This window comes from Cnephaeus nilssonii, assembly GCF_951640355.1.
Source record: "Cnephaeus nilssonii genome assembly, chromosome: 8".
NCBI classification, from domain to species: domain Eukaryota; kingdom Metazoa; phylum Chordata; class Mammalia; order Chiroptera; family Vespertilionidae; genus Cnephaeus; species Cnephaeus nilssonii.
Genome location: NC_137079.1, coordinates 76,180,605 through 76,252,693, shown reverse-complemented (window position 1 = coordinate 76,252,693; position 72,089 = coordinate 76,180,605).

Below are 72,089 nucleotides of genomic sequence, written 5' to 3'. Positions count from 1 at the left end.
TTTTATTTAATTTTTGAACTCAAAGTTGGTAGACTTTTTGAGTAGATGAAGAAAAATACTCATTTTTGTTTTTGAATGATCAAATATTCCAGTCCCTAGTAGCTTTTCAGAACATTGTAGTGAGAAAAAGACAAATTGCTTAGATGGGAAATGTTCCAGAAAATGAGCTACAATAGTTGACCCAGTGTCAAGATGGAGTCTGGCTGCTTTTCCCCCCATACTTTAATGAGGCTAACCTTCAGTTATGATTGGGAAATAAAATATATTTCTTTATGAAGAATTGTTCTTCAGAATCACAAAAACCTAGATCTTATGAAAGAGGATTAATGACTTAGCAGGAAAAAGATTTTAACCCTGCTGGCATAGACAGAGTGATCTATTACATTCACATCAGCAATTTGTAAGGTTTTTGATTTCTAAAATGAGAATACAAGACTTGGCAAGACTTGGCAGAAATACAACACACACACACACACACACACACACACTCCTTTTAAAAAGTCGTAAGTAAGTATGAGAGGGAATATTAACTTACCTTTTTAACTTGTGAAATAAAATGTTTCCTTTAGAAGCTAGATGATCAAAATATCAAAAGTATAGTAAAGTATTAATGATTTCATGTTAGTTAAAATTAGTATTGAAGTAATCTTGCCAAACATGGTAGGAACAAGAGCAGATGGAATTAAGATGATGCAGAAACTTCTGCCTATGCTCTTGGATACATTATCAAATACTCAAAGATTTTAGAAAAATGGAAATATGTTCTGTAAGAGATATGAAAGAATGCCAGGTTCAACAACAAAAAAATTAAGTTCTTTTCAGAGAAATAGAAACATATATGGAATAATTATTATGATATTTTCCCTGGCACATTTTGTTTTAAAATTATTTTAATCTACTATGATAAAACAATATCATAAAATAGAACATAAAAATAGTGTAATAATAAAATTGAAATCTAATATAACACTTTAGTCAATAGCCCTTTCATAAAAAGTGTTCCCAATATCCTGAAATTCAAAATATAATTTTAACATTCAAATTTCACAGTGCACTAAATATATTTTTAAAATCTATGTATATAAGATAGTTTATATTTTTGCTATCACCAACTCTCATTTTTTATTATGTATACCAGTTTTCTGCTGATTAATGAATGTAGCATAATTACAAGTAATGGTTTCTATGTATATTTTTATTGTTTTCTGGCTCTTAGTTTGATGTTTTCTTTTGATGATAGGTTTTTAAATTGGTAACATGTCATCAATTTTTTCTTGTTTTTCATTCCAGACAAATAAAGCAGGTATATTCCAGTACACATAAATTATTCTCATAATACACAACAACTTATCTTTATTCCAGGAGTTTTTATGACAGAATAACATGATAAATGAGCATTCATGTAAATGCTAATAACAGATGAACTTTTCTCACAATTCAATAAGACAATATGTAATATATGTAGCAATACAATATGTAAAATGTAAAAAAATTACTTTAAAAAACACTGAAGTGTTTTAAAAGCATACTGATTTTTTCAACAGACCAGACTAATAGTGGTAAGAATGAAATTCTTCCCTGATTAACACACTAACATTTCATATCATAAATTGTCTTCATCAACCTAAGAATCTTCTGCACCAATGCAAAAAAAAAAAGGCAATCTTACTTGCTAAACACATTACTTGAGGAACCAATACTTTTTTGGTTGTTAAATGATTGAAAAACAGCCCTAGGAACAGATTTAAAAACAGGAAGCCAAAGTAAGGGGTACTTGTTTTTTCCAAATTCTTAAATGCTTGCAAAATGACAGTAACAACTTCCAACTGAAATTTTGGGATATTATTTTTCATTGGAAAAAGGCTTGCACTTTGAAGAAAACCAAAGTCATCTCATGGAATCAGTAATTTTCATTATTGCTAAATTTAAAGTGTTGAGACTTTGAAACACTTCTAAATCACTTAGTCTTTCATCAATTTGGATATGGATTTGCATAGAACATTTTAATTCTATATGACTCACTTTAATCCTCCTAATATACGTTGTTTCTGAGTTACTTCCCCTGGACACACTGTCACTGTTAATTAATTAATTAATCATTATTTTTGGCAATACCTATATTTCAGACAGTTTCTTTTATAATCAGTTAGTGTAATTAAAAATAACATTTTTTCTTATTTGTTATATTGCTTTTATTTAATACATTAATCTTGAAAATAACAACATTTCTTTAATTGTAACTGACCCTATCTCTATCTCCATCTTCACCCAACAAATAAAAGATAACGGTCAACATTTTCATTTAGACATCTAGTTATTTTACTGTCCAAAGAAATGGTCAAAGTAAAAAAGCCACTGAAAATATCAGGAAGTTAATATTCTTTTCATGACCAAAAGAAAAAGAGGAAATAGTACATAAGATTTTGAAACAAATTCTATATAATAAAAGGCTAATATGCAAACAGACCAAGCAATGGAACAATCAGAACAACTGAACAACTGCAAAACTGGTCACTATGACGTGTGCGGACCACCAGGGGGCTTGTGTGGAACATGGTGGGCATTGGCTACAGCAGGATGGTGGAGCAGGTGAGCGGGGTCACCAGACCAAAACGGGGCGCTGGTCACTGCCATTGGGGTAAGCCTCTGGTGATTACTGAAAATTCTTTGCTCCTGCACACCACAGTCCTGCTCAACACTCGCACCTGCTGCCGGTGCCAGCCCTGCTCACACCCACTGCCAGCGCCGGTCCCACTCGCACCCGCAGCCAGCACCAGAGCCACCGCTCACCCCCACTGCCAGTGCCCGGCACCGGTCATGATCACGCAATGCCATTAGTGGGTGCAAGTGCCAGCTGCTGGCCCTGATTGCCCCTGAGGGCTTCTCCACCTCAACCCTGCTTCTGAGGAGTGATTGGGGCAGCAGCCACCACTTGCACCCTCTGACGGCGCTGGCCCCACTCACACCTGCAGCTGGTGCCAGCCCCAATAGCTCAGCGCCATCAGCCAGTTTGAGCGGGGCCAGCACCATCAGTGCATGGGAGCAGCCGCAGCAGAAGCAGGGCTGCCAGCACACAGGGGACCTTGGGCCACGGCAGGAGAGGCCAGATGGGAGCCCAGAGGATGGGCTGAGAACCGCCCCCTGTGCCTACCACAGCCTCATGACCTATAGTTCCTTTCAGGGTGCACGAATTCGTGCACTGGGCCCCTCGTAGAGAATATTTGATGTGATTAGTTTTCTAATAAGTCAAATACAGGAACTGAGATTCTCTTCTTTTTAACATAAAATAGATTTTCAAAGTTTCTTGAACATTTTCCACAAACTGTTTTTAGCTGATAAGCAGTAGGTAAGCTACTAGTATTCATCTTTTAGGTGAGAACATGTTTAGTTTATTCTTACTAATTAATTATTGTAGGGGGAAAAACATACAGAAAGAATAAATAAACTTCAAACTCTTCATTACAGCTGGAATACTCACATAGAATTCTTAGTAATGACTTTCAAGTTACAACTTCTCTGAAATAGAAAAATTTCCCCCACAGGCAGGCTGGAGAAAATAGTGACTTTCTAAAGTCATTAGCCTTAGGCTTCCTAGCAGGGATCTTTCTTCCTTGCAGTAAACCGTTTCCTTAAAGGAAATTGCCTCTCTTCCACTGAGGGTAGTCTTGATAGAAGGGTATGTTTCATCTTCCTGCAATCACTGCCCACCTTTACCTTAGAAGCCTGGTGAGTCAGGTCCTTTTTCCACCCAAGACTCCAGAGAGCCCATAGCTTAGTTGTGATCAGTTGATCACAGTCAGTCCTTATCTGTTGGTACCAACTGCAGGGGAAGAGGTGATGACAGAAGCAGAGCCTAACTGGTCAAGGTAGACTGACTGCCATTCCTGCTGGTGGTGGTTGCATTCTCCCTGCTTTCGGCTTCTTAGCTCTAAGGCACTTTCTTAATTTCAACAGTCCCCACGATTGGACTCCCAGGTTCTTTGACTCTGCCAACTTCCCAAAACTTTCTCCCAGGTCTTATCAAAATCCCCTTTGGCTTAAGTGATCCAGAGTTAATTTATGTCACCAATATCTCTATCTTCCTATTAATGATATGTATACTGGAAAGTTCATTGATCTTTAGGCATTTCTTATTTTATTAAGATTTTTTTTAACATGATCAGATTATTTTCTTTTCTGATACCTTTATTATTTGGCCTATAGTTGTACTTCTTTGTTATATTTCAAGTGGTTATTCCAAGAACTAGTGATTAAATACAATATTAACATTTCATTACATGTTGGGCAAAGTTTTTAAATTTTAAATGTACTTATAGGTAAATTGTTCCATCTCATCTGATCATCATCAAAGTTTTCAACTGGACGAATGATACACTTCTATTTTATAGATGGAGTACTTTTCAGTGAAAATACGCAGATTTTAAATAACAAGTGCTATAACTTCAAACCAAGTTTTACATTATATTTGATATTATTTACCATACAACACACTGCCTTCATTACTGTAGGTGGGACAATTAAAGAGCAAGAGGGTGGAATATGTTGTTGTGTATTAGTGGTTCTAGTCACCAGTTCCAAAGTGTGAATAACCATCCCCTATACATATATACACCACCAAACAATGCTCAGAACGCCAGTTGGGTGTCCTATAATTCAACTCAATTCCGACTCTATTTACCTGGAAATACAATCAAATTCCACAATAGAAGGCTCTGTCCCATAAGATTGTCTCCACTTCAGACACCAATAACAAGTCCAGTTTGTTACCTGTACTTCTGATCAATTGTTTATAGTTCAGAAGTTCCCACTACCCCCTCCTTGGGTTGGATTAACTTGCTAGAGAAGCTCACAGAACTCAAGAACCCCATTTAACACTAGATTACAGGTTTATTTCAAAGGATGTTAAAGAATAGGAATCAATAGCTGGATGAAGATATAGGAAGAGCAAGGTCCAGAACAAAGAAGTTTCTGTCCTTGTGGAGTTTGGGGTCTGGCATGGTGGCACAGGGAAGATTTTGCCTCTCCAACCTGGAAGCAGCCCAAACATTCTCCTTTTGAGTTTTTATGGAGGCTTCACTGCATAGGCATGTGTGATTAAATCATTGGCCAATGGAGCTTGATTCAATCTCCAGGCCCTGTCCTTTTTGCAGTAATTAGAGTGGGTCTGAAAGATCCAAACCCTGTTTTTATCTTTGTTCCCCATCCGTAAGTGCTTTCCAAAAATTAACTCATTAACATAAGTTCAGTGTGTCAGAAAGCACTTGTTATAAATAGCAAAACATTTATTTCACCTTTTATGGCTCTGAAGTGATTTCAGACACTAAGGACAAGAGACTAAATATTATGATATAAGATGCTCCCAGGAAATTCCAAGGGTTTTTCTCTTTGGAAATTCCAATGGTTTTGGGGACTGTGAACTAGAAATGATGGATGAAGAACAATTGTATATGAGAAATGTATTTTGGTCATCTAAATTTCAAATACTAGTATGTTTCTTATAAATCACAATATTGCATTATAAAATAAACAAATAGGGAAAATATAGGAAAGTTTATAGGCATTAACCTTATGCCAGTGGTTTAAGACTGTGTAGCATGAAGTCAGGATTAGTATAATGTCATAGATTTCATTCACACAGTCAGGATAAAGCTACAACAGTATCTTCCTCAACATTTTAAAGGTACTAATAGAAATTTCACTGGAGTCTATGAATCATCTGCAGTTAGTGGATAAAGAAGTTTTAAGCTTCTTTCTTTCCTCAGTTAACATCCAGGCTAATGTAAACCAAAATTAATTTTAGAGTGTAATAAGGAATCATAGGCATTTATTTGAGCAAAGGGAGCTGCAGTCTGGGAGACACAGATTCAGGTAGCAACCAAAATTGTGTTCCACCAACAAAGGAGAGCCAACTTTTTAAAAAATATATTTTTATTGATTTCAGAGAGGAAGGGAGAAGGAGAGAGAGATAGAAACATCAATGATGAAAGAGAATCATTGATTGGCTGCCTTCTGCACGTTCCACACTGAGGATTGAGCCCGCAACCCAGGCATGTGCCCTTGACCGGAATTGAATGTGGGACCCTTCAGTATGCAGGCTGATGCTCTTCCCACTGAGCCAAACTGGCTAGGGCAGGAAGCCCGCTTTTTATAGCAAAAGCTCCTGCCCAGGATTCCAATTAGGTTCATTTCATGTAAAGGAGATCTACAAATTGTGTAGTGTTGATTGGATGGGATAGGTCTCAGTCTGTTGGGAGAAAGAGAAAACCCTGCAGTGGTTGACTTGGACAGCATAAAAAAATGGAGCATAGTGTGGGAAGCTGAGAGTTCAGTCTGAGGTTCTCCCAGGTATATAGAGTATGTGTGGAGTCCTTATCATCAAATGGCTGGTAGGCTCTTATCCTATACTAGAGGCCCAGTGCACAAAATTCGTGCATGGGGCGGGGGTGTCCCTCAGCCCAGCCTGCACTCTCTCCAATCTGGGACCCCTCAAGGGATATTCGACTGCCCGTTTAAGCCCGATCCAAGTAGGATCCCTCTCACAATCCAGGACTGCTGGCTCCCAACTGCTCACCTGGCTGCCTTCCTGATTGCCCCTAACTGCTTCTGCCTGCCAGCCTGATCACCCCCTAACCATTCCCCTGCCAGCCTGATTGATGACTAACTGCTCCCCTGCCAGCCTATTTGCCTCTCATTGCCCTCCCCTGCAGGCCTGGTCACCCCTAACGGCCCTTCCCTGCAGGTCTGGTCACCCCTAACTGCCCTCTCCTGCAGGCCATCTTGTGGCGGCCATCTTGTGTCCACATGGGGGCAGCCATCTTGTGTTTGGAGTGATGGTCAATTTGCATATTATTATTTTATTAGATATGATTAGATAGGATAGAGGCCTGGTGCACTGGTGGGGGCTGGCTGGTTTGCCCTGAAGGGTGTCCCAGATCAGTGTGGGGGTTCCCTTGGGGTGTGGGGCAGCCTGGGTGAGGGGCCTATGGTGGTTCACAGGCCAGCCACAGCCCCCAGTGACCCAAGTGGAGGCCTTGGTATCTGGGATTTATTTACCGTATTTTCCAGCGTATAAGACGACTTTTTAACCCAGGAAAATCTTCTCAAAAGTTGGGGGTCTTACACACCAGAAAATACGGTACCTGTATCCCCTGCCAGCCACTGTCCCAGTGCTGCAGCTGAGAGTGAGTACCATATTTTCCAGCGTGTAAGATGCCCGACTTTTGAGAAGATTTCCTAGGTTAAAAAGTCGTCTTATATGCCGGAAAATACAGTATCTTCTGTAATTGAAACTTTGTAGCCTTGAATGGAGGCCTGGGCTCACCAGGGTGTGCGGAAAGCTTGGCTTCCTCCATCGCCGGGGGCAACTCAAGCCTCCTGCTCTATCCAGCTCTGTGGCTGCCGCTATTTTTGTTGGGATTTATTTATCTTCTATAATTGAAACTTTGTAGCCTTAAGCGGAGGCCAAGGCAGGCCAGGGCAGGTGGAAAGGTTGGCTTGCTCCATTGCTGGGGAAACCCAAGCTTCCTGCTCTCTCCATGGCTGCAGCCATCTTGGTTGGGTTAATTTGCATATTTTCTCCTGATTGGGTGGTGGGTGTGGCTTGTGGGTATAGCAGAGGTATGGTCAATTTGCATATTACTCTTTTATTAGATAGGATAATAAAAGGCTAATATTCAAATAGACTGAATGGTGAAACAACCGGTCACAATGATTCGCACTGACCACCAAGGGGCAGATGCTCAATGCAGGAGCTGCCCCCTGATGGTCAGTGCACTCCCACAAGGGGAGCACTACTCTGCCAAAAGCTGGGCTCATGGCTGGCACGTGCAGCGAGCCTCTTCCTCCTCTGCAGCAGTGCTAAGGACCCCTTGGGGGATGTCTGCCTATAGGGAAGTGGGCCTAAGCTGGCAGTCAGACATCCTCTGAGGGGTCCCGGACTGTGAGAGGGTGCAGGTAGGGCTGAGGGACACCCCCCCCCCCAGTGCACGAATGTTGTACACTGGGCCTCTAGTTATTTATAAAATTTGTGCCCTCTGTTGACCCTGGGAGTCCATCTCAAAGTTCACTTTAAATTAATCTCTCTTCTTGGGTTGCACCTCTAAGGACCCTGTTCACTGTGTGGAATATCTGAGTATTAATGGAGAGTGGGTAACACAAGGAAGTACGTACCTGAATTTGTTAATTTTCATAATTGACTTGTATTTGTCAGCTCTCAAATAACATTCAAATAATAATAATAATAATAATAATAATAATAATAAAACCTGTATCTTCAAGGAACCTCCTTTCAAAAGAATTGCTAACAGACATAAGAAGAAATACAGGGTGTGACAATATGCATGTGAATATAAATTATATGTGGATTTAAGAATTCAAGTATTCAGCTGCCATTTCTATCTGAATAAGCTTACACAGGAAAATGTAACCGTAAGTTGAACTTTTGGTGATGAGCAGAGGAACAGGTTGGGTTTGGAGGAGGACGGTGCTCCACAGTGGTGAAGAGCTGTGATTCCAAAGGCTAACGGAGCTAAAGCAGGTGGTTACACCAGGCACCAGCACCATGTTCCCACGACGGAGCACGTGCATCAAAGGTGATTGCATCACTCCGTAAAATTCCGAGTGGAACAGCCTGCACACTGACTCTCTAAGGGAACATTTGACCTTTTAGTCAAAGGACAGGCCAGTGAACCCTGGAGGAAAAGAGCATTAAAACATCAGAGTATTTTTATTCTGCAGAGTGTACAGTCTTATGATATCGTATTGTGCCTAGTCATATTGCAATTCTCATAATATTTAGTCTGGTGTGATTTTCTATTTGAGTGCTGCTTTTCTCTCTGAAATATGGAAAACTTGGATCCTACTTGACCAAACTGCTGTAAACAATGACAGCCTTATTGGACCTTACACAATGACATTCAAACATAACACAAATCAGCCCTAAGTGAGGATTTGAGCACTTGCAACAGACAAAACTTACACACATTTTCTTCCTGCCTGAGTCACACATGCCCACTGTCCTCACACCACTAATATTATCTTTCCAGGGCTAAACTTAGCCTTCCCAGGCTATGCTTGCTTGCTGCTATTACATGTTCAAACAGCAGGCCACCGGGGGGAGGCAGGAAAATGGCCAAACAGTAACCACATCACGTGGACTAATAGTAGTGCTGGAGTAACATAAAGCAGTTCCACAGAGCTCTGTAATTTTTTGACCTGGATATGTTCTTAAACACGACATAATGCTGATATTTTTGCTTTTACCCTGTGGTGAGCTCTAGTACTAGGAAAGACATTTTTCTTCTGTTTCTTTCCTGTTCTGAACTTATATTTTTCTAAATAGCACTGACATAAAACTGAAAATCAATGTATTATTTGAGATAAAATTTGAAGCATTTCTTATTTATAATTTCATAGCCATGTTCACAGTGAATTAAGGAACCTATTTATTAAGTGTCTAATTGTATTTATAATTATAATACCCAGCTTATAGGTCCAACCTTGATTAATAAAAAGAGTAGTAGAACATTATTTGTCACAAGAAAACCTACTAGAAAGGATAGTAATACTGGTTTAGGATACTTTTTCTGTTATCTTGTAAGTATTACCATAGGCATCATGTGTTTTACTTTTATCCAAGAAACAAAGTATCAGATTTCACCATTACAGTATGGATATTGGTTTATGACACTATTAGATACTATTTTCAACAGTGGACCGAGACATGGTCCAGCCATTCCTTGATTTAGTAAAATTATTAGGGAAATATGGACTCAATGGACCATGGCTATAAAAAGATCTAAATCCTACTTGATTATTAGCAAAGCTGTGTTCCAAATTCTAGCAGACACGTTTCTGTTAATAAATGCAGTATATATTCTAACCTCCAAATTCTGCATGATGGACTTTTTCTTTACCCTGAACACAAACCAGATATCAAGATCTTGCAACTTTGCAACCAGCTCCAAGATAAAGAACAATAAGTTAGTGCTGAGAAAACAAGTTCACATAAAAGATATTGAAAAAAATGAGTGAAATTATGTTGGAGTATTATTATATTTAAAGAGTATACCATGAATAACTTATAGAACTTTATGTGTTAATGGTGAAAGAATTAAGGGCAGAGAAAAAACACCTTAAACACACAATGACCATCCTTATAAAAGCACAGTTCCATCAAGGTCAAAGAATGTGGTCAATCTGATTACTGATTCCTCCTCCAAGGCTTTAGTCAATTAAGCAGATACTGCATTAGAGTTTTATTTATTGAGCTAGAATTGATTTTTAAATCTAATAATTCTACCTTAAATTTTATTTTATGTTAGTTTCTTTTTAAAGTTGTTTTTATTGAAGGTTGACATTAATAAAGAAAAGTATACAAATTATAAATGTACAATCTGATATTTTTTTACCAAGTTACTACATTCATATAACCACCAATAAGAGTAAGAAAATGGGATATTATATGGACTTAGGAAACTTCCCTTTTGCCTCTGTACTTTCAAAACTTTCTATCATAGGTAACCACTATTATGACTTCTCATACCATAAATTAAGTTTGGCTCTTATCCATCCTCATAAATTGAATTACACATATGCTCTTTTTTGCCTGATGTCTTTCCCTAGTCCTCCATAATTGATATACTTGCATATTATTCCATAACAATTGTTCATTCATTTACATTGCAATATAGTATTCTACTTTGTAAACACCACAATTGCTTTGTTTATTTTACAGCTGATGATGAACACTTGGGTAGAATAGTGTTTGGAGCAATTACAAATACACTACTTCTTTTTTTTTTTTACACTACTTCTTATTGTCCTTTTTATAAAGGTAGTCTTTCTGGTGAGTGTATACTGGTAACCTGTCATTTTAGTATTATAAAATCTTTATCAAAGCTTAAATCATAAAAACAATATTATTATATTGTTATCATCTTGAAGAATTTTTTTTTTACATTTCAACTTTAGTTGCTTCACCCATGTGTGATAATTATTTGTATGGTTGGAGAAATAGGGGTCAAGATGATTTTTCTCCACATTGATACCAATTCGATTCAGCACCATTAATCAGAATGACAATCCTTTTGTCACAGTATTGTAGTATTTTATATATATCATAAATATAGTAACAGATACATATATAATTTGTTTCTGGGCTCTATTTTGTTATATTACTTCATTTATTTTTTCCTTATAACCCTATTGTCTTACTTACATTGGTATTGTATATTTAGTGTTGTTCTGCCACTTTTGGAGACCATTGCTCAGATTTTGATTGATTTTGCATTGAAAATATATATTAATTTAAGAAAACTTAACATCTTTATACTATTGTGGATATTGATAAATAAAAATTTTGCAATCTTTTGTTACATTAAGTCTTAGGCTACTGATATCTGTTAGCTTAATTTCTAGGTATTTGATACATACTACTTATTATATTTTCTGTTTGTTGTTAGTACATAGAAATAAAATTGGTATTTATAGATTGGTTTTGCATGCAATAAAATTCTCAGGTTCAACTACTTTAATAGCTTACTATAAATTATTTTAAAATTTCTGCTTAAACACATATGTAGTCTTCTGTTCATGAAGAATCTATATATATAAAAGCCTAAGCGACCGAACGACTGTTCGACTGTTCGACTGGTCGACTCGTTGCTATGACATGAACTGACCATCAGGGGGCAGATGTTCAATGCAGGAGCTGCCCCTGGTGGTCAGTGCACTCCCACAGCAGCAGTGCCGCTCAGCTGACCGACCCATCCCAGTAGCCCACCAGCCCAGCGGCAGCCACTCACTCCCTCAGTAGTCCTGCAGGTCCAATCTCCAGAGAATGGGCCAGGCACTGATGGCCCAGTGCCGCTGGCCTCCTGGAAGTCAGCCTCAGGCACCACGGCCACTTCCCCTCCCTAGATATTCCACAAGGAAGAAAGGATATAAAATCGACTGCCATGTGGCTCCCAATAACTGGTGTGAACGTCAGCGGGTCGGATCCGGATCCTGGGACAGCAAGGGCATCCCACTGCCTGCCCGGAGGGTTTATTGTGTTCCTGCCCCATTCCCAGCCCCCTTGGGATGGGCACCAGATGCAGGGCTCGTGGCTGTGTGTGTCAGTACGCTCCCACAGCCAACCTCCTGTAGCCTGCCAACCTCCGGCACTCCCTCCCCCCCGCCGGCCCTGATCAGCCCAATTTCCAGCCAGGCCGAGGGACCCCACCCATGCATGAATTCATGCAGTGGGCCTCTAGTCTTTTATAATAGCCAAAATATGGAACCAACCTAACTGTTCATCAATAGATGGAAGGATAAAGAAGAGATGGTGCATATATATAATAGAATATTAGTCAGCCATAAAAAAGAATGAAATCTTGCCATCTGCACTGACATGGATGAACATGGAGAGTATTATGCTAAGCAGAATAAACCAGACAGAGAGACAAATACCATATAGTTTCACTTATACGTGGAACCCAACAAACAACATGAACAAACAAAACAGAAACAAACTCCAGATATGAGAAACTTTTTGATGGTTTCCAGATGGGAAGGGAGTTAGAAGGATAAGTAAAAAGGGTAAGGGATTAAGGTGTGTAAATTTTCAGTTATAAAAACATTTAAGGGGATATAAAGTATAGCATAGCAAATATAATCAATAATATTGTAATAAACTATATGTTGTGTCAGGTGAGTACTAGATTTATTGAGGTGATAACTTCTTAAGTTAAATAAATATGTAATCACTAGAGGCCCAGTGCATGATTTAATCATGCACCTGGTGTACCAGCTGGCTGTCTGTCCGCTGGTGCCCCAGGCCTTCCGAAAGCCTCCCGCGCGGCGGAGGCTTTCGAAAGGCCTTGCGCCGGCGCAGACAGACAGACAGCTCCCCCGCTTTGGCTTTTGATCGCGGGGGAGCCGGCTGTGTGTCTGTCCGCCGGTGCCCCAGGCCTTCCGAAAGCCTCCAGCGCGGCGGAGGCTTTCGGAAGGCCTTGCGCCGGCGCAGACAGACAGACAGCTCCCCCGCTTTGGCTTTTGATCGCGGGGGAGCCGGCTGTGTGTCTGTCCGCCGGTGCCCCAGGCCTTCCGAAAGCCTCCAGCTCCGCGGAGGCTTTCGGAAGGCCTTGCGCCGGCGCAGACAGACAGACAGCTCCCCCGCTTTGGCTTTTGATCGCGGGGGAGCCGGCTGTGTGTCTGTCCGCCGGTGCCCCAGGCCTTCCGAAAGCCTCCAGCTCCGCGGAGGCTTTCGGAAGGCCTTGCGCCGGCGCAGACAGACAGACAGCTCCCCCGCTTTGGCTTTTGATCGCGGGGGAGCCGGCTGTGTGTCTGTCCGCCGGTGCCCCAGGCCTTCCGAAAGCCTCCAGCTCCGCGGAGGCTTTCGGAAGGCCTTGCGCCGGCGCAGACAGACAGACAGCTCCCCCGCTTTGGCTTTTGATCGCGGGGGAGCCGGCTGTGTGTCTGTCCGCCGGTGCCCCAGGCCTTCCGAAAGCCTCCAGCTCCGCGGAGGCTTTCGGAAGGCCTTGCGCCGGCGCAGACAGACAGACAGCTCCCCCGCTTTGGCTTTTGATCGCGGGGGAGCCGGCTGGCTGTCTGTCCGCCGGTGCCCCAGGCCTTCCGAAAGCCTCCGGGGCAGCCATGACACAGACGCTGAGCTCGCGGCGCCATTGGCGCCGCGAGCTCAGCGTCCTGCTGGCCCAATCAGCTACCCTGGCCACCCTGAGTCCCGCCCCCTGCGCCTCCTGCTGGCCCAATCGTGGGCGTAGCGGAGTGATGGTAATTTACATATTACCATTTTATTATGTAGGATTATGTTGTATATCTGAAACTAATATAACATTTTATGTCAACTGTAGTTGAAAAATAAAAATATATATATTTTTTAAAAGTGTAGCCCCATTATTCACTTAGGATCCACTGGTTAAGTCATGCATTACATCATTTGATTATCATGCTGGGTTGATAAAATTTTGTAATAGCTTGTTGAAAGCACAACTGAAGTACTAAATTGGAGGCAATACTCTCTGAGAATGTGGTAACTTCCTACAAGGTATAGCATATGTATTGAGTCAGAGGTCTTTTATGACTCCGTCCCCAATAAGAAAAATACATATGTCTGAGACAAAAGAGTGCAAAGAAGAATGATCACTCTGGAAGACATACTTTGGCCTCTGTTAGAGATCCTGGTCCAGGATATACCACAAAAAAATATTAAATTCTAAACTAAACTGTCTTCCTTGGTGCTTTGGGCCCCGTGCTGGTCATGGACCAGCAGTCAGAAAGTGGAGTCACTTTCTTAACAGTGATATTAAGCTTAATCATGAGCAAGAGTGAGGGAACAAGTTGGAATATGTATGCAACACAGATGATTCCTGGGGTGCCTCTTGGTACCTCCTAGCTCAAATGTGTTTTAAGTAAAAAGGTACAGTCACTTCATTCTGAAAAGGACATGGTGATCAGGAGGAGGTCAGTCTCCTCCAAGATGCAGGTTTGGGTAACACCACTCATTAAGTCACTAATGAGAAACCTAGATTGCAAATTGCAGTAGGCATGGAATGATATTCAATTGAGGAGCCTAGACCAATTGAAGGGGTAAGGACTGTGGTTCTTCTGACTATACTCCCATTTCTGAATTTTCCCTCAGGAATTCAGGCTCACAGGAGGAGTTGCTTCCTTGATGTTTATGGGGAAGTAAATATAAACTGCACAAAAGTTAAACTATGGAAAAAAGAGAGATGCGTTTCCTAGATACCTGTCAATGAAGGACTTGTGTCCCAGTCATGAGGAGTGTTGTCAGCAGATATCTCATAGCTCTGTCAGACACTGGTCTGACATACCTTCCGAGAATCATCAAACCTAAGGTTATATATACCCTACCTAGAACAACCCACAATCAGTGACTAAGAAACATAGGGGTAGAGATCCAACTGTTTTAGCCTGAGGCAGAACACTGTTAACAGTTATTTCTTACTCTAGAACTTCTAAGTTGACTAATGCTTTGTTCAGATTTCAATGCATTTTGAGTATTTCTTCTGACATATTCTTCTTCCACCACTTCCTTTTGCCTGTATCAATCTTTATAAGTATCTTGCACGTGAAGCTCTGTTATAATGTCTTTCTCCAAAGAACCCAAGATGCAATGCTCTGGACCCTTGAGAGTACCAAAATCTCTAAGCCACTTCTTTAAAAATTCTCAAACTCCCTGCCTCTTTTATACTCTTTTCCTTATCTCTTACAAATTAGGGGATATTTTGAAGGGAAAGAAGGCAGAAAGTGTCAGCTTCACCATAATAAAGTTGACTTTTCTCTAAGAACCCAGTCCTTTAAGTCCTGATTGCCTTGTCTGCTTTTTAATGCCTTCAGGTACCAATTTTTTTAAAAACAATTTATCTGGTTTTTTAAATTGGTCTTGGTGGAAATATAGGCTACTATGTTGTCTCCGTCAGCTCTGTATGCCATAAAAAGATACCTTAAATTGGGTGGCTAACACAACTGAAATGTACTTTCCCACAGTTCTGGAGTCTGAAAGTCTCAGATTACAGTCCCAGCATGGTAGTGTTCCAGTGAGAACATTCTTCCTGGTGTAGAGGCAGAAAACTTTTCCATTCTTGGCTGTTTGAATGATATAATAATTAAACTGGCATAAGACAAATCAACTGAAGAAAAAACATTGTAAATATAAGAGCCCCATAGAAATATGTGACCCCGACAGTTAGTTACTTGAGTCTTATATACCATCCTGAGCTAAGCAGAAGGGGCTAAGAGTCTGGATCTTCAAATAAAAGAAAGACAAATCATAAGAAGATGAGAGAGTCTGGTGAATAAATATTTTCCAATGCTATAGTGATATATTTTTTTCTTTTAAGTATAACTGATTTAAGAGAGAGAGAAAAATGTAGAGAACCATTAATTTGACTTATTTATGCATTCATTGCTTGAGCTTGCATGTGCCCTGACCAGATATCAAACCCGCAACCGTGGCTTACCAGGGACAACGCTTTAACCAACTGAGCTACCTGGCTAGGGCCAATAAGTCTTTATAGTATATAAAGTTATCTCTAGTAATAGGTCTCTTCCTGGTGCAGGTCCCCTATTCAAATTCTTTGAGGCATTAAGGGAGAAGCAAAAAGCTCTTCCAGCGTTGGCTCGAAATAACCCACATGCCAAAGTAGCACATCTGCTCTGCTCCCTGGCTTGCTGATGGTTGCCTTCTCTCTGTTTCCTCATTTAACTAATATATGCAAGTAATTTAAAAAAAATAAAATAGTGTTTAAAAGTTCCCAAAGCTCTTTCACCCTAACTCATTTCTAAGAGGAAAACAGTAATTTACTTGTTTCATCAGTTATTTTCCCTACTCCCTTATTAACTTCAAGCTATTATAACTTGTTGTGAGCTTTCATATGTACATTCATGACTTTTGACATTGTCAATTGACTCTCCATGATGGCAAATAAGAATACTAGTTTGTTATATGTAGGATATTTTATCCTTCCAGTGTAATTATCTCTCAAATTTTATTAATTTGTATTTTATATTAAATTTACTACTTTTATTTATGTTCATATAAATAGTACTTACATGCTGAGCCAAGCACTATGCTATCAGTTTCTTCTACAACTTTTAAATTTTAATTTAATATCTTCTTTCTTATTTGTTCGTAATTATTTCATATCTGAATATTCTTAATCCATTCTTGAAAAGCTCCAATAATTTATTTCCATTTTAATCAACAGATGAAAGTTCCTTTGAAAATTTATCAGGTCTATTTATCTTTTTCTGGAGGCAGCTCTCTGAGAACCCTCAGACATGCTGCTCTAGTCTTACCTGTTTGCTCTCTAGACCTCTGACACAGCTCTCATCCTGGGCTTGCTTTGCTATCATCTGGAGAATTTCCTTCCCCTCACTGGTGTGAGATTTCGTTTCATGCCTTCGTTTATATCTTCCTCACCATCTTCCTAGTGTTTGCCTGCCACCCAATCACAAAGTTAATGCTACATATTTTAGTTTTTTGTTATGGTGTACCCCAGCTCAAGATATCATTTCTTGTATCATTTAGCTTTTACATAGCAAATCCACACTTTCCCCAAACTTAATGACTTAGCTCATGTTCTATGGGAGAATTGTAAGTGTGGGCAGGTATTCTCTCTGTGCCCACTCAAATCATATCTTCTCAGCTATCTCATCCATCCCTTGGTTAGCTGGCAGCTTGACTAGTGACCAGATATTCTAACATGACGTTAGTCATGGGTCTATTGGTTGGCAAGTTGTCAACCAGGTAGCCTTAGTTCTACTCTGTGTGGTCTCTTGTCCTCTAGTGGGATAGCTCAGGTTTGTCCTTGTGGTCGTTCCTGAGTTACAAGCACAGCACAAGAGCAAGCATCAGTGAACATAAACTTCTGAGACCTCTGCTGGACTCATATTTGCTAAAATCAAATTAGTCTAAATAAACTGTATGGTCATTCCAGACTCAAGAGTTAAGTGAAAGGGAAAAATGTAGAGCCTTATTTGCAGTCTACCACTCTTTCTTCCACAACATTATATTTTCCTACCTTTTAATTTGCCAAACACTGTTCTAAGTCTTCTGTAATTACTTACTCTTTATAATATAACTAGGAGATATTCCTATTACTGTCGCAAAATAACTGATGAGGAAACCATGGCCTAGAATTTAAGGAGACTGCCTGATATCAATGTGGAACATGAAGCCAGGCTGTTTGGGTTTTCCAGTCTGTGTTCTTGACTGTGGTGCAGAGTTTGTTTCTGGCTATGCCACCATGATGCCAGGAATGACTACATTAGTCTCTGAGTTTTCCTTTGATATGTCCTTTTTCTGTTGTTCTTTCTGGTGGAGACAAACTGCATTATAAAATTTAGTATTATTGAGCCATTAGAACAGCAAGAATTACAACAAATGGTCTGGTGGAAGGGAAAAGAAAACATTTCAGTTCTAATAATTTCTTATTGAAATAGAATTTTTCTCCTTAAAGTCACCCTTATTTTTATTAAAGAGCCAAATTAAGACCAATTTATCTATTGCATTAAGTCTAGTTTCAATTTGGCCTGATTGTTTGCATAAATACAACAAGAATAGTAACTGTCGGCCTTTGCTGAAATTTCATGATTAGGTCTCAATGTGCCCACTCAGGGCAGAGAAGTCAAGCCATCCAGCTGCCATCAGGCTTGCCTGAAGTATCTGCTGGGTTAGGTGAATTCCTCACCTGCAGCAGCTCCACCCTGGCCTGCGCCCTAGACTTTAAGGCCCATCTCAGTAGTCCTCTTACTCATCGCAGCCTAGAGTGTGTGGGGATTTGGCAGGGATGCAGAGGTGCCCTTGTTGCTCCCCTTCCACTCTGACCAACTGCCACTGATGGTAGGGTATGGACCTGACGCTCCAGCGCCATCCATTTTCAGGGCTACCAAGCAAGACATGAGGCTTTCTCCATGGCACTCTTATTGGCTTCAACTCTTCAGAGTCCAGACAGGACTCCTTAAAACATGACACTCCAGTCAAAGTTTTCGGTCAATAAAACCACATTGGAAACCAGTCTTATTGAATTTATGCAAAGAAATGCATTGCCATGATTCATTCACTAAGAATTGCCAAATTTTAGAGGGATAATATAGGGAGAAAAATACACTAACTTGCTTTAAGATCTGATTTTCCTTGCCTGTCCTTTCCATGGACTCTTCAGAAGATGTAATATTTTTTCCAAATGCATTATAACAAAACAGTAACTCTCTCCAAACGACAAGAAGAAATTTAAAATGACACAGTTATGGATTTCATTATAATGTGGATGACATGGAATGTTGTCCTTTCTGTAAAACCCAGCATTCTATAGTATTATCTATATGTATAAAAGGCTAATATGCAAAGTGTTCCCTCGGGAGTTCGACTGGGAGATTGGGAGTTTGATCACTCGCTATGACATCCACTGACCACAGGGGGTGACACAGAACAAAGGAAGGCCCTGCATGGCAGTGAGAAGACCCTGATTGGCCCTGATTGCCAGCCAGGCCTAGGGATCCTACCCATGCACTGGGCCTCTAATAACTAATAACAATTAGTTATAACTGTATTTGACAAAGGTTCCTATGTACTTTCAGTATAAAAAAATCCTTCATGAGAGAAAAAAACAAACATTCGAGGCATTTCAGAGCTTATTGGGATGATCTAAAGCCAATTCTAGGTCAAGAGAAAGTTTCTTAAAATTCAAACCCTTGAAGGATTGTCAAACTTGATTTTATCAAAAGATTATATATTAAAGTGTATTAGACACAAACATAGGCTAGCAAACTTCAATTCCCATGATTAAAAGATGGTCCTTTTTTATTTATTAAATAGCTGATTGACATAACATAATCATTTTACTAGAAAAGAACTAACCAAAATAAGGCTTATTTTCTAACTTTATTTGTCCTTGGGTGTGGACAGCAGATGACACTAATTGGATTTCTGCTATCAGTCTCCCTGAGTACATTGACATAAGCTATTTACCCTCTCTTTAGGGAGGCAAAATGCAAATCATTTACTTTTAAGGGACCTTTGTTTAAGGAAGATAGGATTTACTAGATGGCCCCAAATTGCTTGGCATCTAGATTTTCTAGATGGTTGCAAACTGCTGTTTTATTATCTCAGTTTCCCTGTTCTGCTTGTCCTGGCTTACTGGCCTGTGTCATTTATTCAATTTTAACATTTCTTCCTACAAACTTTCTCAGACATTCTTACAACTTTCAGAAACATTCTTATAACTTGCAGTTATTCTTATAACTATAACCAGCGTTAGAAACTACCTTCTTTCTCCTTCAAAATGCATTTCCATGTCTTATGCTTTCTCTATTGCCCCAAAGCCATACTTTCCTTCCAATTAGTTAGAATTCTTAACCTTAATTTTTAGGCTACATGTAAGTAATTAACATTCCTCATATTAGCAATACATTTATATTTTAAGAGAGATTTCAAATAAAATACAAGGCTTATCAATTAACATATTCAACTTCATCCTCTAGATTCTCCAGAGGAGTCAAACTCAGATTAATTAATGTTTCAGAATCCTGTTATTTCAAAATATTTAGATGTTTATCATTTAACCCAGGAATGCTCTAAAGCCTTTAAGTTATCCAAGACTTTGAAAAATTATGTATAGGTCCAGGAGGCTGGAGAAAAGGGCAGGGGGAGAAGGCAGCAGGCCCCTCAGCCTGTTTCCAGACCTCTAGCTGCTTGGATTCAAAATGTCCACATTTTTCCTTAGAGATAACATGCTAAGGTTTGGGTGATACTGCTGTGACTTCTATTTCTGTCCCTCTGGGCCAGCCCTTCCCTAGGCCACTTGTTCTACAGTTGTGAACATTATGTTAGCTTTCTGTTTCTGCCTTTCTTATATTTATGTACATAGACCTTCTGAGCCTTTTTTAACAGCTCTTCTGCACGTCTATCCTTCCAGTTATCTAACATTGCAGTTTTCTTGAGATGTCAGGCCAACTATTGGTGACAAAATGTAATTTTTTTATTGTCTAAAGTTTTACATATATCTCCTTTTTCCCTGGCTGAACCCCCCCCCCCCCCCCCGCAACCATTCCCACCCCGGACAAGCCCCCACAGCCCCAGTGTCTGTGTCCATTGGTTATGCTATTATGCATAAATACAATTCCCTTGGTTGCTCTCTAATTCCCCTCCCCTGTACACAATGTAATTTTTAATATTTCTTGGCCCAACAGGTCCTCAGGGTCTGGCCCAGAGTACTTTCTCATTTGATCTTTTAGTCTTGGTAAAATTTGGAAAGCCCTTCCTCTTCACCTTGCTGTATGTTGAAGGTTTTATTTAGGTTCTGATACTGGGGAACTGCTTCCCTAATCCCTTTAATTATTAGTTCCCTGAGAAATCTCTCATGTGTCCACTATGGGTCTTGTTGTTAAGGTCCCACGGGGGCTTTCGGGTTTGGAAATTTTACATCTGCTGGAAGCACACCAGAGCCAGCCAGGTGCTCCCTTTCCCAGATAGCCATAGCCAACCTTCAAATCATTCCCCCTTCTTTTCCTGAGAATAGTATTCCTAAAATAGACATTAACTCAGGTCTACGTATACACTTGTGGACCCAAAAATGGGACTAGCTGGTCAGCTAAGCAACATGGGTCTTCCAGCAGAGGTTTTACATTTTTTTTCCTCCAACTCCTTTCACAACCTAGAAAAGGTGGTTTCTTGTGGTGCAGAGGCCTCAGGGCTGGTTGGATGAGGGGGAGGCTGGGATTGTAAATCACCATCTTAGTGCTCCCTTCAGATTGTCCCCCGGTTGCATAGGGAGGAAAAGGCAGGACAAGGGATCTCATTTCTCTGTCTGCCTTTGTTCTCTTTTAGGATTCTCTACTTTTACAGAGAGAAGGACAACTGGCCCCTTCCTCCAACAGAGAGCATAGTCAATCTCCTCTTGAGTGACTGGACTTTTATTATTAGCATTTATAATTATTACTGAAAAACTCTATCATAAATCCTTCATTTTAGTTACATCTATTTATTATATTTTAACAACTTTGAGATTTTTAAAACCAATTATTACCTAAAGCATTTTCTTGACCAATTTTGTAACAGGGATAACTCAATGTGAAAGTACCATTTTATTTTACTTTCCTTTATAAAAACAGGAGTGTCCCTGCTTCACTGATAGAGGTTACTTCTACAGATCTGTCCCTCTCAGTGTGATGGGGAAAAACAGAACATTGGGGACTAGTTATAATTATGGGAAATATTAATTATGCTGTTAACCATGATTGCCCTTTCTGTTCAAAGGAAGGACATACTAATCTGGCTGGGAGTTGTATGCCCCGGGACCTGGGAGTCATCCTTGGAATTCAGTCCATCCTCATTCAAGAACTGCCCATTATCATGGAAGCATTAACCTTGTTGCCCAACCCAGCCTGCATAGCTTACTTCCTTATGTAATTTTTGTCCCCATATTCATAAACCAGTGAAGAGCAAACTAAAGATAGAAAGCCAAAATTACATTATAGACATACAGATAGAAAGCCAATCTTACATTATAGATATACAGACAGAAATCTCACTAGCTAAAAGTTTCTGGTGTCCAACATTCTGAGAGGGAGAGCAGGAAGGTTTCCTAAGATAAAAAAAAATTCTTGGCAGCTGCGGGACTTTCCTGCAGTCTCTGTCACATGTTCAGCCTCACCACACATAACTGGGTTTCCCCAAAATGGGACTTGCCCCATCTTTAAACAACAAAGAGACACAAAACATCAGCAAACATTCTTATACAGGCATGCACAACACACTACAAGTTTATACCACAGAGCAATGTCTTCTGTCCCTGGTTTGGGAACTGCCCCTTGCCAGAATCTCAGCATTCTCCCCAATGGACTGTTTTGGGAGAATGTATTTTCCAGGCGTGGAATTTCTGTTTCACATCCTTGGCCATGAGCTGGAGGCCCATGATTTCACAGAGTGACATCTGCATTGCAGGCAGTGGTCTGGGCCCTTTTTAAAATACTTCAGCATACATCCTAAGACAGCAGGTTTAGAGAAACTACTTCCCATGTTTGCTGTTAAACCATGTAATCCCTCCCAGTTAACAGAGACACATGACAACCACAAGGTAACTTTCGCTTCACGCAGACTCTTACATTCACATTCACACACCAGTCAGTCCCAAGTTTAACTTCCACCCACGGAAAGTCCCTGAACTGAGGCAAATATTTTGCATAGACAGTGATTAGCCTCCTCTTCTGCCCTTAAAGGCAGAACTGAACTCAGACTGGGTCCCCAGGGAAACTTACTGATCAGACATCTGGTCCTGGAAAGGCTTACCTGTTGTCCTTGGAGTTCACTGGAGCCCTGGGGGTGGGGGTGGGGGTGGAGTGGGAAGTGAGTGGCCCGATCCCTCCAAGCAAAGACTGGGACCCAGTCAACCTCCGGTGATTCCTTTCCCTTCATCGTGGGGGCTCAGTCGATTGGGCCCACCTGCTTGCACTCCTGTAGTGGTGCCTCAAAGGGGCAACTCGGCTGTGTGTTTCTTAGGGAACCAAATTACATTGCAGAATTTACTAGGTGACTGGAAAACCCGCAACAGGTGCTCAGAAGATTCAGGAAAAACCCTTTATTTGCAGATGTACTAGTACAGTGACTCAGGGGAGTCATTTTCCAAAGCCCAAGTCTGATATATACTTTATCTTTAAAATATATTTATCTTTTTTTCTGTACCACCTCCTTAATATTTCTCTGTAAAATAATTATAAACTGCCCTGACCGGTTTGGCTCAGTGGATAGAGCGTCAGCCTGCGGACTCAAGGGTCCCAGGTTCGATTCCGGTCAAGGGCATGTACCTTGGTTGCGGGCACATCCCCAGTAGGGGGTGTGCAGGAGGCAGTTGATCGATGGTTCTCTCTCATCGATGTTTCTGACTCTCTATCCCTCTCCCTTCCTCTCTGTAAAAAAAAAAAAAAAAATTATAAACTCATAACTAACTATAATTATCCCGTACTAATCTTGAATTTTCCCCTCCTCCAAAACTACATAACTTTTTCAAATTTTCTCACACTTCATGCTTAGTTGTAATTCTAACCTTTCTTCCAGGGTCTTAACAACTGAAATAAGCCACATGGTCTTCCTTACTTCTTCAAATCCTTTGTATATTTCAAGCCTCAGGAGATTTTCTCATATGGACTTCTTTGATTTTTCAGTCTCTAAATATTTCCAACTCTCTCAAAGAATGAATCTATACCAATTGGTATTCTTTTTGACAAAATATTTATAATCCTAATAATTATCTTATTGTTTTATGAATATATTTGTTTTAGCATTTTTTTCAAATTAAAATATAAACTTACATCTTCATAACAATTATTTCTTTGTTGAGTATTTCTCCTTGGTCTAACATTATAAAAATTTTATATTTTGAGTACCAGTGTAAGTTAAAAAGCACAAGCCATATTAACAAATTTTACCACTGCAGTCAACATGTAAAGAGTTAATTTTCAAGACTGTATCATGTGGAGAGTTACTATAAATAATTCAAAGAAATTATTAAGATTTTAAAATTATCTGAAGATGAATAAAAGATTTTATGATGTATTAAAAGGAGAATGGTGAGAAAAGTTTCAATACTGTTTTTAGGCAAATTTTAAGCAATGTGGGAAATGGAGAAATGATAGTCTGAGTGTATTAAGAGAAGGTCAGATATTGGGATAATCAATAGCTCTGGGTCTAAAGACAATTCAGAGGAAAAAGTATAGCTATCACTATTTGTTAATCTGTAATTATTTCTGGTTCCCCAATTGAATCCTTTCTGTTACAAGTAGGAGAATTAGAGACAGAGCTGACATATTTAGTTTAAACGATTAAAAACTGGTCTAATAGAACATGCTTCATTTAAACTTCCTAAGAAATATATTGCGTTAATTCTCTGGTCTCTTTCTGTGAGAAATAAAAAAATGCTTAAGAAACTTACTCTTTTATTGAGAATCTATCTTGGAAAATTCTGTTTAACCTCTAACTTCCCAGTTTTATAATCCCACTAGAGGCCCAGTGCATGATTGAATCATGCACGTGTAGGGTCCCCTACATGCTTTTGCTTTCGATCGTGGGGGAGCTGGGTGCCTGTCCGCTGGTGCACCAGGCCTTTCAGAAGCCTCCGGCTGGGCGGAGGCTTCTGAAAGGCCTGGTGCCGGAGCAGACAGGCACCCAGCTCCCCCACTTTTGATGGTCCGCGGTGGGATGTGAGATCGCTGCCCCAGAGGCCCCTTCTGTTCCGCAGCACAGCCATGGCTCAGACTCTGAGCTCGCGTCGCCACTGGCGATGCGAGCTCAGAGTCCTGCCGGCCCAATCGGCTACCCCGGCCACCCAGAGTCCCACCCCCTGCGCTTCCCGCTGGCCCAATCGTGGGCATAGCGGAGTGATGATAATTTACATATTACCATTTTATTAGGTAGGATAGCTTTCTCTCTCGGTATAGGTTTTATAGGTAAACCATCACAAGATGTACTGCAATAGCAATAGAACCAAGCAGCCACAAGTATAAAACAATAAGACTTTCCATTTTAAAGCAACATGACTGAATGGGTCTGATGTTACAATAGAGCCTTTCTAATTAAGAGCTCCACAAATCTTACAGATATATTATAGCAGGCTTAGACTATACCAGACTTCATGAAAAGGTAGAGAAAATGTTTGAAATGGAGCTATAGTTTTTGATTAAAACTCTCCAACGTTATATTCCTCCTTTCACTTAATTATGAAAGCTCAAATGAAGTAAACTTTGATTCTCGAATCCTAAATGTTCTTTTATATAAAATTGAAAGATGATAATACATGACGAGAGATATTGCAATTGTTAAGAGTTATAAAATCTTAAAAATTAGGTAATGCATTTTAACTGTGGTGGACACTGTGTACACTCAAATTTCACCTTCAGGAGTTAAAGATGTATGCCTCTGGCTACAATCTTCAGCTTTTATCCCTTTTGAGAAATTTCCTTTACCCAAGAGAACCACCTCTTCCTTGTCTGGGATCACACCTTAGTAGGGCAACCAGCATCTAATGACTGGCAGAAGAGGTACAAACACAAGAACACTGTCACCTCTTGTTATACAATTGCAAAATATTTGCTTAACGTTTTTCCCAGAATAGCTTGGGAAGTAGATGATTTGCCATATGAACTTGAATCTCTAGAGGAAGAGGATGTAAAATAAAATCTTAGTAACATTCACTGATTGTTGTCAGCAAACTATTACGGAGAGCTCTGTTACTGGAGTCCTGTGAATTTTCAAGTCTCCCATTTCTGCCATAGTTCCACCCATTCCTTCTAAGCCAACTTGAAAGATTTTAATTCAATTTAACTTCATTTTTTTGATTCCCTACATCTAATCCATCATGATATTCTGCTTTTCATCTTTTGAAATTTCTAAGATGTTCCTTTTCCACTGAGAAATCAGTCATCATTTGAGGAAGCATCAGACTGTGATGAAACGTGTGATATGAAGACAAGCAGAGGTAGATTAAAATTTCAGGTCTGTGTTATGTGGTCTTGGAAAAATCCTAAAAATCTTTCTAACATTTAGTCCTTTTTTTTTTAAAATGGAGATTATTCTTTTACCTTTCTAGATTTTATAAAAAATTAAAAGTAAAAAATATATGTGCATGTGCTCAATCACTGCATAACACATTTTTAGTATGAAATCAATTAAAGCTATAAATAATGTTAAAATTTATTTTCTGATACCTCTTTCCCATCCAAGCCTTTCTCAGACAGAAGCTCTTTTCTGGCCATCTTGACTTCAATCCCTTCTTATACACTTTATTCTATCACTTTATATCACACACCAACACTTTATTAAAAATGTACAACTACATATGCAAACACTATTTGATTTCTGTTTTATTTTTATTTTTCACATTAAAACAAAAATATTTATTTAAAATTAGAGACAAAATTATCTTGTTTAGGACACTTTTATTTTAATTAATTAAAATTATATATTGATAATTTTAGAATACTTGAGTGAAATAAAATGTAATCTTCCTTTTAATACATGTGAACTTAGGTTAATATGTAAGATTTGTAATCAGAAAAAATATAATTTTTATTTTACTCAACAATGCATCTATTTTTTTCAATTTTAAAAACTAAAAATGTTTATTATAAATAATTGTGTTAAAGGTTATAATGACTTAGATAAAGTATTCTGACATTTGTAGAAATGATTCCATTTCTACATGGAAAAATATAGAATATTATGCAACTTTTATTATTCAACTAATTCTATTTTACTTTTGGAATGCTTATTTTCATTGACAGACCAAATAGATATTTAAAAAATAATGAATAAAATGTGTTTTATTTAGTCCTTCAAATAAGAAAAGTAATTAATATTTACTTTGAGCTACATTATATCAAAATGTTCCTACTCCCCCCCCCCAATTCCTCACCTCACAATTTTAATTGAAATGGAGTACTAAAAATGATTTCTTGTACTGGTAAGTGCTTCTCACTTCATATCCATTGTATTTTTCAGCCTTCACAATAACACTGGGAGAAAAATCAATAGAAAAAAAATCAAAAGAAGTTAAATGATTGGCAGAGATCAGACAGCTGGTAATTGAAACTAGAAATTAAAGTCAAGTAATCTGACTCTTCAATTAGTGTTCTGTATTGTGCAATAAGCAGCCAATATTCCACTTAATATTTTCTTACTATGGAAAGCTTACTTTATTTTCTTTCATATTTCAAAATAACTAATAAGAAATTAAGACAACTGACTCACTCCACCTAAAAATGGGTAAGAGTTTACCTGGTTTATTTTACTAACCTGCTTTTAAAAGAAACTAAAAATAGATATTGAATATTTTAAATCCAGATTAAATCCTTTGGCAGATATATCATTATATTAATTTCAGTCTTTCAGAATTCTTTTTCAATATACAAGAATCTTATTCTTATTCAAAAAATAAAGAAATGGAAATATTTGTGGAAAATTTTCTACTTTAAGTTTTTTCTACAGTTCTTAAGTTTTATCCAACTGATTTAGTTGGGTACCCAGGTCAATAGGAATACCTAAAGGTTCATTTGCATGTTATGTCCTTGTTAACAAGCCATTTGCTTTTTTTGACCAATTTTTAAAATAGTAAGTATTGCTAGGCCAGCCTTTTGCTTATTGTTTTTGCATTACTGATGTCAAGCTGTGACAAATTAATGGGATGACATCACTGTCATTGTCCCAATTTCCATGCAAATTGTTCTTTCTCAAAAAAAGAAAACAGACTTAATAAAGAAGATACACTAAAGTTAATTTACTAGTGTCATGGGATTATAATGTATAATAGAGAGGAATCATAGGAAAAATGGAGAAAATGACCAAAACTAAATGCTAAACTATAATTTAGAAAGTCAGATTGATAAGTGCAAATGTATCTGTTGGTATATCAAATCAATGGTTGCTTCATATTTTAAAGTGAACATTTCCCTATTGTGCTGGCTTTATTGGCAATTTTATCACTACAGCATGACAACTTTCTATTCATCTTAAACTTAGAAAAATAATTGGGCAAAAAGAGACTGAGACAAAGATGTATTATGTGACACTTCTAGATGAATATGTTTGTCACAATATAGTACCTTATAGCATAATCAGTAAATATACTATGCATCTTACTCCCTATGTTGTATCAATGACAGATATTACCAATCAATCATGATTCTTTTCCTCACTGAAGTCAAAAGTGATACCTATTTTTAAAAAATTAAATTTATGAGGATGACATTGGTGAATAAGATCAATAGGTTTCAAGTGTACATTTCTATATACATCATCTGTATATTGCATTGTGTGCCCACCACTCAAAGTCAAATCACTTTCTGTCACCATATATTTGATCACCATTTATCCTTTAGTACCCTCCACTTCTTCCCTCTAGTAACCACCATATTGTTGTCTATGTCTATGAGTTTTTGTTTGTTTTCTTGATTGTTCATTTGTTGCTTTCAGTTTTATATTCTACATATGAGTGAAGTCATATGGTTCTTAACTTTTTCTGTCTGACTTATTTCACTTAGCATGATATTCTAAAGGTGTATCCATGTTGTTGCAAATGTCTCTCACTCAGTATATATACACTATATACATACATATATATAAACTAGAGGCCCGGTGCACAAAATTCGTGCATGGAGGTGTGTGTCCCTTAGCCCAGCCTGCACCCTCTCCAATCTGGGACCCCCTCGAGGGATGTCCGACTGCCCGTTTAGGCATGATCCCAGTAGGATTGGGCCAAAACGGGTAGTCAGACATCCCACTCACAATCCAGGACTGCTGGCTCCCAACTGCTCGCCTGCCTGCCTTCCTGATTTCCCCTAACTGCTTCTGCCTGCCAACCTGATCACCCCCTAACCACTCCCCTGTCAGCCTAATTGATGCCTAACTGCTCCCCTACCAGCCTGTTTGCCCCTAACTGCCCTCCCCTGAAGGCCTGGTCACTACTAACTGCCCTCCCCTGCAGGCCTGATCACCCACAACTGCCCTGCCTTGCAGACCTGATACCTCCCAACTGAACTCCCCTGCTGGCCATCTTGTTGTAGCCATCTTGTGTCCACATGGGAGCAGTCATCTTTGACCACATGGGGCAGCCATCTTGTGTGCTGGAGTGACGGTCAATTTGCATATTATTCTTTTATTATATAGAATTAGATAGGATAGGGGCCTGGTGCACGGGTGGGGGCCAGCTGGTTTGCCCTGAAGGGTGTCCCGGATCAGGGTGGGGGTACACTTGGGGTGTGGGGTGGCCTGGGTGAGGGTCCTGTGGTGGTTTTCAGGCTGGCCACCCCCCCTGGCAACCCAAGCAGAGGCCCTGGTATCTGGGATTTATTTATCTTCTATAATTGAAACTTTGTAGCCTTGAGTGAAGCCAAGCATCCTGCTTGCTCTGTGGCTGCAGCCGTTTTTGCTGGGATTTATTTATCTTCTATAATTGAAACTTTGTAGCCTTAAGCGGAGGGTAAGACAGGCCAGGGCAGGCAGAAAGCTTGGATTCCTCCATTGCCGGGGAAACCCACGCCTCCTGCTCTCTCTGTGGCCGCAGGCATCTTGGTTGGGTTAATTTGCATACTCGCTCCTGATTGGCTGGTGGGTGTGGTTTGTGGGTGTAGCAGAGGTATGGTCAAAGATAGGATAGATATATAGATACTAGAAGCCTGGTGCACGAAATTCGTGCACAGCGGGGGGTTGTCCCTCTGCCCAGCCTGTACCCTCTCCAATCTGGGACTCCTGGAGGGATGTCCGACTGCCCGTTTAGGCCCGATCCCACCAGGATCGGGCCTAAACGGGCAGTCGGACATCCCTCTCACAATCCAGGACTGCTGGCTCCCAACTGCTTGCCTGCCTGCCTTCCTGATTGCCCCTAACCGCTTCTCCCTGCCAGACTGATCACCCCCTAACCACTCCGCTGCCAGCCTGGTTGATGCTTAACTGCTCCCCTGCCAGCCTGTTTGCCCCCAACTTCCCTCCTCTGCCAGCCTGGTCACCCCTAACCGCCCTCTCCTGCAGGGTTGATCACCTCCAACTGCCCTCCCTTGCAAGCCTGGTCCCTCTCAACTGCCCTCCCTTGCAGGCCGGGTGCCTCCGAACTGCCCTCTCCTGCTGGCCATCTTGTGGTGGCCATCTTGTGTCCACATGGGGCCAGAATCTTTGACCACATAGGGGCACCTATATTGTGTGTTGCAGTGATGATCAAGCTGTATATTACTCTTTTATTAGATAGGATACAGGCCTGGTGCACGGGTGGGGGCCAGCTGGTTTGCCCTGAAGGGTGTCACAGATAAGGGTGGGGGTTCCCTTGGGGTGTGGGGCGGCCTGAGTGAGGGGCCTGTGGTGGTTTGCAGGCCGGCCACGCCCCCTGGCAACCCAAGGGGAGGCCCTGGTATCTGGAATTTATTTTCCTTCTACAGTTGAAACTTTGTAGCCTGGGGCAGCAGCCATTTCTGGGGTGGCAGCCATTTCTGTGGCAGTTAATTCACCTTCTACAATTGAAACTTTGTAGCCTTAAGCGGGTGGGCCCGGCCAGGGTGTGCGGAAAGCTTTGCTTCCCCTGTTGCCGCCGGCAACCCTGGCCTGCTCTCTCAGGCTCCATTCTGCCGCCATTTGTTTGAATTTGTTTACCTTCTATAATTGAAACTTTGTAGCTTGAGTGGAGGCTTAGGCCAGAAACGGCTATGGAAAGCTTGGCTTCCTCTGTTACCTGGGAAACCTTGCTCTCTGTGGCTGTAGCCATCTTGGATTGGGGTTAATTTGCATACTTGCCCTGATTGGATGGTGGGCGTGGCTTGGCTGGTGGGTGTGGCTTATGTAGTGGAGTGATGATTAATTTGCATATTACCATTTTATTAGAGAGGATATAGATATATCTATATATATAAAGAGGTAATATGCAAATTGTCAGGGACACCATAACATCACAAATGCTTAGGAGGAGGCTGTGAGTGCAGGTGGGTGGGAGGGGATTGCATGCACGGTGAGGCAAGCCACAGATGGTGCAGGCTTGCAGAGAACAGGGTCTGTCTACCACCACAGGTCCACAGAGAATAGGGCCTGCCAACTGCGGCATGCTGGTAGTCCCACCTCTGTGCATGAACTGCAGAGGAAACACCTTTTCTGACTGCTCATTGGCTAAGCTCCCTGTATACCACTTGCAGTGTTCTTGGCAACTTGGGTAATAAGAATCCAAGAAGGTGATCTAGGGTTTTTCTACCTCATTCCTGGAGGGGAAAAAAGGTCTGCTGCTGGAGGGCTAAGAAATGTCATACCGTGCCCTAGCTGGTTTGCCTCAGTGGATAGAGCCTCAGCCTGCCGATCACAGGGTCCGGGTTCGATTCTGGTCAAGGATATGTACCTAGGTTGCAGACTCCTCCCTGTCTGGGGCCCAAGTCAGGGTTCATGCAGGAGGCAACCAATCAAAGTGTCCATGCAGGAGGCAACCAATCAAAGTGTCCCTCCCATCTCACATTGATGTTTCTCTCTGTCTTTCCCTCTTTCTTCTATGCTCTTTAAAAATCAATGAAAAAATATCCTCAGGTGAGGAAAGAAGAAAGAAAGAAAGAAAGAAAGAAAGAAAGAAAGAAAGAAAGAAAGAAAGAAAGAAAGAAAGAAGAAAGAAAAGTCATATCCTATGAAAGAGACAACTTGAAAATGCCTAAAGAAAGTTATCATTTTTTTTGTGGTGAAGGGACTGGAGTCCATGTTGATGAAAACACCTGGACAGCTGTGGCGGCCGACAGTGGCAGCAGCAGCAGGGTGATTGGGGTGGTGCCTTCCCCTGATCAGCCCATTCACCTCCTCCAGCGGTGAGCGGGCCTTAGCAATGGGTAGGACATCTCCTGAGGGCTCCTGGATTCAGGAGGGTACAGGTCGGGCTGAGGGACATCCCCTCCCATGCACAAATTCCATGCACTGGGCCTCTAGTAGATGATATATAGATATATAGATATATAGATATATAGATATATAGATATATAGATATATAGATATATAGATATATAGATATATAGATATATAGATATATAGATATATAGATATATAGATATATAGATATATAGATATATAGATATATAGATATATAGATATATAGATATGTAGATATGTAGATATGTAGATATATAGATACTAGTATATAGATATATAGATATATATCATATATTCTTTTTTTAAATTTAATTCTTTATTGTTTAAAGTATTACATATGTCTCCTTTTTCCCCCATTGACCTCTCCCTGGTTGTTCCTATTCGCCAGCACATGCCCTCACTGCCCTACTGTCTGTGTCCATGGGTTATGCTTATATGCATGCATACAAGTCCTTTGGTTGATCTCTCAACCCCGCTCCCCCCCACCAGCCTTCCCTCTGAGGTTGGATGGTCTCTTTGATGCTTCTATGTTTCTGGATCTATTTTTGTTCATCAGTTTATGTTGTTCATTACATTCCACAAATGAGTGAGATCATATGTTATTTATCATTCTCCAACTGGCTTATTTTGCTTATCATAATGCTCTCCAGGTCCATCCATGCTGTTGCAAATGGTAAGAGTTCCTTCTTTTTTACAGCAGTGTAGTATTCCATCATCTATTGAAGGATACTTTGGTTTAGATTAGATTTCCACATGTAAAAAATAAGTGGAGGGCATTTGATAAAGAGAAATAAAATAAGAATTATTTAAAGAAGAATGACTGGCTTTGGTGCATAGGAATACAATGAAGAAACTAGGTATAGACTGGGATGTAGACTTGCAAGACAAAATATACTTATTTTTCATTTATTCATCCATTCGTTTATTTGAGAGATATGTATTTAACCTCTATTGTAATCCAGGAATTATTTGTTTACTTTGATAGTGAAAATAGATAAAAATCCTGGCTGTCTTGGATCTTGCATTCTGTGGATGGTGCAACCTGTGATTGTTGTGGGATGCTGAGTATGCCTCGACTATGCTAGTGATGTTAGCAATAGAGAAAAATGAAATATAGAAAGGACAAAGCAGAAAGCAACATTGCCTATCAACTAACTGGATGCTTAGGAAAACTATTATTCTTAATAAGGGTGACTGGTGGACCCACACTATTGATTATACATGTAATCCACCTGAATGCAACAATGTATCATTCATGATTTTTGTTTAAATTTACGACAGAGAGTTCAAAAAGGATTTAAGGCACCTTACAGAAATATGTATAGTAAAATTGGATAAATCTTCACACTCTGTTTCCAAACTCTCGGAGACTGAGTTTTTCCTAATAAAAATAATCTGCTTATCAAGATTATATATTATTCACAAAGCACAGGGGGGCTCTAGAAAATTGTCTTTCTTGGATCACTAAATAATTATTTTAAGGATTGCATGCTTCTATAATTCTAACTTCATTGGAATTTAAGGACTGATGAGCTCAAAAGTCTGTTGAAGATTTAGGAGCTTTTCAATGAAATGATCTATATAAATACAGGGTTTTACATTACAATATTCTCCTTTTTTATTGCCATGTCAAGGTGGGGCTTGCTCAGAGAGCAGCTTATGTGGCATTTACTCCATAAGCTGCTGATTATGTTCTTTAATGTCTGGGAGGCTCAGCTTCTCACAGATGGTGCCTGCTGTAGTAACAACTTCTTAGCATGATATGTCACTCATCACAGGCTCTCTACACAGTCACGATTCTTTTTAGGTTTTCAGTGACATTTGAAGTACATCATATTTGACAGCTGTTACACTTACTTGATAAATACCATTAATGACAAAGTTTTTGTAATTTTTTTGTTTCACTAACACCAATTACAAGTTAAAGAAGAGTTTGTGTTAACACAAAACATAAATTTGCAAATGAATGAGCAAATTACAATAATTTTCTAATTAACGAAAAAAAATTAAAAACAAAATTACCCTCAATTACCAGCAAATTTCAGTTTTAAAAACCCTGTGAATTGCTTTATTTACTTGCCTATTATAATTATTTTTCACATTTTCATCTGTTCTTTTTCCATATGGCTTTGAATAACCTATATAATTTTAATTGTTTATTATTTACACTAGAGGCCCAGTGCACGAAATCCGTGCATGGGTAGGGTCCCTAGCAGCTGCTGGCTGCTGGCTGGGGCCTTCCTTCATTCCACACTGCCCCTTGGTAGTCAGCACATGTCATAGCAAGCCATCGAACTCCCAGTTGGTCGAACTCTCGAGGGGACACTTTGCATATTAGGCTTTTATATAGATACTCTCTTTTTTCCCCTATAATATTATTTTCTGAAATTACTTGGAGTTTGGATCAATGTTCAATAACAATAAAGGACATTACTATTTAGCTACAGCTTTGGCACATCTTTTATTTAGAATTGTGTGTTTATGCTATATGCTCTAGAGTATAAACTCTTAAGTAGGAAGCATATAGTGAAGTCTTAAGGAGAAGTTAAGTGGGCTGAAATTGTGGGGGCTTAAGGGAGAGGAAGAAAAATGTAAAGTCAAATCAGCAAAAAAATATATAAAAATAAAAAATATATTTGAGAGTTACAAAATAGTCATAGGTATGTAAAATATAGCACAGGGAATCCTATATAATAAAGAGGTAATATACAAGTTAACCCTCATGCCCTCACAAGATGGCTGCCTATGACCAGGCCAGCATGGGGGTTAGTGAGGGAAGACCAAATGACTGAACAGCAGGCTGCATGGGGCAACCAGTGTGACAGGGGGGCCATGAGGGGTGACCTGGACAGCAGCAGGGGCCAGTTAGGGGTGACCAGGCCTGCAGCGGGGGGACAGTTAGGGGCAATCAGGAAGGCACACAGAGGCAGTGAGGGGCAATCAGGCCGGCAGGGGGGAGACAGTTAGGGGTGATCAGGCAGGCAGGCAGGTCAGCGATTAGGAGCCACCAGTCCAGGATTGTGAGAGAGATGTCCATCTGCCAGTTTAGGCCCGATGAAGCCTAAACTGGCAGTTGGACATCCCCCGAGAGGTCCCAGATTGGAGAGGGTGCAGGCTGTGCTGAGGGTACACCCTCCCCAACCCCTCCCGTGCACTAATGTTGTACACCTCGCCTCTAGTATAGTCAATAATATTGTAATAAATATGTATGGTGTTGGGAGGGTACTAGACTTATTGGGGAAGTCATATAAATATCTTACCACTATGCTGTACACCTGAAACTAATATAATATTGAATGTCAACTATAATTGAAAAAACTTTAAAAAAACACACAATATTCATCACTTGATAGAGAGTAATTAAAAAGAAACAAATCATCATTGATCTACCTTGGAAACTCCATGAGGACAAGACTATTGTCTGTCTTTATCACATCTGCATCCCTAGCAGCTAATCAGTACAGGATAAATATTTATTGAATGGATATAATTATAATTAATGAATAAATATTTATTGAATGAAAATAATTAATTTTATGTGGGAGGTTTGCAATTTGCTCTTTGATACTGAGTTTGTTCTAGCCTTTTTAGAGCGATACCAGTGCCATGGCTAGAACTATTACATCTGCTAAGGCAACAATGCTACCTTTCAATATATCAGTATACTTGGAAGCCTTTCTAATTTTGATGTGAACTCCCAGCCAGGCATCATGAGATTGTTATTTTAAGCACAAGGTAGTGACTAAGAAGGCCTTAATTTACCTTGACTAAACTTTAAACAGGCTTCTTCCTGGCTATAGGCCCCTGACCTTCCTTATGTTAGAACATTTGCTTTAGAAAACTTTTAATTGTAAATTCTTCCTTTGATCCTTTTGAGATGTAAATCTTCTCCCAGCCTCTTACCAGTTTTACAACCCAGAAATATATTTCTCAAGGATGTGGGGGCCATCCATTGGAAATGGAATCATCAAAAAAGATAGAGTCCCTATCTCCCATTTCTGTAGGAGAGCAGGAGCCTAACTTCAATAAGCTCCAATTAGCAAACACAATTGGCCTCATCACATTGACTAACTTCCCTCCTGACACCCTTCTGTACTTTTTTGCTAGCTCACCCTGTCACTTAAAATCTCTACTATCCCCAAACCCCTGTCTCAGCACTTAATCAAGTTCTCTTTCCTACTGCAATAATCATGATTCCTATTGTAATAGTATTTTTGAATAAAGTCTTCATTGTTGATGTAATTTTTCTTTGACACAAGTTTTGAGAGAAATATTGTGACTCCGGTTGTATCTGAATCTCTATAATTATGATTTGTATTTCAACTGAGTGTGACTATTGTAAAGAGTTACTAATATGGTGGATTCCTTTAAAAGTGAAACAACAATCATATGAAGACATAATGAAGAAAATGCATGTTCTAATGCAGTGGTCAGCAAACTCATTAGTCAACAGAGCCAAATATCAACAGTACAACGATTGAAATTTCATTTGAGAGCCAAATTTTTTAAACTTAAACTTCTTCTAACGCCACTTCTTCAAAATAGACTCGCCCAGGCCGTGGTATTTTGTGGAAGAGCCACACTCAAGGGGCCAAAGAGCTGCATGTGGCTCGTGAGCCACAGTTCTAATGCATCTTCTCTAATCAGCAGAAATTTATTTTCATGAGAAGCTTGAGGCTCCCTGTTTTTGAAATAGAAGGAGGCTGTCAAGATTATAAAGATTTGACCCATGATTTATGTAGGGTGGTAGAAGCGTCCACCTTTTTATTATACCTGGTTCAGTGTAGGTCATTGCACTTGGCATAGACCTGACTAGAGAGATCTTTAGAAAAAAAGTGTCTCTAAGGGAATGGGATACTGAGTGAGGGTGGCCATTCTGATGCTACTTCTAGAGGTCACCCCTTTTATCATCTTAGAACTCAAGCTGCTCAGATTATGTCATTTTGGTAGTAAGAAACAGAAATTTTATATATTTTTTTATTTTGACTATTGTCTTTTATTTCTTTTTTTTCTCAAAATTTGAAAGAATTCTTATAAGCTTCCTTTCAAATTTAGAGAAAATGCATTCTTCATAATTATTTTTATTAGTTTAAGTGAAATGAAATGTTCTTAACAATACTGAAATTCTGTTAATTTCATTTAAAAGTTAAATTTTTTATATCTGTACTAGAGACCCAGTGCACAAATTCATGCAAGGGGGGCGGTCCAGCCAACCTGGGCCTAATTGGGGCGGATCAGGGCCAGGCCTGTCGGAAGGAGGAGATGGCAGGATTAGGGCCTGGCTGGCTGGGGTACAGACCTTGGGCAATTGGCTGGCAGGCTCCACCCCTGATTGGTGTGGGGAGGCCAATTGGGGTCAGCAATAGAGGGCAGATCCATGGGAGGTTGGCCAGCCAGCCCCACCCCCGATTGGTGTAGTGGGGGCTATCAGGGGTGGGGCCAGCTGGGGGGAGGGTCTTTGGGTTGATTGAGGTGGTGGAGTCCCATCAGGAAGGGGCTGGCTGGGGGAGGGGCTGCAGGAGGTTAGCCAGCTTGCCCCGCCCCCTATTGGGATGGGGGTGCAATCAGGGGCAGGGCTGGCCTGGGGGAGGGGCTATGGGCCAATTGGGGTGGGGCAGGCAGATAGGAGGTGGGGCAGGCTGTGGGAGGTTGGCCAGCCGGCCCTGACCCCCAATCGGGTTAGTTTGCTGGCCGCAGTGGGCATCATAGCAACTGGTTGTTCCAGTTGTTATGGCATTCCAGTCACTGGATTTTTATATATATAGATGTTTGTCTGTATGTATACATATTTCTTAAAGTTTGCATAGATTTTTGTGACATTAATAATTAACATTTATATTTATATACAATAATTTATATGTATTAATATTTAAAGCTTGATTCTCTGCTACTACAATGCACATGTATTTTGTTCCTTGTGTATGAACTCTTTCTTATTGGAGATGACATAGTGATAAGACTACAAATTACATTTCTTTACATATTATTTCTTTACATACACATATACACACATTATATATACATATATATTAAATGCATTACATATAAATATAAGTGCATGGTGAACAAAGTTTAAAAAATGAACATATTTTGTTCATTCTCTACTATATCACATTGACTTGAAAACAATACTAGAATGCTGATTACATGGGGTTTATTAGATGTAAATTTATACATTTATTTTTAAAATTATAAGATAAATTTCAAAAAATATTTTACCTTTACTTGGATTTTGATCAACTTTTCTAAATAGTTAGGATCAAAATATCTGACTGACGCCTCTGATGGTATTTAAGCTCCAAGCCCCTTCTAGAATCAATGGAAACATTCTAAAGATTTCCTTTATTTGACTCTCAGTTTGTCATTGATTTTTCAGGATGTCAGTTTGAGTGTAATCTAAAGAAAGATTGGAGAACTGCTTAGTCAATATGCCATTACTCTTCATGAATTTGCTTGATTATCCACTTACTTTATTGGATATTTGGTAATAGTTCAACAGTGTAGTTCCTGACAGGCAACATTTTTTTAAAGCCAAAAATGTGGCTAATCTTGAGTCTTAACATACATTATATTTGCTGGTGACCTTCTTCTACATGATCTCAGTTTTCTCACAGATTTTAATACTGTAATTTAAAAGTGTAATTAACATGAAAACACTTGGCCTTAGAAAAATTTAGCCTTCCTCCTAGAGTAAATATGATTCAAAGAACCATCAAGTAAAGTATCAACTCAATTTAATGGGGATTAAATATGTTCTGACTATGAAAAGAAAGGTAACTCAAATTACATTTCACCACTACAGAAACATTTAATTTTGAATCAATTAAGAGTACAGTAATTTGAGGGTCAATGCCCAAGGTAATGAATGGCACCTCAAAACAAGAACAGTGTTTGGAATCATTTTGTAAAATATAGTATTAGCCTGGTTTTTCATGTGTGGGTATAGAAATTTGATTGCAACAACTGACTGTATTCACCCAGGTAAAATATTTCACCTTAATTTCACCTGATAGAATTCTATTAACTCAAAAACTTATAAAATAACAAAAAACAAATAGTTGTAAATATCTGAACTGACACCATGGGAATAATTGTAAATGTATATGGATACACTCAGTTTACATTCTGCAACTAGAGCTAATATTCAGAGACTAATTATATTAGCAACATAATTCTGTATATATAAAAGCCTAAGTGACTGTTATGACTGGAAGATCGGCCAGTAGCTATGATGCGCACTAACCACCAGGAGACAAACATTCAACACAGGAGCTTCCCCCTGGTAATCAGTACACTGTCACGGCCAACCTTTATGATCCCTCCCCCAGGCCAGCTGGCCAGCCCTGATCAGCCCGATTGGAACTGGGCAAGATGCCTGTTTGGCCCCAATTGCTGGCCAGGCCGAGGGACCCCACCAGTGCATGAATTCGAGCATCAGGCCTCTAGTAATTGTATAAAAGGAAACAGAAGCTTAGAATGGTAACTATCTTGACAAACATTACAGAACTCAAAAGCTGGCCCCATGGGTTATATTTTTGTATCACTATGCTATACACTTAATATAGTTTTTGACAGAAAGATTTTAGATAAATTTTTTGGTTTTGATTCTGGTCAGGATCCACTCTCATGGAGGTTGCTTTCCTATTCCTATGATAATCCAAGGCAGGCAAGTCATTTCCTTTCAACACACATGTTATGACCCTATAAAGATTTTAGTTCCTATAAATGGATCTATCAATCATTGCAAAATCCCAGTACATAGCAATGACCTACTTTCTACTTTGTTCATCCACAGTGATGCCTGTTATTGTGATCTGGCCAACTGCTCTTTATTCTAATTCTTCCTAGTTCTCAAACTTTCATTTGGCTTTGCATGTTGGCTCTCAAAATTTGCTTCAGGTTTGTTGTTATTGGGATTCCTTTGGGATGCCCCTCCACATGTCCCTTCAGTCTTTGGTCTCAGATAGTCTTCTGGAATGTGTCTTTCTTGACCTACAAAACTTCAGTAAAATGAAGATACACAACTACCATTCTTTCTGATACCAGGAAGACACAAAAAAATGACTCATTGGTCGGGCCCAATCAGTAGTTTTTGATTGATAAATAAATTAAATGATCTCTGTATGTCTGCAGTTAGCCATTAGGCTCTCTGAGACATAGAATCTACATTATGTGCAAGATTGTTTTTTCAGTGATTTCCTTTATAGATTTGCTCTTTTACATACCTGTGGACATGCTGGAGTTGGGGCTGTTGTCCACAGTGTTTGTAATATGTCTGTCAGCATTCCAGTGGTTCATAAATGACATGTGTGGCTTCAATGGGAGAGGACTTGAAAACCTCACTGGTTTTTGGTAGAAGATAACCTATCCTCAAATGAATGACTCCCTCCTAAGTATAATCTTAAGGCTTAACATAGTCTATTTTCAAACAACCACTCCTCCTACTTCTTAACGTATAGTACCCCAGCCATTTGAACTAACTGAAATTAAAATTTGATGCTGATTTGAAACTTTTTTTTTCCAATTTTTAAATTTATTATTCTAGGTAACACATTACACTAGCTAAGTAATGTATAATAACAATGAGCAAATAATAAAAAAATAAAATACAATATTTTTTAAAAAGTTAAGATAGCCAAATAAAGTTGTTTTTTAAAAATATATATTTTATTGATTTTTTACAGGAGGAAGGGAGAGGGATAGAGATTTAGAAACATCAATGAGAGAGAAGCATCGATCAGCTGCCTCCACACCTCCTATTGGGGATGTGCCCGCAACCAAGGTACATGCCCTTGACCGGAATCGAACCTGGAACCCCTCAGTCCCCAGGCCGACGCTCTATTCACTGAGCCAAACTGGTTAGGGCCAAATAAAGTTTTTTAAATTGTTAATATACTCATTTAAATATCATTTAAAATGTATCAATAAAGTTAGAAATTGTAACCTGTCAGTTATTTATAGTAAGAAAATGCCAAATGTAGAGTTATTACTATGTGCCAGGTGGGAGCTATGCTAGATATTCATAAATAACAAAGCTAATATGGTATAGACTTTTTCCCCCCTCCAAAAACATGAAATTTAATCTAGGAAAAACAGTTTAAACAAAAAGTGACAGCACTAGATGTATAACTGATATGGATGTATAAAAACAACTACAAAAACATTGAACAAATGGCACTCTGCAGGAAATCCTTCAAAAATAAAATTTTTATTTGCCTTAAGAGTGAGAACATATTTCCATATTGTAAAGAGGGATGTTGAGGCAGTTAAAACTTGAGCCATAAAGGATTGTGTCTTTGTACTCAATATGGTCCAGTACTTGAACTGGATGTAGGTGAAGGCAGAATTGAATTTAGAGCTGAAGAGATGAGAAATATTATCACTCTAGGCATTTAAAGATAATAAATCTAATACAGGAAACTAGCAGGTTACAAATTCATTGAGATGACTGGAGGGGTCAGTGTCATGGAACTGTCCCATGGTATTGTCCAGAAAAAACTGTTATTGGAACACCTTTTCAGAAGTAAAGGAGTTACTGCCCTGGTCATGGCCTTTCAATATCCATAGAACAGTTCAAAGATACTGGAATGCTGAATCCAACCATTGATGCTTCCTGCTAACAAGAACCTTGCCTTGACTTCTATTACCAGCTGAAAGAGCAGCAGGAAGATGTACATTACCTCATCCACCAAATATCACCAGAATTCATTTAATTTGTGGATTCTAATTTGAAATGTCTTTTGAGTATGGGAAGGCACTCTAGAGAAATAATTGAACAAAAGACCATCTCTTTGAATACTCAATATCCACATATACACTTCCACATATATTTTATTTTCATAAATATAGTAGTAGTAACCATATGTCTACAGCATTATAATACCATCCTAATAAAGAGGGAATATCCTAATTGACCCTCATGCCCTCACAAAGATGGTGGTGCCCACAGCCAATAAGGAGGGAATATGCTAATTGACTGCCAAACCCTCAAAGATGGTGGCACCCACAGCCACAAATGGTGGCTCCCAGTCACCTCAGCCCCGCTGGGGCGCAGATGTGTGGCAAGGCCGGGCTCACCCCAGGTGGGCCCGTTCACTCAGCCCCTGCCTCTGGAGTCCCCCAGTTCCCTCAGCCCCCCAGCCGTCCAGGGTGGGCCCGAGGTGCAGGCAAACCTCGGATGGCGGCTACCCAGCTGCCCAGGGCCACCCGAGGCTCCGGTAACCAGGGCCAGCCAAGGCTTGCACTGCTGGCAGTGGCAGCAGCAGAGGTGTGATGGGGCATCGCCTTCCCCTGATTGCCGGGTCACCTCCCACCCCTGAGGGCTCCCTGATTGTGAGAGGGGGCAGGCTAGGCTGAGGGACCCCCCCTCCAGTGCATGAATTTTCATGCACCAGGCCTCTACCATATTTTATAAAGGAAGATCACTCACAATAAAAAAGCCTCAAAGTCTTCTCAGTTATCATGTAAACTCCAGAAGGTATTTATTCCTCCTACTAGCATTCACGTTGCAGGAAAAATCCTGCAATAGGGTTTCCTGCTGCACTCTACCCCGCCCCGCCTGCTCTCCTCCCTTGTCCCCCTCCCTGCCTTCTCTTCCAGCCCCCCTGCTTTTCTCCCTTCTCCGCCAGCCCGCCTGCTCTCCTTCCTTCTCCCTTGGCCCCGCCTCCGCTCCTCCCTTCTCCCCCACCCCGCCTTCTCCGCCAGCCTGCCTGCTTTTCTCCCTTTTCCGCCAGCCCGCCCGCTCTCTTTCCTTCACCCCGGGCCCCGCCTCCGCTCTTCCCTTCTTCTCCCCCCCGGCCTGCTTGCTTCTCCGCAGCTTTACTCCCTTCTGCAGCTCTTGGCTTCTTTCTAAGCTGTCTTGATATGCAAATTAGCCGCCATATTTGTTGGGATAATTTGCATACTCCTCCTGATTGGTTGGTGGGCATGGCTTGGATGGTGGGCGTGGCTTGGGTGTAGCGAAGGTGCGGTCAATTTGCATATTTGTCTATTATTAGGTAGGATAGTTTGTCAAATTACTACTTGATATCCTATAATATAACAAAATGATAAAGCCAATCAATCTTCAAAGTACATCTTATATTAAATAAAAATGGTAAATGTACTTACATCAAAATAATGCATAAATATATATACACACACCATACATGTTACTTCTACAAATGCTTATTAGTGTTGGTAAATTTCTGGTTCTTCTAAATAGAAGACATTTTGCAATATTGTTCTGTAGCCTAGATGAACTGGCCTTCTCTTAGTTTGGCCCTATGTGTCACTCTGTCAATGAGTCAGAGCAACACAGAAATATGGTATGTTTGTCTCCAATATCCAGAATCTTACAAAGCATTGATCTCTAAGTTGTGGGACGATCAAGGGGCTGAAACTCTTTGGAGGGCTTATTTGAACCAGCATTGGATTATAATATACCTAGAAAATAACTGAAGTTCAAGGTCCCTATTTATTTATATCTTACTTTCTAATATGCCTATATCTTGTCAAGATATTTAGGATACATCATCCTTCTTATTCAAAAAGTAAATGGGCATGAGATGAATTAGGCAATATAACCCTACAGTAACTCTGCAGTTGGAAGTAAACTCTTTCTGGTTTCTTGTCTTATTGGTACAGAGAAACAGTAGCCAATTGTGAGCTAGATAACCATATACCAGGTACTAGTGGCAATGTCAAACCTTCCTGTTTAAAAACCACATCTGGGACATCATTTCTAATAAGAGGCATCATTTGAATAAGTTAAACATATTTAATTGTCATTTCCCAAGCAGTATCTGTCTTCGACACAAACTAAGTATGTGAGTTAATTGGATATCTATTTAAAAATTCAGTCTAAATCTTTCAAATCTTTGACACTAATCTCTGTAATTTCCTATTTTATGCTACTATTTTCGCAGGGAGATATAGCCTCAAAGGTTCCTACATAACCCTCCCCATCATAATAGCCTCACTCCAGGGTCTGGGATTAGTAAGTGAGTAATCCAATACTTCACTCAGAAACTAGGGCATAGCTACTGGATGGACTCTTGACCTATAGTAAGGCAAAGTCAGACTTAAACCATATTTTTCACTTGATTCCCAGTAGTGGACCCCAGTGGTATTTGGTTCCCCACAGATTGGCATCTTCTCAGAGAATGTATCTATTTCAGCTTCAGTCAGTGTAGGCCAAAGTTGAATCCAGTTTTAGTCAACTTATTGAGGTACACCTTATTTTCTATTTCAGCTCATTGTGCTCAGATGTAAAGTCCAGAGTTTTGATTGAGTACGTATATATCAATTTGGAGTTATGTTTCTTCATCCTCTAGAATCCATAGAATCCATTACCAGGTTTATGTCAATATAAATGGACAACATAGTGCAACACTTTTGATTTATGTCTTATCGTCTCTCAGATTTTATACTTGGCTCCCTGGGCCAAGGCTTTCAATTCTAGCTACATTTGGAGACTTGAGTGGGGTTTGGGGAGGAGTGTGAGAAGAAGGTGTAACCTTTTTAAAGAAAGGTACTTAAAATAAGCCAGTATACAATTGCTAAGTAAGGCAGACCTAGTTATACCAGAAAGAGGCAGAGGGACTGTCTAATCCTGGCAAAAAATCTCAGTGGAGTATAGGGTCAGGGTTTAGAGCCCTAACTTCACACTAGATTGTTAGAGACAGTTATTTTTCAACCAATGACCAAATTTCACCATCATCACCACCACCAACAACAAAAAATGGCCAGAATCCCACTAACATGGAAATCAGCAATTTGTAAAATCATATTCCACATCTGATTTTTAGATGCGTAAGACCATGGTGAAGTGAGAACTTGTTCTGAGCAAGTCCCAGAAGCTACTTTGACATGATGTCCTGTGTCAAAAGTGTAAAACTCTGAGCTTGACAACTTTTTCCTCTTTAAACTCTCCTGTGTAGTCAGAGCACCAGACTAAGCTAGAGTGTTTTTATTTCTTACTAGAGGCCGATTGCAGGAAGATTCCTGCAAGAATAAGGCTTCCTTAGGCCTATTCCTGCAAGAATAGGGCTTCCTGCAGCCGGAGCAAAGCAGAGAAGGGAGCAAAACCCACTGATGTGGGCTTCGCTCCCTTCTCCATTTCCTCACTCCCTCCCGTCTCTACTGCCTCACTTCCTTCCCCACCACTTCGCTCTCTTTGCTCCCTTCTGCAGTGCTTGGCTTCCTTCTAGCTGTCTTCAGTCTTCACTCCTCGCCTGCGTATGCAAATTAACCTCCATCTTTGTTGAGTTAATTTGTATACACGCTCCTGATTGGCTTGTGGGTGTAGCAGAGGGATAGTCAATTTGCATGTTTCTCTTTTATTAGTGTAGATTTCCCCATAATGAGCTGTTGAAGCTGTTATTGGATATGCCAAACTTGGCCTTTAATAGACACTTCATTGCAGGTTACCACAGTTGATTAATTGCATAGCTGTTTTGCTACTGGGTGCCACAGACTACCAGTATATAATGTTCTGGTGGTATTAAGATTGTTCTTCACTGCCCACACATTCAATCAAGTCAGATCATCAATGGCTGCCGCTACTTTTGATATGTAACTGCTGTAATAAATGAAGGTTTCCTAAGGTGTTTTAAAGAAAAATAAATGTATTACATGGAATTAGGTGCAAGCAAAAATGGAGACTGAGGAAAATAAGTTGAGTCTATTCGCAAAGGGTTTGAGCATGAAATCAACCATTGTGACATAGTAACTGCAATGCAGAAATCAAGAAACTCACTGTCCTCACCATTGCACAACCACCGATTTTCACCCAAACAATGCCTGATAGTCCACATGAAAACAATCTCTGGCTAAAACAAGGACTGCAAATGTCATATTCTTGAAGCCTGTGGCTAGGTCCTGTAAGGTCAGGTCTAAGCATTACAACTGCGTTTTGACCATCACTTCTCTTAGACTTCTCATGCCAGCAGTAGCAGCAGCAGCAGCAGCAGCATCAAGGGAATGGTACCCACTTCACTTCTACCTTATAAGTATCAAATAGATGCATATAAATGAAAAAACTGATCTAGAATCCAGAATCCAGATTAACAAAGAAAGGGTTAATAAAGAAAGGTATCCTAACAGTATGGTAGCTGCAAATATATTTTTCTGTTAGTAAAAATATCATACTATTACATATACTGTTATGTATTATTCTGGATAATTTTTTTAACAAATCTATTTTTTTATTAACTTTCTACAGTTAATGTAGAGGAAACACATAAATAAAAAGTAAAAGTAGAAGGAGATGGTTAAGAACTGAACTCAGGCATGAAAATGTGTAAGTAAAGATAAAATATAAGACGAAGTAAAAGTAAAACAAGTTATGATTTTTGGCAGCTAAGGTTATTCTTATTGACTATCTAAAGGAACCAGAGATCTATCTACTTGTATTGCTAATTCAGAAAGTGCTATATTTAGACATTTCATATATCATAAATATATTTGTAAAACAAAAGTTATTTATAGTAAGGTAGGTAGGTCTTTCAACCCATGCTATTACAATGAGTTAAATCCTATTTGGTATATAAAACTAGACAACTAGAATAACAAACACTTCACAAAATTATAAATAGTAAGTTATTTTATTTGGATGCTGGCTGATTTAAAAAAAATGCATGCATCTATAAAATATACTTGTGATCATCAGAGTAAGATTGTATCTTAAAAGTATTTGACAAATATGATAGATGGTTAGAAAGATAAATGACAAGCAAGAAGCAAGAGTATAGGCATGGATGATATATTTAAACTTGCAAGCACATTTCAACATAGTGAATAAACTGTACATTAGACAAAGGCAGACACTTTTGGATTGCAACCCTATTTAAAGATTATTTTCACTTCAGTTATGTTTTACTTCTCTTCATTGTTAATTCAAAAGCACTGCAGTTGAATTTTGAAACCAAATTAAATGAATTTGAAAAGACAAAAGAAATTAAATGATAAAAATTATTATACCAGTGCTTGCTATACCCACTTATAAAGAAAAAAACCTTTGAAAATATGATATAGAACAAAACCCACTTAAGGTTGTATTATGTTTCCCACTTCTTTTAAGTATAGTGTGGATTTCCACATTTTTGTATTGTTAATATAATTGAGCTCCAATATGTCAGGCTGTGTTAAGCATTGTGCATATATTATCTCTTTAAATTTTAATGAAGGTCCATTCTACTTCATCAATTTTAAATCAATTAATTATTTTTTCTTTCTTTTTTGTTTTGTTTTGCCTCTCTGAGATCAGGATTCATATAACAACATATAATGCCACAGCATATTTCTTCAGTTTTTTTGTTTTGTTTTGTTTTGTTTCGTGGTACATAAAAAAAATTATTCATCTTATGCTATAAGGCATTTTAGAGTATTTGGCAATGTGAAAATTTTTATATGAAAAAAAATATCATCAGAGAGGCTAATGAGCCAGATTAAATTGAAATAACTAACAAGTTTTAGAACCAGGATTCCAACTCAGGACTCTGTATCTGTACATATATGCTTCACAAATACTAAATAATCCTTTCCTCCAAATTATTTGTACATATTATTTCCAACATTAAGATTCATTTAATGATTATGAGGACTACTTTATCATTATTTTAGCTACAGTTAATTAATGAATTCCAACAATAGTTATGATTAAAATAAAAATAAACACTTTTATTTCATTTTATGAACTAACATGTATTATGTTAGTTCTATTTTCTGAACTTGAAAGAGTTCCAGCAATGACTTTTGACAAAAGGTTACAAAGCAAAATTATTGTTTCTACCATAATGTCCATTAACATTCTGATAGCCTTTGGATGCTGTGTGAGAAAACATTTTTCATAAGATAACAAAAAAATGCTATGTGATTCAGAATTTATCTGTAAAAATTTATCTGTACAGTACTGCTATAGCAAACTGGCCTGAAACTGTAGATCAAGTAAAGATACTTAATTTATCTTAAATAAATATGGTTTTACCTATCTGTTCTCCTCTTTATGGAGATTGAGGTAAAATTTATTAATTTAACAAATAATCATTAAATGTACTTACTAAATTCCACACATAGTTCTTGGTGTGGAGGAAATATCTATATATATAAAAGTCTAAGTGACTGGCCAGTAGCTATGATGCACACTGACCTCCAGGGGACAGACACTCAACGTAGGAGTGGAAACAGCAGGCATGAAAACATGGAACAGACTGATGAATCTCAGAGGTAAGGGGGAAGGAAGAGGGAGGGAAGAGATTAACCAAAGATCTTATATGCATACTAGAGGCCCAGTGCACAGATTCATGCACCAGGTGGGGTCTCTCTGCCTGGCCTGTGAGGAATGAGCCGAAATTGGCTCTCTGAAATCCCCCAAGTGGTCCTGGATTGAGAGAGGGTACAGGCCAGGTCGAGGGACCCCACCGGTGCAGGAATCCATGCACTGAGCCTCTAGTCTTCTCTAATAAAATGATAATATGCAAATTAACCATCACTCCGCTACATAAGCCACGCCCACCAGCCAAGCCGCGCCCACCAGCCAATCAGGGCGAGTATGCAAATTAACCCAAACCAAGATGGCTACAGCCACAGAGAGCAAGGTTTCCCAGGTAACAGAGCAAGCCAAGCTTTCCATAGCTGTTGCAGGCCTAAGCCTCCACTCAAGCTACAAAGTTTCAATTATAGAAGGTAAACAAATTCAAACAAATGGCGACAGAATGGAGCTTGAGAGAGCAGGCCAGGGTTGCCGGCGGCAACAGGGGAAGCAAAGCTTTAAAGCACACCCTGGCCAGGCCCACCCGCTTAAGGCAACAAAGTTTCAATTGTAGAAGGTGAACTGCCACAGAGATGGCTGCCACCCCGGAGGGAACAGCAGGCTTGGCTCCGCTCCAGGCTACAAAGTTTCAATTGTAGAAGGACAATAAATTCCAGATACCAGGGCCTCCTCTTGGGTCACCAGGGGGCGTGGCCAGCCTGCAAACCACTACAGGCCCTTCACCCAGGCCGCCCCACGCCCCAAGTGAACCCCACCCTGATCCAGGACACCCTTTAGGGCAAACAAGCTGGTTCCCACCCCTGTACCAGGCCTCTATCCTATCTAATAAAAGAGTAATATGCAGGTTGACCATCACTCCAACACACAAGATGGCTGCCCCCATGTAGTCAAAGATCCTGCCCCTATGTGGACACAAGATGGCCACCACAAGATGGCCAGCAGGGGAGGGCAGTTGGGAGGAACCAGGCCTGCAAGGGAGGGCAATTTGGGGCAATCAAGCCCACAGGGGTGGGCAGTTGAGAGGGACCAGGCTTGCAAGGGAGGGCAGTTGGAGGTGATCAACCCTGCAGGAGAGGGCAGTTAGGGGTGACCAGGCTGGCAGAGGAGGGAAGTTGGGAGCAAACAGGCTGGCAGGGGGGCAGTTAAGCATCAACCAGGCTGGCAGCGGAGTGGTTAGGGGCTGATCAGGCTGGCAGGCAGAAGCGGTTAGGGGCAATCAGGAAGGCAGGCAGGCAAGCAGTTGGGAGCCAGCAGTCCTGGATTGTGAGAGGGATGTCCGACTGCCCGTTTAGGCCCGATCCCACCAGGGTCGGGCCTAAACGGGCAGTCGGACATCCCTCCAGGAGTCCCAGATTGGAGAGGGTACAGGCTGGGCTGAGGGACAACCCCCCGCCGTGCACGAATTTCATGCACCGGGCTTCTAGTATATAATAAAGAGCTAATATGCTAATTACACCGAACAGCAGAACGACCATCTGGACAACCTTCTGGATGACCATCCAGACGAAGCCGGGGCTGCTAAGGCTGGGCAAGGTTGTGAGGGGCTGCAAGGGCTGGCCCGGGCTATGAGGGCAAAGCCCCTTGCACAAATTTCATGCATCAGGTCTCTAGTAGTACTATAAGAGTGAAAGCAGAAAGATCAGTTTAGAGACTATTGTAGAAAAAAACAAATGCTGAGTTGGATTAGAAAAGTGGCTGATTACATAAAGAGCGATAAATATTTTAAAGATAGGTCATGATGATAATCATGCAAAGTAATTTTAATCTATTAAATTTTATAATACTACTAGAAAGCAGATAAATAGCATATTAAAAACTATAGGCCAAGCTTTGTATGCCATAACTAGTATTGAGAATGCTTTAAATATTAATGGAATGTAAAGGTTTTTTTTAATTACATTGTAAGATTCAGCATTATTAAACAAGCATTTATTATAATGGAAGATTTTCTGTTTTCAAAAACATGAAATGGAAAAGTTAGAAATAATGGATTTAAAAATATATTTTAGCATATATTAAGCTGATTTACTAAATCCAGAGACATACTTAAATTAATAATTTACATCATTATTCTCAAATAAAAAATATATATATAATTTATTGCAACCTAGTTAGTTTAGTAGATTTTTTAAAAATGTCTTTATTGTTGAAAGTATTACCAATGTCTCTTTTTTGTTCCTCAATGACCACCTTTACCCTGCACTTTCTGTCCCCCAAGGTCTTTACCACACTACTGTCTGTGTCCATGGGTTATGCATATCTATACTAATAAAAGCCTAGGTGGCCCTCGTGCCCTCATGTCCTCATGTCATCACAAGATGTCCACCCCCATGCCATCACAAGATGGCCGTCCCCACGTCATGACAAGATGGCCACCACAAGATGGCCTTCACAAGATGGCCAGCAGGGGAGGGCAGTTGTGGGTCATCAGGCTGGCAGGGGAGGGCAGGTGGGGGCGACCAGGCCAGTAGGGGAGGGCAGTTGAGGGTGATTGGTCTGGCAGGGGAGGGCTGTTGGGGGTGATCGGGCTGGCAGGGGAGGGCAGTTGGGGATGATCAGGCTGGCAGGCAGAAGCAGTTAGAGGCAGTCAGGCAGGCAGGCAGGCAAGTGGTTAGGAGCCAGCAGTCCTGGATTGTGAGAGGGATGTCCGACTGTCAGTTTAGGCCTAAACTGGCAGTCAGACATCCCCAGAAGGGTCCCAGATTGGAGAAGGCGCAGGCTGGGCTGAGGGACACCCCCCTGTGCACGATTTCATGCACTGGGCCTCTAGTATGCATATAAGATTTTTGGTAAATTTTCAAGATTCTTATTTGTCTTGATCATGATGGCAATGACAGCAATTTAATTGATCCCACAGTCCTCCAAACCACACTATCAAGTAACAGATGGAAATAACTAAAAATTTTTATTATTCAACACTATATAAATTATGTAAAATATATTAATACAAAAAAGCTGAATTCTACATAACTGTAGCAATCTTATATTGTAAAGAAAATGTAATAGGTATATAAATGTATTTATAGATAAAAGAATATGTGCTTTCTAATAAATGTGTTATAAATACGGATACAGTTGCCCTTTGATAACATAGATTTTTTTTTAACCACAACTGAATACCTGTTGTTTTATTGAGTGTAATTGAATATAACATTATACTAGTTTGTAGTGTATACATAATATTTGATATTTGTATATTACTGCAAAATGACCGCCACAATAAGTCTAGATACTATCTACCACCATACATAATTACAACTTTTTTCTTCTGATAAGAACTTTTAAGATTTACCCACCAACTTTCAAATATGCAACACAGTAACATTAACTATAGTCACTATTCTGAACATAGAATAGCCTCTCTTTCTAAAGCATTCATAATATATTTTTTTGTTGTTGGAACCTCTCTTAGGCTGAGCAATAACAGTTTTATGATTGTTTTCTGATTATTGTTACAAGTTGCTTGTCAAGAGTTGCTTTTTTTTTTTTTTGGCCTACTTTAGACATTTTCTTAACCACATATTATTTATCTGTCGTATAGCTACCTCAGCCCCTCTGTTTGATCTAGCACAAAGAAGGTACAGTCATATGGCTTTTAAAAATACACTTAAGATCTTCATTTTAAAGAAAAACATGTAACAGTAGGTGATTTTTAAAATATTTTTCTGTAATTAAAGTGTTGGTGGATATAAGTACATGCATATATTTTAAATAAAAATATAATGTTTAAAAATAATTATTTTTATTCATTTTAACTTACTTTTTTTATTAACTTACTAACTGATGTTTCCAAACTTATTAGAGAAATTAATTTACATTGACTGAAAAGGAGCTAAGATATAAAATAAAAATTTAAGATATATATGATCCAGAATATAGATATAATGTTATTTCCAATATCATGCATTCAATTATAAATAGCGTATACATAGCATGCAGAATTTACAGCCTCTTTCCACTTCTACTTCCACTAATGTCTTTACACATTAAGAAGTCAATTACTTAAATAACCCTGGATTATTCAAAATGATAAATTGAAAGTTTAGTCTATATTTCAAAATGTTTTTTCTCATTTCTAATAACTTATAATAATTATTTCTAAATTTAAAATAATTATACTAAACATTCTCCTTTTTAAACTGAGTTAATATGAATTGAATTTAGATTCTTTAGGGGGGAAAAGTGCTGTAAAAACCAACATCCACAACATTTAAATGTCCTTCCCAGTATACATCTATCAGGCCTTTCATTGGATCTCAGCAGTTAACCTGGCTTATCTCAATTTGTTCTGCATGAACATGTACATTTCAATCCATACAATAGGGGGAGCAAGTAAATGTACTGCAGTGTACAAGATAGGCCCACTGAACCAAAATTAGTTTCTGCATCCTCTATAACTTCTGAATGTTCTGTTAAGCATGGGTGAGAGTGAGAATTTGTGTATATGATCTGTATTTAGAATCTAACTCCATTAAATGTGTAAACATCAGTAGGGTTGTATAATTTTCCTACTTAGTGACATTTACCCAGTGATAACTCCAGTATACATTGAGGAAACTGTTTTATTGGAAACTTTGCCAAGATATCTACCAATTATTAAGTTCAATCTGAAATTTGTTTCTGTTTCCTATTTCATAAATGTCAACTACATTCTTACAGTCACATAGGCCCCATATCTTGAGAACATCTGATTCTTCTCTTTTACACATCATACCCAGTCTATACTTTTCAATATATATATATATTTTATTGATTTTTTTTTTTTTACAAAGATGAAGGGAGAGGGATAGAGAGTTAGAAACATCGATGAGAGAGAAACATTGATCAGCTGCCTACTGAACACTCCCCACTGGGGATGTGCCCGCAACCAAGGTACATGCCCTTGACCAGAATCGAACCTGGGACCCTTGAGTCCGCAGGCCAACGCTCTATCCACTGAGCAAAACAGGTTAGGGCTCAGTCTATACATTTGTATGCACCCGCATATTCATTGCAGAATTATTTACAATAACCAAGATCTGGAAACAGCCCAAGTGCCCCATGAATAGATTTTAAAAAAAGCTGTGGTACATTTCCGCAATGAAAATACTACTCAGTCATAAAGAAAAGGGAATCTTATTTTTTGTGACAGCCTGGGTGGATCTGAGGATTATTATGCTAAGTGAAATAAGCTAGTCAGAGAAAGACAAATACCACATGATCTCACTTATATGTGGAATCTAATGAACAAAATAAACTGATGAACAAAATAGAAACAGAAGAATGGATACAGGGAACAGATTGAGAGCTGTCAGAGGGGAAGGGGAATTGGGCAACTGGATAAAAGAAGGTGAAGGGGTTAACCAAAAGAAATATACATAATACATAGACACAAATAACTGTGGTGTTAGCCAGAGGAAAAGGAGGGTGGGGCTAAGTGGAGGTCAGCAAAGTGGGGTAAAATGGAGACAAAAAGAAACCTTGCTTTGGGGGGTAGGGGGTGCAAGATGTAGTGGCAGATGATGTTTTATTGAGTCGTATGCTTGAAACATGTATGATTTTGTGAACCATATCACCCCAATAAATTCAATTAAGAAAAATATTTTCACTTTAAAGTTAAGGTAAATCCTAAATCCAACCTCTTCAGTTCACCTTATTCAACCTACCTGATCTTTACCAAGACAATTGCAATAACCTCCTATTTGTTTTTTTGGTGTGTGTGTGTGTGTGTGTGTGTGTGTGTGTGTGTGTGTTTGTGTGTGTGTGTGTGTTTCCCCTTGTCCCTCATAATCTCTTGTTCAAGCAGCAGCCAGAATGCTGCTCAGAAAAGTTATCTTAGATCAGTCATTTATTTTTTTCTTATAGGTCTTCCAATAGCTTCTCATCTTCCTCAGAGAGAAATTTAAGTCCTTACAATGCTCTACACAATGCCACAAAATGACATCTACTACTATTCTTTCTCTTAGTTCACATGCATAGTCCCACCTCTGAGCCTTTGCATTTATTTATACTAGAATTAGAACCCACTTCTCCCAGGGCCTGCACTCTCAGTGCCTTCAGGTACTTAAATCAAATGTCACCTTTTAAAAGAGGTGTTCTCTGATGATCTCTTATAAAACAACCTCTCCTCCTTCTTGTTATATCTTTTTCCCCTTATTCTGTTTTGTTTTTCTACATAATGCTTTATCAATATCTAATAGATTATATATCTAATTTTTATTTATTTATAACTTTCCACAATGATGAGCACTTTGCCTATTTTGTTCACTACTATGTTCCCCATACATGTCCAATACAGTAGCCTTAGTCACATGGATCTATTTAAATTTAAATTGATTAAAATTAAAAATCCAATTCCTTAGTTGCTCTAGCCATATGTCAAGTGCTCATTGGCCGCATCTGACTAGCGTGAGCATAGTGGACAGCACAGACATAGAATATTTCTATCACAGAAAGTTTATTGGACAGCACTGGTCTAAAATGTCCTGAGAGCAAAGATAGGCATTTAATATGCATTGTCTGATTAAATCAACATAATGAAGAAAGTGAAAAATGTCAAGCAATGGAATAAATAAAGGGAACATAATAACAGATACATAAGTAATTATAACACCATTAAGTCACTATCACATGCAAATCTATTGCAAACCGACATGGAGTGCCATGTGAAAACTTTGTATCCATAGATAAACTTAAGTTAGAAGAATCTATCCAAAGGAAGTGGAAAAGTTAATCATTATCATAAAATATTAATAAAATGATTAAAGATTTACCTTTTTAAAAAAAGTATACGGAACAATAGATGTGGTGACAGTTGAATTTTAGATACTTTAAAAATCAAATAATTTGAAATAATTTACTTTTTTATGGGACACTAAAAATTTTTTAAAGTTTTAAGTCAGTATGATTCATAAACATATATAATATTATGCATAGATATTCAATAATTTAATATTTAAATTTATAAAATCATCAAAATTAGATATACTATGACTAAGTTTAATTTTTCTTATGAAAGAAAAATGTGATTAATATCAGGAAGTCTGTTATTATAATTTATTACATCAACAAGTTGAAAATAAAAAATAAACAGATGAAATTATCAATGTTCAAAAATATATTCTAAAATATGTCAGCCATCACTAATAAAATTATAGGTAAAATGAAGTAGAAATATTCCACAAGGAAATATTAAAACTATTTAAATTAAAATCAATATCTAGACAGATTTTTCCTCTAGCATTATTATTAAGGAATAATTTTTCTTGAGCATTCTTTTTTATTTTCCTTTTCCAGAACACTGTCTATATAACAGCTTGGCTTATCTTTATTGCTGAAAGTATTACAGAGGTCCCGCTTTCCCACTTCACTGAACCCCTCCACCAAACTCCCTCCCCCACTTCAGGCCTTCACCTCACTATTGTCTTTGTCCTTGAGTTATACATATATGCATATAGATTCTTTGGTTAATCTCTTTCCACCCTTCAAAGGTAAGAGTTCTTTCTTTATTACAGCTGCATATTATTTCATTGTGTAAATATACCACAGCTTTTTTATTCACTCATCTACTGAAGATCACTTGTGCTGTTTCTAGATCTTAACTATTGTAAATAGTGATGTTAAGAATATAGGGGTGCATATATTATTTCTGACTGGAGTTTAGGGATTCTTAGGATATATTCCTAGAAGCTGAATTAAAGGGCAAATGGCAGTTTCATTTTTAATATTTTGAGGAAACTGCATACTGTTTTCCTTAGTGGCTGCGCCAGTCTGCATTCCCACCAGCACATCCTCACCAACACCTGTCATTTGTTGATTTATTGACGGTAACCATTCTGGCAGGTGTGAAGTGATACATCATTGTTTTAATTTGCATCGCTCTATGATTAGTGACTTTAAGCATTTTTTTTATATGTATCTTGGCCACTTGTATAACAAACTGGATCCAGCAATATATTGAAAAGATTATTCACTGTGACCAAGTGTGATTTATCCCAGGGATGCTAGGCTGGTACAATATTAGCAAATCAATAAATGTGATACATCACATAAACAAAAATAAATAAAAATCGTATCAATAGATGCAGAAAAAGCATTCAACAAAATCCAGCACTGATTTTTTATAAGATCTCTCAGCAAAGTGGAAATAGAGGGATCATACCTCAACATAATAAAGGCCATATATGACGAATCTACAGCCAACATCATATTCAAAATGTAAAAGTGTTTTCCTTGAGAACAGGAACAAGAGGGATGTCCCCTTTAACACTCTGATTCAACATAGTACTGGAGACTTAGCCACAGGGATCAGAGCAGAAGAAAAAATGAAAGGCATCAAAATTGGAAAGGAGGAAGTGAAACTGTCATTATTCACAGATGACATGATATTGTACATAGAAAACCCTAAAGACTCCACCAAAAAACTATTAGATTTAATAAATGAATTCAGCAAAGAACCAGGATACAAAATTAATATCCAGAAATCAATGGCATTTTTATACATCAACTAGAGGCCTGGTGCACGAAATTCATGCAAGTGGGGGGAGTCCCTCAGCCCAGCCTGCACCCTTTCCAATCTGGGACCACTTGAGGGATGTCCGACTGCCTGTTTAGGCCTGATCCCACTTCAGATATACCTCTCACAATCCAGGACTGCTGGCTCCCAACTGCTCACCTGCCTGCCTGCCTGATTTCCCCTAACCACTTCTGCCTGCCAGCCTGATCACCCCCTAACCACTCCCCTGCCAGCCTGATTGACACCTAACTGCTCCCCTGCCAGCCTGAATGCACCTAACTGCCCTCCCCTGCCAGCCTGGTCATCCCTAACTGTCCTCCCCTACCAACCTGGTCTCCCCTAACTGTCCTCTTCTGTAGTTCTGGTTCCCCCCAACTCTCTTCCCCTGCCAGCCCAGTCACCCCTAACTGCCCTCCCCTGTAGGCCTGATCACCCCCAACTGCCCTTCCTTTCAGGCCTGGTCCCTCCCAACTGCCCTCACCTGCAGGCCATCTTGTGTTGGCCATCTTGTGTCCATATGGGGGCAGCCATCTTTGACCACATGGGGATGGCTATTTTGTGTGTTGGAGTGATGGTCAATTTGCATATCACCTCTATTTTATATAGGATAATGAACTTTCAGAAATAGAAATTAAAAACAAAAAACAATCCCATTTACCACTGCAACAACAAAAATAAGATACTTACAGTATTGATAAAGTTAAGCATGGAGGTAAAAGTCCTATACATGGAAAACTACAGGACATTGGAAAAAGAAATAGAGGAAGATACCAATACATGGAAGAATATATAATGTTCATGGTCTGGAAAAATTAACATCATGAAAATGTCCATACTATCCAAAGCAGTTATAGATGCAATGTTATCCCTATTAAAATATCAATGGCATATTTCACAGATATAGAACAAATTCTCAAAAACTGATGTAGAACAAAAAAAGACCCTGAATAGCCACAGCAATCTTGAGAAAGAAGAACAAAGTAGGAGGAATACAACACCAGTATCAGATTATATTACAAATCCATTTTAATCAAAACAGCCTGGTACTGGCACAAAAACAAGCATATAGATCAATGGAAGAGAACAGAGAAACCAGAAATTGACCCAACCCATTAAACTTAATTAATATTTGACAAAGGAGGCAAGAGCATACAATGAAGTAAAGACATGGAACTAGACCGCCAATTTACACCACACACAAGAATAAACCCAAAATGGATAAAAGACTTAAATGTAAGTCATGAAACCATAAAAATCCCAGAAGAAACCACAGGCAACAAGATCTCAGACATCTCTCATAGCAATATGCTTATGGATATATCTTCTAGGGCAAGGGAAACAAAGAAAAAATAAACAAATGGGACTATTTAAAAAAAACAACAACAAAAACAACAACACAAAACTTGTGCACAGCAAAAGAAACCATCAACAAAATGAAAAGGGTGCCCACAGTATGGGAGAAGATATTTGCCAATGATACATCTGATAAGAGGTTAAGTTCCAAAATATATTAAGAACTCATACAACTTAAGTGGGAAGAGATTAACCAAAGAATTTGTATGCATAGATGCATAACCCAATAGGGGGTGAAGGCCTAGGGCAGGGGTTGGGTGCCGGCCAGAAGAGGTCAATGGGGAAGGAAAGGGGACAGATGTAACAATTTCAACAATAAAGATTAAAAAAAGAGAGAGACAAACTTTCCAATAAAAAAAATGGGCAAAGGACTTAAATAGACACTTCTCCAATAATATAATATTTTAAAATTTAGAAAATCATGCAACAAAAAATATTACAAAATGTAAGTGAAAAATATAAATTGAGGTTTGAGCAATGTATATAATATCTATGGTCTTACATATTAAAAAACAGTTTTATGAAAAATTAATTAGCATAAAAATAGCATATAACAGTAAGCAATTCCAATTAAATTCCCAGCAGAGTTGTTATTGATTTTAATTGGATACAATTAGTTTAATATTATTACATAAGAATAAATGCCCTTACTATAGACAAGTAAAAATACTTACAGGCATTTTCTTCTAAGGTATGAGAACATGCATTACATCTGTCAATTGTGTTGTCCAAGTGGGTAAAAAAAAAAGAAATTTAACCTACAAGAGTCAGTATATACAGTATTTTATCCACTGCATCAAACCAGCTAGGGCTTGTATATAGAGTATTTTAATTTAATATGTGGCAGAAATGGTTTTAGTTAAACAAACATTATATTCTTAATACAATGTACAAATTTATATTCATTGGGAAGAAAATAATATTATGCCCATAATTGCACTATATGAAATTAATTATACACAAAATAAAGTCTTAAATGTAAAACAAAGAAACTTAAGAAAAATAAGTAAATTACATGAACAGCAAAGGTGCTGGAGAAAATTACTTCAGCAAGATGGGCTAGAAACTAAAAAGGAAAAGATGGGAATATGTGATTGGGAAATGTGAGAATGGCAAAAAATCCTATATAATAAAAGCCCAGTGACCGAAATGGCAGAATGACCAGAACGACCAGAGACAAGAATGACTGCAGCCCCTCACCCCAGCTGGCCCCGCCCCCCAGCAGGGACCTCCACCCCTATCCAGGCGTGGCCGGCCGCAAACCTACTGCGGCCCCAAACCTCCCCCAGCTCCTTACCCCTGCTGGCCCCACCCCCCAGTGGGGACTCCCACCCTGATCCAGGGCCCCCATCAGGGAAGGCCGGCCAGCACCCACCCATGCACTGGGCCTCTATCCTATATAATAAAAGGGTAATATGCAAAGTGACCCTAATGATAGAACAACCAGAATGACCGCTCAACCAGTCACTATGAAATGCACTGACCACCTCTGGGTCCCTTTCCCCGACCAGCAGGTTCCGATCACCCAATGGTGAACCGGGAACCGGGGGTGGGTGGTGGCAGGGGGCAGGGCTGGCTGTGGGCAGCTGGGGAAGATGGCCCTGATTGCATGCCAGGCCTAGGGACTGTACCCGCATATGAGTTTCATGCACCAGGACTCTAGTATACATATAAACAACATACATGGATAGACCATAAATTATTTAAAAAAATATTTTCAATGCTGAAGATAGAGTTATCTCTAATTTATAATAGTACTTGATCAATGACAAGAAGTGTGTTACATATTAGAAAATTACACAGTGTTTGAAGAGCAATTCACAGAAGAGCAAATTCTAATGAAAAGATGCTTAAACTCATTAATTTTCAGTGTAATGCAAAGTGAAGTAACAATAAGCTATGACATTATAGAATCAGACTGAGATAAATAAAAACTCTTATCACATTCTTTTGGTAGAAAAATATGTATGTACTATTTGGGAATATGTATATAGCTACATCTTGTTTAACCCCTCAGTACTATTCTTGGTAATTTATACCACACACACAAAAGCACCAGTCTATAAGGATATGGGAACAATTATCTTATGTTCACATTGTTTGGAGTTACAGAGAATCCTGAAAGAAAGTGGATTTATATTTATAAGGGAACAATTGTTTAAATTATAATATTATGGCATACCCATGCATTAGAATATTATGCATACATTAAAAACAGTAAATTTGAAATATACCAAGTGATTTAAAAAATAACAGACATTATAATTGAATTAAAATGGAAATCTATACCAATATAGTAAATCAGTGTAACACATACAGTATATGGATAATTAAATGTTATAAACATTATATATTTTTAATTATTAATTATATGGACATATATAAATATACCTTTATATAACCATATGTAATATTAATTATATAAGCATAGAGAAAGACAAAGTATAAAATATGCCTATATGCATTGTGTTTGTGTGTGTGTGTTGGGGGTGGATGGAAATGGTCTGTGGTAGGGGTGGGTAGGGAAAAGGGTAGAAAATAGTTTAAACATTAAAATAACACAAGTAATGAAAAATAAAAATATTGTGTATAATATAATGACATGCATAAATATATGCCAGTAAATATTTGTGTAAGTCTTTTTAAAAGGAAATGAAAGAGAATGAGCATTTTTCCGTACAAATGAGCTGAAGATAGTAGACAAAACACAACTACCTTCTGATAATCTATCCTATATAATAAAGAGGTAATATGCAAATTGACTATCATACCCTCACACAAGATGGCCACCCCCATGTGGTCACAAGATGGCCACCACAAGATGGCCAGCAGGGGAGGGCAGTTGTGATCAATGAGGCCTGTAGGTCGAGAGACAGACATAAAAAGATTGGAATTGTGATCACATATTTAGAAGACAGATAACAGATTGCTGTTTGTGAATGAGCAGGGTGTGGAAGCTGTAGGCCTCTGAAGAAATGAGTTAGGTTTCCAACCTGTCTCAAATGAAGGTGAGAAGACATGAGTGCGACTCTTATGAGAAATTGAAGAAACTGAAGGTGCTCACACTGGAACATAGCTCATGGAAAACCACAATGCTGTATTTATCTATTTGAATTAATGCTCTGTGTATTAATTATTGGAGTTTTAACTTCAACACACTGATTGTACAAAAATAACATGTAATCACACAGAAAAAGTCTAATAAAAAAGCATGTGTAGCCCTGGCTGGTTTGGCTCAGTGGATAGAGCGTCGACCTGCAGACTGGAGGGTCCCAGGTTTGATTCTGGTCAAGGGCATGTACCTTGGTTGTGGGCACATCCCCAGTAGGAGGTGTGCAGGAGGCAGCTGATCGATGTTTCTCTCTCATTGATGTTTCTAGCTCTCTATCCCTCTCTTTTCCTCTCTGTAAAAAAGCAATAAAATATATTTAAAAAACAAAACAAACAAACAAACAAAAAACAACCATGTGTAAGAAACAGTGATTCTAAAGAGGTAGGAAGTGAGCACATAAGTGGCCTTGGAAGTAGGAGGCATTTCATTTTCCATCACTTTGTCATTCCTATATCCTGTGACTGTTATAGTTCCAACCTTTTTCATTCTCTCAAACTAAGCTTTACACTATAAAGATGTTTGAAATGACAATTATGTTAACATCTTTAAAATTTGCATATATAGAAATATTGCATAATATTTTAAAATCATGAATGCTTAGTCTAACTGAGGCAGCAAAAGTTAACAAAGGAATTAATAAATACCATTACCACCAAGAAAAAAGTTAAAATTAAAGTAGTTTTCTCAAATATGTCTTAGGTTTTTTAGAAATCTATATGTAAACCTTACTATAATTAAAAGAGAGGGTTGTTGTTGTTGTGTTTTTCTTTTTTTTTTTGTTTTTTGTTTTTTGGGTTTTTTAGGGAAGGGAAAGAGGATGAAAAACAAATAAGGTCCTAACTGGTTTGGCTTAGTGGATAGAGCGTCGGCCTGTGGACTCAAAGGTCCCAGGTTCGATTCCGGTCAAGGGCATGTACCTTGGTTGCAGGCACATACCCAGTAGGGAGTGTGCAGGAGGCAGCTGATCGATGTTTCTCTCTCATCGATGTTTCTAGCTCTCTATCCTTCTCCCATCCTCCCTGTAAAAAATCAATAAAATATATTTTAAAAAAATAATAAGGATGGGAGTTAACATTCATATCTTCACTCGTATCTTAACTAATTTATAATTTATTAATAATGTACTTTAATAGTGTATAAATCATAAAACTTAAATTGACAAATGTAAATTACTACATCATTGCAAATCCCATTTAAAGAATAAGATTTTATATTCCCCAAAATGTACAAATATAGTCTAAAATTTCAGGAAAGAATTTTGTTGTTGTTGTTTTTTCTGGTATAAAACAAATAATTCTTAAAAGGCAAATCTATGTTTAAATTTTCAATACAGATTATCCAGTTATTTTCAAAGTGAGTTTACTGAAAGTAAAAATTTTCATGGGGAATATTTTTAAATGATCTACAATGGATACAAAGATATACTGAGAAGAGAAGAATTTATAGCCCTACTTAGAAGATTCTGTTGAGACCATACTTACAATTATGTATTTATTTGCTTTTGCTACTGAGTAACTTTTATCTCCTCTGCTAATGTGTGAGCTCCACAAAGATGAAGCCTGTGTACAATCTGCTCAGGACCTAGCCCTTAAATTCTTAAATAGTAAATTAATTAAAAAAGAAACTAAAATATAACTGATTGCCCAGTAGAATGGTATGAATTGAAACTAAACAACATTCCATATTATTTCAGGCAAAGAATCCCTCGATTGTTCTCTCTACTCTCCTTTCCCTTAAGTTAACATTACTGTATTTTTAGCAATATATTTCTGGCCTACCAGACATTGTTGCATTCTTTTGTTTTTGTCGTTACTGTTGAATTCTTATATTACTAAACACAACCTTTAGTAGAAAAGCCATGAAATAAAATGCGTTAGTGATAAGCACAGAGGCTAAGGTATGAAAAGAGTGAACAGGAGAAATAAGTAAATGGAAACATTTAGGAATGAAAAATTTCAATACATTTCAAGTTTATAATTTCTTATTTTGTAGTTAGGTAAAATACATAACATACAATTAATCAATATTAAGTATACATTTTGGTGAATTTTGACAAATGTGTACAATCCTGTAATCATTTTCACAAATATGGCAGAGAGTGTTTCATCTTCCTGAAAGGTTTCCTCTATCTCTTTGCCGTCAAAGCACCTCTCCCTCCTCCTACCATCCATGTCCAGGCTGAGGAACCTCTGAGCTGCTGACTGTCATAGTTGTGCTATTAATATAAACATCTTATGTAAATGAAATCCTGTCCTCTTTGTAACTGCCTTATTTCATTTAGTACAGGACCTTTTGAAAAAGTATATTTTTATTGATTTTAGAACAGGAGAGAGAGATGGAATCATCAATGATGAGAGAGAATCATAGATCAGCTGCCTCCTGCATGCCCCCCACCGGGGATCAAGCCCTGACCGGGAATCAAACAGTGACCCCCTGATTCATAGGTCGAGGCTCAACCACTGAACCACACCAGCGAGGCTTAGCACAGGATTTTTGATGCCTGTCCATTGTAGTGGGCTGAATGGTGGCCCCAAAAGGTATGCCTGAGTCCTGTGCCTGGAATAATAAGGATAATGGGAAGTGCTTAACTTAGATTATATGTGTGATCCTTAAATGCAATAATATATATCCTTATAAAAGGAAGTAGAGGGAGTTTTGAGTCAGACAAATGAAGAAGATTATGTGAAGAAGTAGAGCAGAGAGATATGACCACAAGCCATGGATGCTAACAGCCATTTGAAGCTGGAAGAGGCAAGGAATGGAGTCACTCCTAGAGCCTCTGGAGAGAATGAGGATTTTAGCAAATGTATGAAAGTTTCAGTTGCTCTGCACCTCTGAACACACTTAGTATTTTCAGAAGATTTTTATTTTTTAAATTTTAGTGAATGTGTAATGGCACCTCATTTTGTTTTAAATTTTCATTTTCTAACTAGAGGCCTGGTGCACGAAATTCATGCACAGGGGTGTGTGTCGCTCAGCCCAGCCTGCAACCTCTCCAATCTGGGACCCCTTGAGGGATGTCCTACTGCCCGTTTAGGCCCGATCCCAGGAGAATCAGGCCTAAATGGGCATTCAGACATCCCTCTCACAATCCAGGGCTGCTGGCTCCCAACTGCTAGCCTGCCTGCCTTCCTGATTGCCCCTAACTGCTTCTGCCTGCCAGCCTGATCACCCCCTAACCACTCCACTGCCAGCCTGATTGATGCCTAACTGTTCCCCTGCCAGCCTGTTTGCCCCTAACTGCCCTCCCCTGCAGGCCTGATCACCCCTAACTTCCCTCCCCTGCAGGCCTGGTAACCCCTAACTGCTCTCCCCTGCAGGCCTGATTCCCACCAACTGCCCTCCCCTATAGGCCTGTCAGCCCTAACTGCCCTACTCTGCAGACCTGGTCCCCCCCAACTGCCCTCCCCTGCCGGCCATCTTGTGGTGGCCATCTTGTGTCCACATGGGGGCAGCCATCTTTGACCACATGGGGGCAGCCATCTTATGTGTTGGAGTGACAGTCAATTTGCATATTTCTCTTTTATTAGATCTTACCTAATAATAGACAAATATGTAAATTGACCGTACCTTTGCTATGCCCACAGCCAATCAGAGTGAGTGAGTATGCAAATTAACCAACCAAAGATGGCGGTTAATTTGCATATGAAGGCAAGGCGGGCAGCAACATGGCCTGCTTGGGGGGTACGGGTCCATCTGGGGCAGAGGAGGCACTGCAAGCAGCGCCAGACACCGCCCACAAGGTACCAGTTCATCAGTCGGGGAGGTGGTGGGGTGGGCAGTGCCAGACGGCACAGGAGGGTTCCGGGTTCATCTCAGGCCCCTGGAGGGGCAGTGGCCTGCCTAGTCACTCCTGGGGGTCCCTGGGAAGATCGCGGCCCCGGGGAGGCGAGGCCGGACCCGCCTAGCTGCTCCTGGGGGTCCCTGGGAACATTGCAGGCATGGGGTTGCTGAGACACAGACCGGGCCTCTGGCCACAGATTCATAGCTTTGCAGAGACTGAGGGCAGAGATCTGCCTCATCTGCAGAGATGCGGGTGGGCCCAGCCAGGGATCAAGGGGCATGGAAGGACTTCTGGGCAGAAGGGCAAGGACCCTCACCCCTGAGGCGGGGGTTAAGGGGTGGTGCCACCTCAGTGGAGGGGTGCTGCACTGCAGGGTACTGGACTGACTGATGTGATTCAGAGAAGCTCCCAGTGCTAACGGGCCTCAGTCAGGCGACCTTCACTCTTCAGAGGCGGCGACTCCTGCTCCCACCCTGACCCAAAAGCAAGCCCACGGTGCCCTGCCCCATGGCAGAGCATGCCTAGGCAGTGAGTGTGAAGCCTTCCACCTGCTCCAGAGATGTGGGGCTGGGGGTAAGGAATGGGAGGCAGGGGACAGGGAGAGGAAAGAATGTGGAGCATCCGAAATGAAGAGGTGCTCCAGAAAGAGGCTCGGAAGCCTGACTGGAAGGTTTGTTCTGTTTGCCGGGCGACTGCCTCTTAGGAAGCGCAGAGAGCATGGCTCTGAGGGCTTCCTGTGTGCTGAGTCAAGTGCCACAGCCAACTGGAATTGGCCTCAGTTTCCTGGTCTATAAAATGGATGAAGCGTGTCCCAGTGCCTTCACTGAGCTTTGATGGCCAATTGAGATACTATATAAAGAAAATGAGGGAAGAATTGAGAAAGAAAAGGAAGGACGAGCAACACACACAAAAAAAAAAGATTGAAAGGAACCTGTAAACCCATTGTCACTTAAATAGGGAATATAGTCAATAGTGTTGTAATAATTGTATGATGCCAGGTGGGTACTAGAAATATCGGGGAACACTTTGTAAAGTATATGATTGTCTAACCACTATTCTGTAACTAATATAAAACCTGAAACCAATACAAAATAATATTGAATGTAAAGGAATGAAAATTGGAGTGAAATTTTTATAAATTTCAAAGTTTAAATAAAAGCTGTAAAGGAAGGAAGGGGAGAATAAAAATAGTGTTTTTCATTTTACCACTTCATTAAAAAGACAGTTGTCTTTATATGGTGCTTTTATACTTTTATACTTTTCTAAGTCATTATCTCATTTTAATTTCTGGGCAACTTAAAGACAAGATAATTATTCCGTCCACTATTCAAAGAAAGGAAATCTTTTTGTCTGGTCCTAATGATTCAATCGCCAAGCCCTTATTGTACAGCAGGGTTAGTAAAATTTTCTGTGCAGGGTCATATCAATACTAATAAAACCTTGGGGACAATCAGGCCTGCAGAGGAGCAGTTAAGTGTCAATCAGGCCAGCAAGGGAGCAGTTAGGGGGCAATCAGGCAGGCAGGTGAGCGGTTAGGAGCCAGGGGTCCTGGATTGTGAGAGGGATGTCCAACTGCAGGTGTAGGCCCGATCCCTGTGGAATCGGGCCTAAACCTGCAGTTGGACATCCCCCAAGGGGTCCCATATTGGAGAGGGTGCAGGCTGGGCTGAGAGACACCCTCCCCCGTGCACGAATTTCATGCACCGGGCCTCTAGTAGGATAATAAATGATGTCTAATACAGTTTCATGTGGCTATTGCTCATCTATCTTCTTTGGGAAAGTGTATATTCAAAACTTGAATACACAAATTTTTATTGGGTTTGGTGATTGTATTCGTTTTCTAAGGTTGCTGTAAAAAAATATTACAAACTGAGTGGCTTAAATGATGTAATTTACTATCCTTTTTGGTCAATGAGTATATTAAACAGAACAATAAAACAGCTGTGTAGACTAGAGTTCAAAATCAAGGTGTTGGCAGGGCTGCTACTCTATGGGGGCTATGTAAAAGAATCCCTAACCCTAACCCTAACCTTAACCCAAACCCTAACCATAACCCTAACCCTAACCCTGCTACTCTATGAGGCCTATGTAAAAGAATCCATTCTGTGTCTCTCTTAGTTTATGGTGGTTTGGTGGCAGTCTTTGGAGTTTCTGGGCTTTTTGAAACATCACTCTAATCCCTGCCTTTATCTTTACATGATCTTCTCTTTGTGTCTACCTCTAACTTTCCCTTGTATAAAGATACTAGTTATATTAAATTAGGGTCCAATCTAATCATTTCATTTTAACTTGCTTATCTCTGCAAAGATTATATCTCCAAATAAAGTCACATTCTGAGGGGTTAGGACATTAACATTTGAAATTTGGGAGATACCATTCACCCACAGAAATTTAGTTAGATGTTCCTCTTATACAGCCACATGAATACATCCAGGAATCAGCTGATAGTATTGGTCTGTGCCCAGTAATTAAGTCCAAATTATACAAATACTATAAAGAGTTACCAGAACAGATATTAAAGTAGAATCTGTGATAGTGGATATGATTGCCAAAGGTGATAGACACAAAGGAGCCTGCGCCAGAAACTTGGGGTGATATTATTTCAGGAATGAATTGAGAAACACAAATCAGTAAATAAAACTGGTAGGAAGAAGCCAAAGACAAAAGTCAAACAAGCAAAACCTAAGACTTCTATAAGGGAGCAGTTTATTGTGTCAAATGCCACTAAGAGATTAAGTAAAATAACACTAAAAAAGCGTTGCTTGGTTTTGATAAGATGGAGCTGACTGGTGACAATAATAAAAGTACTTTCAGGCCTGTCCAGGTGGCTCAGCTGGTTGGAGTGTTGTCCCATACACCAAAGGCTCCATTCCTGGTTAGGGAATGTACTTGGGTTTCGGGTTCAATCCTTGGTTGAGGGGAATACAGGAGGCAGCCAATTGATGTTTCTCTCTTGCTCTTCCTTTCTCTCTCTCTTGAATTAATGAACATGTCTTCGGGTGAGGATAAAGGAAAAGAAATAGTTTCAGCAGAACGGTGGAGATGGGATACTGATTACAATGTGGTGGCAGTGTCTTTATGTAGGAAAACTCATGGTGTTACCACTTAGAGATTAAGATATTAAATCAATGAATGCAGGGAACTCTAAGTCCAGAACTACAGAAAATCATGCCTTTTGTCTGAAAGTTCTTTCTTATTCTTTTAAAGCATGTTGTCATTAATTAAACAACAGACAAAATTAGTTTTAGAAAAATACAATACCCTACCCAACAAATCTGACATATATATAAACAACAACAACAATGAATAGAAGGTATGTGATTTTTTTGGTGCCTTGAAAATTTTCTTAGCTGCTGGCCTACACCATAACATAGATTTTTTTTTCTGGTTTAGCCATTTTTATTGGGGGCCAAGGGAGAGGTACTCCTCCCTGTCAGCAGATGTGATCACAATTTCTTCATCCACCCTAAGCTTGGGCCCTTGGTATCCTGGGTGTGGCTGAGCACATTGGGCATGTTTCCATTATCTTGAAGATGCACTGGGTAGTTGTAGGATATGATCTGGTTGATCATGATGGTGTATTTGGTGTCAGGGTTAAGAGGAGAAAGAATGATAGTGAGGTCTTTGATGGTGAAGGATGCAGCAAGCACCAGGCATTTTTAAAAATAAATCTTTATTGTTGAAAGTATTACATATGTCCCTTTTTTCCCCTCATTGCCCCTTCCACCCCTCTCCTCCCAAGCCTTCACCACCCACTGTCTGTGTCCTTGGGTTATGCATTTATGCATATGATTTCATTAAAAATTATTTAATTTTGGAGAGAGGAAGGGACAGAGAGAGAAAGAAAGAGAGTGAAAAATAGAGAAAGAAACATCAATTTGTTGTTTCACTTGTTTATGCATTTACTAGTATTGTTTGATTCTTACATGTGCCCTGACCAGGATTGAATGCAGAACCTTGGCGTATCAGGAGGACACCCTAAGCAACTGAGATACCCAGCCAGGCCCCCAGGCGTTCCTTCTCGAGGAAGGTGGGGAGTCTCAGACTATCACGGTCTCAGAGGCGATGGCCCAAAAGAGTTCTCAGTGTCAGCTGAACGTATCAGGAACTCCTAATACAATACTTACAAAAGTTCCCGTTGTGCATGTTTTCAAACTGCCCTATGGTAATCATTTTAGATTTGCTACTCTATGGAGCTCTTTCCTAATTTTAAGCCCAATTTGTTTGTATGATGAAGCCTGCATTTATTCTATACTATCTTCAATTAAAAAAATGCACATGGTACAATATGAAATGCCATTTTTTTGCATGTGTCCTCCCAGATAAGGTTTTATTGACATAGTTCAAGCCAAATTTTTCATTCAACTTCAATTTTTTAAAACTTACTTTTAATTATAATTGACACATAATATTGTATCAACTTCAATTTATACATAAAAATGAGTTAACACTGGCTCCTTATTATACCCAGTTCAAGTACTACATATTCTTTGAATCATCTCCTGATTAAATTAACACCTATTTATTTCCTTTTAAACAATTATTATATAACTAGTGGCCTGGTGCATGAATGCATGCACATTGAAAGGAAATTAATTAGAAGAAATATTTTAATATTGCTATTCGCCCTTTCTCTATAATAGAAGTGTCAACCAAATTCATGATTGACAATGACAAATTGAAACATACACATGTGATTGGCACCAGCAAGAGCTTTTTATATATATTGCATATGTGCAAGTCAACTAACTTAGCCTTTTATAGATATAGAATCAACTTGTTTAATTAGACCTGCTTGCTGATTTAGCTAAACTTTTTCCAGCCCAGTGAAGCACCCCAACTTCTCTCAGGGAATTGTCAGCAACACAGCAGTAAATAACACGAAGCAGATTATTATTGTAGATCATGCAGGGAGAACAAAGATAAAATATTTAACTGCAGCAGTGTTTGAGAATACTCTGTGCAGTGAGAAAATCTAAAGTCATTTTCAAGGTCCACTATTTCTTACTTCTTTTCAGTGGGGTCAAGTTTCTAAGCTTTCCAAATCTCTGTTTTCTGGCTAGTGAAAAGAAAATAGGATTCCACTGAGCCTCTTATCTACCTACTCCAGGACTTCTGTGAGGACCAAAAGAGATGAGGCACTGGAAAATGGTTCACAGACATTTGGTTAAAGTGTAAAATGTTTGCACCTGGCTATAAAGCAAGTCGTGTTCCTTGGCTGAAAAAGCTCTAAGGAGGCTAATTGCTAGGGACAGAAAGCCAGGTATTGCTATGTGATGTCATTACCCGGCACCCACAGCCACCGTTTATGGGCTGGGCTGGGCTATGGGTTGCATTTTGCACCATGAGGTCTTGGTAGCCTTAGCTACAATTTGGTGGGGTGACACTCCAGGGTGGTGTCAGGGCCTGTGTCCCATTTGGGGGAAGCCGAGTGTTGCTTTGTGGGCACCAGGTCTGTGGTGCCATTTCTCTGTAAATGGTCAGTGTGCATCATGGCAGGTCCTGCATTGAGCGTCTGCCCCTTAGTGGTCATTGTGCATCTAGGTGACTGATTGGATGGTTGGATACTTAGCATATTAGCCTTTTATATATATAGATGCCAATGTTTAATTATATAAAATTGGAGTCATTACATTTTAAAATACTGATAATATAGGATAATATATAGATTCATGTATACTTATATACATATATAAAGGCAATATTAATTTATTCCATTTTAAACTGATTAAAATATTATTTGAAGATAGTGTCATAGTTTTATAACTAATGACACATTGCTCAGTGCTAGATACTGATACTGAATGTAAACTTGCTGATTAATTTGATAATTGAAAAAATGGATAACAGTATTTCCTTAAAACATTTGAAGTTTATTTTTGTCATTCTGAGGGAAATTGATGATTTTCTTTTCAATTAAAGACAAATATGAGATAATTTGGTAAGGTTTATAAAATTATCAGCTAATCAAATGACGACTTACAATGAATGAATTAATCTTACACACATTTATTGAGTGCCTGTTCTGTCAGGCATGGTTCTAGTGGTGTGATTGGCGTACTAAACAAGACTGACAAGACTCTGCCATACTGAAGCTTGTATTTGAGGGAGAGTGACAGATAATACAATAAACAAGTGATTCAATCATGTTTAATGGGAGTGGAAGCTTCTTTAGATTCAGCAACACATGCTGGGCTTTGAGAAGCCTGCCAAGCTAAAAGCCAGTAGAGGAATATTCCAGTCTTGAAAAAGGACAAACAAAGCCCCTGAGACAAAAATGTTACATTGTATTAGCAGTGATGAACAAATTTTAGCATATGTCAAAATCACGTGTTGTATAATTGAAATTTGTAAACATAGCAGAAATTAAATGCTCTAAGAAAAAAGGAGAGGTAAATATGTGAGGTGATGGATGTGTTAATAAACTCATTGGTGGAATCCCTTTCACAATGTATATATATGTCCAACCATCACACTGTACACTTGAAATATCTTAGGATTTTTTTGGTCAATTATACCTCCAAGGAGCTGGGAAAAAAGTCATATGAAAAACTTATTAAAAGCCAATTTCTTGCTCCCACACCTGGAGTTTCTGAGTCAACAGATCTTGGCAGGGACTCAAGACTTGCATTTCTATATGCTCCAGGGGCCACATTTGGAGAGTGTCTCTGGGTTAGAGACACTAAAAGACCAGTGTGGCTAATGTATGGAGAATATTCTGAACACTGCAAACAATGAGAGTATTTTATAAACTTAAAGTGTGCACAGGAGTCAGATCACACAGACTCACACTGACCCCAATAAGGAGTTTGAATTTGTTCTAAGTACTCAGAATACATTTAAGGATTTTCATTTTAAAAATATCACTCTGTTTTCTATTAGTAAAATGTGTTATAGTGTTGAAAGAGATGAAATAGAGAGACTTGTAGACTATCATTGTAATAGTTTATTTGAGAGAGAATAGCTTTTTATACAAGGAACATGCCAGCGGAAATGGATTTGCTGAAAGAACAAATCTGAGGATTGACATGAAGGGAGAAATCAAGGATGACTCTTAAATTTTGGGATTAATCACCCGGGTGGCTCTACTAATGAGGGTAATGATAAACAAGATCAAGAAAAGTTGCTCTTACCTTGTTAATGCTGATGGTCCACAAACTACACTTTGAATAGAACTAAGTTAGAGGTTGTGTACAGGAATGT